Raw genomic sequence first — 60,759 nt, 5'->3', positions numbered from 1 at the left:
GACAGGGCGTCGCCATTTTGTTTGAAGCAAGTGATATGAGAGCTGGAATCTGATTGGTCAATAGGATGGACATAGAAGGGACATAACTCGTAATAACCACCGGTGGTAGTACGATCGAGTCCAAAAATTCGGCAAGGGTGGAAACTGGACTTTTATAGTAGGTTACCCATGCCTCGGGAAGATGTTGTTTAAAGCGTCAACAACGGGTTTTTTATAGAGTTGTGTCCCCTTGTCGGGCCATAATTTCGTTGAGAAGACAACAGACAGAATTTATAGGGTGTGTATTTATAAAGATATGTGCGAAGAAGGTTCACGGTATGATTCGTGACCCTATGAGTCATGAGCTTTTGAAATTTTACAAAGTGCATACGCTCCTTGATACGGCATCGTTTAGACTGTCTTACAGACCCTGATACAAATATATATCAAATACAGCTCATGCAAGTCTATAATGTTTAGCAAGTCTAGATCACTGCAGTCTGAAAATGAAGAGAGTCACTAGGCTCCTTTTTATTATATTTTTATTAAGATAACTGAACAACTGTTTTTTTATGTACGATATGTTCATTTCAGAGACTAGATGTTAGTCTAGGCATCGTTATTTAACTCCATTACCGCAATAATATATCGGAGTACATTCTTATGAATTAATACACCAACCATAATAACTTGACAGTTTATTTGCTTGTGGTTTAACGTCGCACTCAGCAATATTCAAGCTATATGACTGAGGTCTGTAAATAATCGAGTCTGGACCAGGCAATCCAGTGACATCATCAGCATCAATCCACGCCATTAGGATGCGATGACATGCATCAACCAATCCTGTTAGTCGCCTCTCACGACAAGCATAGTCGCCTTTTACGGCAAGCATGGGTTGCTGAAGGCCTATTCTACCCCGGATCTTCACGGGTCTATAATAATAACTTCATAGACTGATTATTAAGGATTGGCACACGAAACTGTAGACAACAGTACGAAATCAGTGACGTCATTCATGGCAAGTCAACAAGTCCTGTCCATTTTATTTTCAGCCAATCAGGAAAGAGTAATAATCCGGCATGGTCTCATGTTTTCAGGTTTATAGAGTGAGTGAGTGAGTTTGATTTTACGCCGCTTTTAGCAATATTCCAGCAATATCACGGCGGGGGACACCAGAAATGGGCTTCACACATTGTACCCATGTCGGGAATCGAACCCGGGTCTTCGGCGTGACGAGCGAACGCTTTAACCACTAGGCTACCCGACCGCCCTTAGGTTTATAGAAACAAACACAAAAGCCATTGTTCGGATAGCCAATCAAACGCTACGGAAAGCAATTGTTGCTATATCAAAGTTATTATGAGACGGAAATGACAATTTTGAAACAAACAGGGGAAGTTCTCTTCTTGACCATCATTCAGACAAACTGCAAGTTTGCAGAGATGGATGACGAGGCGAGCGATTAAAACTAGTTTTATGTTTTTGATCTGGACCCATGTGGGAAAACGAACACGGGCTTTCTGGGTCATTAGCGAATGTTTTATCACAAGGCTACCCTACCGCCTCTATTACGCAAATAAGAACTGTCTGCAGTGACTAATCTGATTGGAGCAGACAAGCCAATGGTCGATAGTATGATCATCAAAAACCTCTTTCTGTAAAGTCCGAAGGAGTATAAGTAACGTGTTAGTTAATAGATCAGCTGATTTGAGAACTTCGCAATTTGTTTGTCCAATATGGTAGAGGCGGTGGGTAGCTTAGTGGTTAAAGCGTTCGCCTGTCGCACCGAAGACCCAGGTTCGATCCCAACATGGGAACAATGTGTAAAGCCCAATGTGTGATAATGAAATATTGCTAAAAACGGCGTAAAATCATACTCACTCGATTATGCTCGGGCGACTTGCTTGTCGTAAGAGGCGACTAACGGGATCGGGTGGTCAGGCTCGCTGACGTGGTTGATGCATGTCATCGTATCCCAATTGCATATATCTATGCTCATGATATCAATCACTGGATTGTCTGGTCCAGACTCGATTATTTACGGACCGCTGTACAAACCTTGAATATTGCTGAGTGCGGCGTTAAACAACAACCAACCAACCAACCATTATGCTGGGGTTATAGAATTAAAAGGAATCACAGACCCGCCTCGTAAATGACCGACTGGTGAGCTGTCCTGCAAGGCAATCCAAGTTTTTATCAGCCAGGGCTGGTAACCTAAATCAGGTAATCAAAGACTATCACATATTATATCTATAATGTGGCCAGCTGTTTACTCGGCTGTTGTTGGTTCTCCTGAGTTGACGTATAATTAGATAGGAAAGAAATATGAACGCATTTGGTCGTGACTTTTCTTTTACACATTTTAGAAAAAAGCAAAACGTATTTAGGAACCAATTGGGTTTCAAGAACGTAACATCGTCTCCGTGGTCTAGTGGTAGAGCGTCTGCCCGGAGAGCGGAAGGTCCGGGGTTCGATCCCCGGCTGCGTCATACCAAAATACTTTAAAAGATGGTACTTGTTTCCCTGTCTGGCGCTCGACATTGACTGGTTAAAACAAGATCGGTTCGGAGCTTACTGCGTCTGAGTGGGGTATTCATGTTAAACTGCGGCATGGTATCTCAGTGGGCTAGCGCTATAAAATCGGCATCAGTCCGGACTAGTACAAGCAGCCACACACACGTGCATGCACGTCGCACCTGTGACTGAGAGTGATCCAGGCAAACCAGTGATTGAGAGTGATCCAGACAAACCAGTGATCCACACAAACCAGTGACTGAGAGTGATCCACACAAACCAGTGATTGAGAGTGATCCACACAAACCAGTGATTGAGAGTGATCCACACAAACCAGTAACTGAGAGTGATCCACACAAACCAGTGTTTGAGAGTGATCCACACAAACCAGTGATTGAGAGTGATCCACACAAACCAGTGATCCACACAAACCAGTGATTGAGAGTGATCCACACAAACCAGTGATTGAGAGTGATCCACACAAACCAGTGACTGATAGTGGTCCACACAAACCAGTGATTGAGAGTGATCCACACAAACCAGTGACTGAGAGTGATCCAGACAAACCAGTGATTGAGAGTGATCCACACAAACCAGTGACTGAGAGTGATCCAGACAAACCAGTGATTGAGAGTGATCCACACAAACCAGTGATTGAGAGTGATCCACACAAACCAGTGACTGAGAGTGATCCACACAAACCAGTGACAGAGTGATCCACACAAACCAGTGATTGAGAGTGATCCACACAAACCAGTGATTGAGAGTGATCCACACAAACCAGTGACTGAGAGTGATCCACACAAACCAGTGATTGAGAGTGATCCACACAAACCAGTGATTGAGAGTGATCCAGACAAACCAGTGACTGAGAGTGATCCACACAAACCAGTAATTGAGAGTGATCCACACAAACCAGTGACTGAGAGTGATCCAGACAAACCAGTGATTAAGAGTGATCCAGACAAACCAGTGATTGAGAGTGAACAATTAGACAAGTATAGACAGATGGGATATAGGAATCTAAATTCTTTCCAAGAAATACCAAGGTGATACAAAGTACATGTCCGACTTGCAGATTTGTCCAGTATTGTGAGTGAGTGAGTGAGTGAGTGAGTGAGTGAGTGAGTGAGTGAGTGAGTGAGTGAGTGAGTGAGTGAGTGAGTGAGTGAGTGAGTGAGTGAGTGAGTGAGTGAGTGAGTGAGTGAGTGAGTGAGTGAGTGAGTGAGTGAGTGAGTGAGTGAGTGAGTGAGTGAGTGAGTGAGTGAGTGAGTGAGTGAGTGAGTGAGTGAGTGAGTGAGTGAGTGAGTGAGTGAGTGAGTGAGTGAGTGAGTGAGTGAGTGAGTGAGTGAGTGAGTGAGTGAGTGAGTGAGTGAGTGAGTGAGTGAGTGAGTGAGTGAGTGAGTGAGTGAGTGAGTGAGTGAGTGAGTGAGTGAGTGAGTGAGTGAGTGAGTGAGTGAGTGAGTGAGTGAGAGAGAAATCTTTGCACCAAACCCGCGCTCGTTGGTTCAATCAAAGTCGCCCCAGGTTTTGCTCCCATATTAAGCTGAGATGACGTGAGATAAAATATTGTTCAAACCGGCGTTATACCAAACTCAATCCCTCACTAACCCCTCCACCTCAAGTAGATAAAGAGATTATGCAACGAGGTAGGAGGCCACAAATTTACATGATCCACACGCGAATATTTACAGTCCCCCGTGATAAACCTGGAATATTGCCGACAGTGCGTAAAACTACATTCACCATCATTCGTGACCAACTCGTGTTATTCCGGGACAAGCCGAATAGCAGGTTACGGAAAGGGGCGAGTGGTGACGAATGCATTCACCCTCTCACTCAACACGTGATGAGTATAACCCGAATGAAAACGTTTCCAGGTCTTAAACATACAAACACGTCTCATGAAAATAACCTTTGTCAGATGTAGCCTTCGTGTTCCTTCACAGCAGCGTCAGTTCTGACAGGTGGGCGAACAGGTGTTCTTACAGGTAAGTTGACAGGTAAATACACACGGACAGCAATAGATCGCCCCATCACATGTAAACACCAAGTATTAAACGTTCAATTACAACCTGACGAAAGATGGGCCCTGTTGTTACGACAACGGAATCCGCAGGCGTCTATTCGATAAGGTCACCACAACGAGTTGTAATGTAAATAGGCCGTTGTACGTTTGTGAAGTCTCCTCTGAAACAGTCTGGGAGATTAAAGGGTTCTGTTAGGGGTTTTCTGTGATTGCGACCCATGATGCTCGTCTTGACGAGTTCCAGGCTCAGGTAGATAGACTACTTCTCCTTCCGCATCTCAGACACTGCCAAAGTACAAACATTAAAATGTCTAGCGTTGACTGTCTGCCAAGGAAAGTCGTGTAAACTTCCCTTCCGCTTCGCCGTTATTAATGGAGATACAAAAACTCGGGTCAGGAGCCGCGGGAACTCTGGAAACGAAATGTGTCACATCTCGCGATAGCTCATGTAAATCAAGATGGTGGATGTTGCAACAGCAAAAAGGGAATCTTTGTAAATGAAATACTGCTGTAAACACCTAAGAAATCGGGGAATGTAAACATATGAACTCGGTCAGAGTTCAATTTAGGAGAACGAAGGCTCCAGGCGCTGATGAAATATGGGAAATCCGCACTCGTTTTTGGAGATTCCTCTTTAAAAATATCCCTCCCAGATTTATTATTTATATAGTATCTGAAATTGTCTGCGGTTATCACGAGTGTGTTGATCCTAAGATAGATTTAGTACGTCGTTATTTTCAATAGAGAGGTGGTTATCGTATTCTATAGAGCTCCAATGTAAGACAGTGGCTATAGTGGCAACTCCCTCCTGCCTTCTTCACGTAGTCTCTCAGTCCAGCGTACGACGCAGAGTTTGTAGCTTGCTTCACAACGTCTGTGGTTCCTTTACCGTCGCTTTGGTAAACAATACACAACATCGTAGGCCAGCAGCAATATTCTACAACGTCGTTGACAAACTACAATATACTACAACGGCGTAAGCAACTATAATATACTACAACGTCGTAAGCAACTGTAATATACTATAACGGCGTAAGCAACTACAATATACTACAACGTCGTAAGCAACTACAATATACTACAACGGCGTAAGCAACTATAATATACTACAACGTCGTAAGCAACTATAATATACTACAACGTCGTAAGCAACTGTAATATACTATAACGGCGTAAGCAACTACAATATACTACAACGTCGTAAGCAACTACAATATACTACAACGGCGTAAGCAACTATAATATACTACAACGTCGTAAGCAACTATAATATACTACAACGTCGTAAGCAACTACAATGTACTACAACGTCGCAAGCAACTACAATATACTACAACGTCGTAAGCAACTACAATATACTACAACAGCGTAAGCAACTACAATATACTACAACGTCGTAAGCAACTATAACATACTACTACGTCGTAAGCCACTACAATATACTACAACGTCGTAAGCAACTACAATGTACTACAATGTCGTAAGACACTACAATATACTACAACGTCGTAAGCCACTACAATATACTACGACGTCGTAAGCAACTACAATATACTACAACGTCGGAGACCAAGTACAGTATACTACAACGTCATAGACCATCAACAATGTGCTAAAACGCCTGAGTAAAACAACGATCTACTACAACTGCAAAGAACAACAGCGACATATTACAACTGCGTACAAAAACAACGATATTCTACAACTGCGTAGAAATACAACGATATACTACAACTCCTTAGCAAAAAACCCGATATACTACAAAAGCGTAGAAAATACAACGAATTACTGCAACTGCGTAGAAATACAAGGATATATTACCACTGCATGGGAAAACAGCGACCTATACTACACTCCATACTCCGTAGAAACACAACGATGTCCTACAACTGCGTAGATAAACAACGATGTCCTACAACTGCGTAGATAAACAACGATGTCCTACAACTGCGTAGAAATACAAGGATATATTACCTCTGCATGGGAAAACAGCGACCTATACTACACTCCATACTCCGTAGAAACACAACGATGAACTACAAATGCGTAGATAAACAACGATGACCTACAACTTCCTAGAAATACAAGGATATATTACCTCTGCATGGGAAAACAGCGACCTATACTACACTCCATACTCCGTAGAAACACAACGATGCCCTTCAACTGCGTAGATAAACAACGATGTCCTGCAACTGCGTAGAAATACAAGGATATATTACCTCTGCATGGGAAAACAGCGACCTATACTACACTCCATACTCCGTAGAAACACAACGATATACTACACATGCGTAGATAAACAACGATGTCCTACAACTGCGTAGAAATACAAGGATATATTACCACTGCATGGGAAAACAGCTATATACTACGACTGCGTAGAAAAACAACGATATACTGTAGGAAAGCTCTTTCATGTTTACCGGGGTTTTGTATCGAAATTACATATTTTTTCAGCAACAGCTACATGACCAGATTATTTTTTACTTAAAACTATGAACCTGAAATGTTTTGTTTTTTTAAAAAACACTTTGCAACAATATCCTTTTTGTCGCACGCAATTAAACAAATTTCAACTCTGTAAAGCATAATTATTTTTTTTAGGAACTTTTTTGGACACTCCATTTTTCGAAACAGTCCTGAGGAGAGGTTGAAGATGAAGAAAACGCGCCTGACAGTTCTCTCTATGCTTCCATAAGGTTATAATTTCCAGCCCATATCTCCAAAAGCAATGTATTGCCACTGCTTTACAAGTCCTACTGAACTCGTTCCTTGATTGTTCAGCCCTTATAGGTGAGGTGAGGTGAAATTAGGGATAAGGTCGCGTCCAAGATTATTACACTTATTGTCAGAAAGCCTTTTGAGCCCAAATGTCTATTATTTCGTTTCGTTGTTTAATTCCACTTTTGTTATACTCGATTTCGTTTCCTTTACCATTTTCCAATTTCCATATGTACCTAAATGGCATTCCAGCCAGGAGTGTTGACCATGTGCTTGACCAACAGAAATAGAGTCCTTTGTGTCTAAAACAGCCTTGGCGTCCCATATCCATCAGGAACCGCCCATTCCCCACCCGTGCATCCAAGCACCGTCCTTTCACTTATATATGGTGTGCGTGCGTGCGTGCTTGCGTGCGTGCGTGCGTGCGTGCGTGCGTGCGTGTGTGTGTTCATTCTAGTCCGGACTGTTTCCGATTTATAGTGCTAGCACACTGAGATACCATGCCGCAGTTTAACTTGAATACCCTACTCAGACACAGTATACTGATTCCGAGCCGACCAGTGCTTGTTTTAGACCCTTAATGCCGTGCGCCAGACAGGGTAACAACAAGTACCATCCTTTAACCTCATTTTGTTAGCCCTTATAGTCCGTTTAAACACAACATGTTGGAAATGTGCACACACCGTGTAGGTTCCAACACGGTGCTATTACTCTATACTCTGACATTGTGTCTCATTATTATCATACCACCTCCGTGGTCATGGGGTAGAGCGTGCCCCCTGAGAGCGGAAGGTCCGGAGTTCGATCCCCGGCCGCGTTACACCGTACTGTGTCTGAGTGGGGTATTCATGATAAACTGCGGCATGGTATCTCAGTGGACTAGCACTATAAATCGGCATCAGTCCGGACTAGTACAAGCAGCCACACATACACACAAACACACGTACATGCACGTCGCTATATAAGTGCAATAATCTTGGACGCGACGTTAAACCCCATTTCACCTCACCGTTATTATCACACCACCTCCGTGGTCCGGAGTTCGATCCCCGGCCGCGTAACACCAAAAGAATGTACTTGTTGTTACCCTGTCCGGCGCTCGGCATTAAGAGGCTAAAACAAAGACTGGTCTGGTCGGAGTCTGTATATTGTGTTTTAGTGGGGTATTCATGTTAAACTGCGGCACGGTGGGCTAGAGCTATAAAATCGGCATTAGTTGACTCGCACATGCACGTCGCTATATTAGTGCAACAATCTTGAACGCGGCGTTAACCCCCATTACAGCTTACCACATTATTATCATTTCTGTGTACTATCTTTAACTGTCATAACGTTTAATGTGTTAATTTGTTTCTGTACACGGCCTGAGTGGGAGTCTATGTACAATAAAATGCATCCTGTTTTCTAACTCTACGAACATCGTATTTTCATTCTCTCTGTCAAATCGATTTAATTTAAAGTCTATTTTTACAACAACTATCAAACCTCGGTCTGCTAATGTTACATCTTTTCAACACGAGTTTTCTTTAATGTTTAGATTTTGTCAAAACTTTCCACTGGCCAGCTGGTGTATGTTTATCGACACATATGTATATCTAAAGCACGCCACGCCCACACCACGCCCATCACTTGATCCCGTGCAGAAGATAAGACTGTTTGGTTAAACGCGGGACTGCCCGCGTGCTTAAAACGTGTCATAGTTGAAGGTCGGAACCCACTTGGAAAGGCTACAGAAGACTACTGATGATCTGCTGTGAATGACTTAAACGGAATCTAGGGCAGCGGGGTAGCACAGTGGGTACAGTGGCGACTCGTCACGCCGAAGACCTGATTCGATTCCCCCTGGACATAAGTTAGAAGAGCATTTCTCTAAGTAATTCTTCCATGGAACTACACGTCAGTACCTGTCACTGAATGGTTGTCAACAATAATACTAGAAAATATATCCAAATCGTTGTCTGTAACTATATATACAAATTGTTGTCTGTAACTATTCAAAACATCGTTGTCAGTAACTATATGTCAACATCGCTGTCAGTAACTATTTAAATCATCGTTGTCAGTAACTAGATATCAACATCGTCGTCAGCAGAGACCATATAAAATCTATTATATGGTCTCTGTTGTCAGTAACTATATGTCAACATCGTTGTCAGCAACTATATATCCAAATCGTTGTCTGTTACTATATGTCAACATCGTATTCAGTATCTTTATGTCAATATTATTGTCAGTAGCTATATTTCAACATCGTTGTCAGTAACTATATATCAACATCGTTGTCAGTAACTATATATCAACATCGTTGTCAGTAACTATATGTCAACATCGTTGTCAGTAACTATATGTCAACATCGTTGTCAGTATCTTTATGTCAACATCGTTGTCAGTGACTATTTTAAACATCGTTGTTAGTAACTGACGTCACCATGGTTGACAATTCTGCTACCTTTATGTTGCGACGTTCTTTCACTGTTTTGTCAACATCATAGCTAGTACCTATTTCTTGTGTATTTTATGCCACTCAGTCCAAGACCCCGCACAGGTTGGTCCAGTTATCAAACCTTGCAAGGTTTTCCCGATTGTGACCACTGACCAGTCAGCCAGCGGGATGGACTGAAATGCCATATCTACCACAAACTAAAGACGACTTTTGTTTTCGTAGCCTCCGCGACGCCGCCATTCCGTCATCATGGCGATTTTTCTCAAACCCACACAAAAGATTTTTTGCCGGGTAATAGCTGCAACCTCTAGTCAACGATCGCAATTCTCATAAGTTTCCCCATCTGTTAATGCAAAGGAGTAAAAACAACTTAAAGTACATGTTATCTGACTTGAAATAGTTCTTTAAGCACGCAATGACTCATCTAAGACAATAATTCATACTGATTTGATCAGCGATGTACTTCGTTGGCATAGCTTCATTAGATAAGTGTATTTTCACACAAACACTGCGATTTACATACCCTCGCGTAAACATTGTGAAAGCGATGGAGACACAGCTTAAACCAAGAGGCACCCATATTGCTATGCGTGGTAATTAACAAGATTGATACACCGTTGAAAAATCCCGATGCACCCGGTACACGATAAAGTAAACACATTTAAAAACTTCGCTGAAAAATGACAAATTTAGATTTCCCCTACAATAAATATAATAGATACTATCGCGTGCTTCTAAATCTCCCTTGACATCAGAGATAATGTAATGGTGAGGTGAAATGGGGTTTAACGTCGCGTCCAAGATTATCGCACTTATATACCGACGTGCATGTACGTGTGTTTGTGTGTGTGTGTGTGGCTGCTTGTACTAGTTCGGGCCTGATGCCGATTTATAGTGCTATCCCATTGAGATTCCATGCCGCAGTTTAACATGAATATCCTACTCAGACACAGTATACAGACTCCGAGCCTACCAGTCCTACCAATCAGGGTAACAACTAGTACCATCTTTTAACGTCTTTGGGTATGACGCGGCCGGGGATCGAACCCCGGACCTTCTGCTCTCCGGGCGGACGCTCAGCCACTAGACCACGGAGGCGGTCGAGATAATGTAATAAATGGCGAAGACAGCATAAAAGTTAACATTCAAAAGATTTGTTTGAAAAACGAAGCCTAGACAAATAAATCCAAAGTCTGGCGTTGGTGGTTTTTTTTGTTGATGGACGGTGTCAGGATGGTTTTTCGTTGTCTTCTCCTATGTCTTCAAGAGGAGCAGAGCCCCATGCCGTCCGGGATAAACAAACTTGTTTGTTCATCACACGACTTGCTTCACATCACAAGATTCTTTATCGCCCTGTTTCCTATCACAATATATTCTCACATTATCGTATGTTTATTTGTCTGAGGTTGTTTGACTGGTGCCCACCCATCGAAAGAACAGACTGGTATTGTGGCGATGCCCTCAGTGGGAGTTGTCTCCCCTTATCTCGCGATTAGCCGCGATATCTCGACACAACGCTTGCACGGCGCCGGATCGCACAACAACCGGAAGTTAACCCAGCGTTTTTATCCAATCAAATCCCAGGGAGCCTCGTGGTGCGTGATAAGAACGCTGTGAGCGGTAGCACGTGTATACGTTATGTGTTCACGGACCGTAAAAAGGGGTCTGAAATAAGGCTACAGTGTACAGGCGTTGACGTCATTACCCCTTGATGTTCGTGAGGTAAATCATATTTCTTTTCAATGGAAAAGATTCTTCGTTCTTTTTCACAAAGATAATATCTGGCAATAAGTGATTCCGGAATATTTGGAAGCGTATTTCGTACGAGATGTCTACATTTCGACTCGAAATTATTACTTTAATGACGATTAATGTGTGTCAGGTTTACTACGCGCAACCAGAGGCCATATAATATCTATTACATGGTCTCTGGCGCATCCAAGTAAACCGTAGTAAATACGTAGCATCTGGTGCCTGCAGAGTAGATTAGTTTTACAGGAAGGTGATTGAAGGTCGTACAAAGGTCAAGGTCATAGGTGGGGTAGGGGTTAAGGGGGTCCGGACCTACCCCTTCTTTTGATAAAGAATGTGGTATGTTGTTGGCAGTACAATTATCTGAGAAAGGATTTTGATATTTTCGATTTTTTATGTATCTTTTAAAAAAATGCTATATCCGCCCTGGAAGCTTAAAAGTGCCATGGACATTGACCTCAGAACAGCAATGAGTTAGTTAGTCTGTGGGGGGTGGGGGGAGGGAGTTGGGGGTTGTAGTGGTGGTAAGGCATTGAGCGAATGTGTGTGCGTGAGCGAGAGAGCGAGTGAGTGTGTGGTGTTAGATGCCCTTTTGAACAGTTTACTTTCAGTTTACATTCCCAAATTAAAGTCAGTACTGTTCCAGTTCATGTGGCTGCTTGTACTGGTCCGGACTAACACCGATCTACAGTGCTAGCCCACTGAGATACCTTGTCGCAGTTTAACATGAATACCCCACTCAGAAACAGTATACCGACAAGCCCTGGTTTAAGCCCCTTAATGCCGATCGCCAGTCAGGGTAAGACCAAGTACCATATTTTAACGTCTTTTGGTATGACGCGACCGGGGATCGAACCCCGGACCTTCCGCCATCCGGGCGGAGGCTCTCACTCTAGACCACGGAGACGGTCGTATCATTTTGGGAAATTACTTCACAAAACTTTGATCTTGTTTTGAAAAGAATGTGTGTTGCTTCATTGTCATTAAAATCAGATATTACTTTTCACTTCCGCTGAGGACATCTCATTACAGGTCACGTCAGATCGACCTCTCGCGAACTTTCACCGACCAATGTTATGACTAACAAGAAGTCGACATTAGCCAATCAGAGAGCTACGTTCTCGAACTTTAAGGGCACTAGTTTCAAACTGGCGACTTCCATTCCAGACTACGCTTGGAAATATATTTTGACAAACAAAGGGAGGTGAGGTGATATGGGGTTTATCGTCGCGTCCAAGATTGACAAACAAAGCTCTCGATTCATAATTTTAAAACTGAACAAAAGGGCAGTCTGGAATGACGACCGACTTTGTATGGCAGCACTTCCCACGGGATATGCAAACTATCTTCCAGTCTAATGTTTATCCCATTAAAGCGAGAGATAGACGATGATTTTAACGATTCCAGTTGTAGAGCCCGTAACTGACACTCGGAAGACCCCGTGTTAACCTTTTCGAGGTTGCATGATCAGAAAACACATTCCGACTGCCACTTTCCTAATCTGGTAAGCGAAGCTCTGATTGGTCGAATGAAAGGTCGTTCTGGCGTGACCCGTATGGGAAGTCCTCAGATGTTTGTTTCGCGTTAAAACATTCCTGATCACAATTGAACAAAAACAATGCTTAAAAATGGGATTTTTTATATTTTTTTCGCTCATGAAATATGTCGCTTGTGGTTTTTGCATGGCGCCAGAAATACCACAGACTCATCGTGATCAATGTGAAGACAGCAGCTAGTGTTTGGTAATAATAATAATAATAATAATAATAATAATAATAATAACAAAAATAATAATAATGATGATGATGATGATGATGATGATGATGATGATGCTACTACTACTACTACTACTACTACTACTAGACATACGCCACTTACAACAAAGTTGTGCCACATCCGCTGCATCAAAGGAAATCCCACGGTCCAGAGCGCTACGGCGTTCGGCTCACTCAACTCAGGCCGCCTCTGAAGTCGGATCTGTAAGGCCACTGATTAGTCAATCATTGTCCATGTGAGCAAGTACATATACATACATTACCGGTACAGTGTAGGTACGTGTGTGTGCTGACCATCGTGGGAATCCAGCATCATGCTTGTCGCGAGAGGCGTCTGGAAGTAGTACCGACTGGTCACACTGGCAGACGGAAGTGAGTAGGATACTTGGGCGAGAGACGGCGACTCTGCGACCGTCTCCAGTATGAATAAACGTACCCCGAATACGTTAATCGGTATTCATTGTATCAGTCTCTTGTCTGTCTGGTCCAAGCGTTAAGGTTAGCTTTGACGTCGTATGTCGGGTCCATGCGTTAACTGGTACGTCGTATGTTGGGTCCAAGCGTTAACTGGTACGTCGTATGTCGTGTCCATGCGTTAACTGGTACGTCGTATGTTGGGTCCAAGTGTTAACTGGTACGTCGTATGTTGGGTCCAAGCGTTTACTGGTACGTCGTATGTTGGGTCCATGCGTTAACTACAACGTCGTATGTCGGGTCCATGCGTTAACTGCAACGTCGTATGTCGGGTCCATGCGTTAACTGGTACGTCGTATGTTGGGTCCAAGCGTTAACTGGTACGTCGTATGTCGGGTCCATGCGTTAACTGGTACGTCGTATGTTGGGTCCAAGTGTTAACTGGTACGTCGTATGTCGGGTCCATGCGTTAACTGGTACGTCGTATGTTGGGTCCAAGTGTTAACTGGTACGTCCTGTGTTGGGTTCAAGCTTTAATGGTACGTCGTATGTCGGGTCAAAGCGTTAACTGCAACGTTGTTAATCGGGTCTAACCGTTAACTGGTACGTCGTATGTCGGGTCCATGCGTTAACTGCAACGTCGTATGTCTCGTCTAAGTGTTAACTGGTACGTCGTATGTCGGGTGCAAGTATTAACTGGTACGTCGTATGTCTCTTCCAAGTGTTAACTGCAACGTCGTATGTCGTCCATACGTTTACTCGTACGTCGTATGTTGGGTCCAAGAGTTAGGTTTGGTTTTTTGTATTTTTGGTTTGTTTAACGCCACACTCAACAAAATTCCAGCTATATGACGGCGGTCTGTAAATAATCGAGTCTGGACCAGACAGTCCAGTGATTGACATCATGAGCATCGATCGTCGCAATTGGGATCGATGACACCAAGAATTATGTATGACGTGGCCGAGGATCGAACACCGACCGGACAGACGCTTCACCCACCAGACCACGGAGGCGGTCTATAGTCATATGAAAAACTCGGGTGTTCTTAAACTTCTTTTGAGTATCACGTGAATTATGAAATAGTAAATTCAGCTCCAATATGGATTCCGCTCAATGCCGGCCGAGATAACCTACTGGTTAACCGAGTGCCCTTCCGAATGTAAATCTGAACGGAACTTTGGTACAGGTTAGCGTTTCGCAATCTCACTCTGTAAATGAAACGGCAAGTCCAGTCCAGGAATGCAGGACAGCGTGAGACAATGTCACAGCAATCCTTCCCTATTGATATAGTATTGCATAATAGAAGACTCAAAAGGTCACACGATGACGAAATCAACCGCAGGAGTAAACGCTGACATTAAGATGAACCAGTTGACATTTTAGGCCGACGTGGGGTCGTTGATCGTCAAGGGGGGTCACCATGCACAAACAGGGTATGGGGGTGAACCCAGGCCTTCTCTGGGAATGAAGCCGAGTTTGAGGGCAAGGAACACTGGTTCACCAGGTCGTACCGCAATACGTCCAGGGTTAAATGAGTTCGAAATGTCAGTAATTTTGTCCTATTAACTTGGTTTAATTGGATAATGACTATCTGCTATTATAATATTTAACGCGACTCCACAACATTATTAAGCGTGCATTATTTACCACAATGGAGACAAAAAGAAGACATATGGTGATATAACACAATGTATTCTTTCAATGTAGGGGCGGTAGGGTAGCCTGGTGGTTAAAGCGTTCGCTCGACACGCCGCAGACATTTTTCGATTCCCCACATAGATACATTGCCTATTTCTGGTGTCCCCTGCTATGATATTGCTGGAATATTGCTAAAAGCGGTCTAAAATACAACGTAGATACATTGCCCATTTCTGGTGTCCCTTGCTGTGATATTGCTGGAATGTTGCTAAAAGCGGCCTAAAATACAACATGGATACATTGCCCATTGCTGATGTCCCCTGCTGTGATATTGCTGGAATGTTGCTAAATGCAGCCTAAAATACATCTGGATACATTGCCCATATCTGGTGTCCCCTGCTGTGATATTGCTGGAATGTTGCTAAAAGCGGCCTAAAATACAACGTAGATACATTGCCTATATCTGGTGTCCCCTGCTGTGATATTGCTGGAATGTTGCTAAAAGCGGCCTAAAATACAACGTAGATACATTGCCTATATCTGGTGTCCCCTGCTGTGATATTGCTGGAATGTTGCTAAAAGCGGCCTAAAATACAACATAGATACATTGCCCATATCTGGTGTCCCCTGCTGTGATATTGCTGGAATGTTGCTAAAAGCGGCCTAAAGTACAACATGGATACATTGCCCATGTCTGGTGTCCCCTGCTGTGATATTGCTGGAATGTTGCTAAAAGCGGCCTAAAATACATCTGGATACATTGCCCATGTCTGGTGTACCCTGCTGTGATATTGCTGGAATGTTGCTGAAAGCGGCCTAAAATACAACATAGATACATTGCCCATATCTGGTGTCCCCTGCTGTGATATTGCTGGAATGTTGCTAAAAGCGGCCTAAAATACAACATGGATACATTGCCCATATCTGGTGTCCCCTGCTGTGATATTGCTGGAATATTGCTAAAAGCGGCCTAAAATACAACATAGATACATTGCCCATATCTGGTGTCCCCTGCTGTGATATTGCTGGAATGTTGCTGAAAGCGGCCTAAAATACAACGTAGATACATTGCCTATATCTGGTGTCCCCTGCTGTGATATTGCTGGAATGTTGCTGAAAGCGGCCTAAAATACAACGTAGATACATTGCCCATATCTGGTGTCCCCTGCTGTGATATTGCTGGAATGTTGCTAAAAGCGGCCTAAAATACATCTGGATACATTGCCCATGTCTGGTGTCCCCTGCTGTGATATTGCTGGAATATTGCTAAAAGCGGCCTAAAATACAACATAGATACATTGCCCATTTCTGGTGTCCCCTGCTGTGATATTGCTGGAATGTTGCTAAAAGCGGCCTAAAATACAACATAGATACATTGCCCATTTCTGGTGTCCCCTGCTGTGATATTGCTGGAATGTTGCTAAAAGCGGCCTAAAATACAACATAGATACATTGCCCATTTCTGGTGTCCCCTGCTGTGATATTGCTGGAATGTTGCTAAAAGCGGCCTAAAATACAACATAGATACATTGCCCATTTCTGGTGTCCCCTGCTGTGATATTGCTGGAATGTTGCTAAAAGCGGCCTAAAATACAACATAGATACATTGCCCATTTCTGGTGTCCCCTGCTGTGATATTGCTGGAATGTTGCTGAAAGCGGCCTAAAATACAACATAGATACATTGCCCATATCTGGTGTCCCCTGCTGTGATATTGCTGGAATGTTGCTAAAAGCGGCCTAAAATACAACATAGATACATTGCCCATATCTGGTGTCCCCTGCTGTGATATTGCTGGAATGTTCCTGAAAGCGGCCTACAATACAACATGGATACATTGCTCATTTTATAAACACGACCCGTGAAGATCAGGGGTGGAATAGGTCTTCAGCAACCCATGCGGTGTCCTCCCATTAGTTAGACGTCCCAATAGTTAGACAGCTTATAACAACACTTTAAACGGTTGAGTGCACACTAACCCTTATGCTTGTTACCTCAGACTTTAAAATGGAATAGTCTAGATAAGATCTGACAAACAAAGCAAAGCAGCTTTAAATAGATACTTTAATATTATACTTAACATTTAATGACACTTTACATTTGATAAATTATATACAGTTTGGTGAAATGATGGCATCGCTGGGATGCTGGCTTCATCTACTTGAGTGACTTGCTCCTCTAGAACAGAACAGAACTTTATTACGCTCAGCCCGAGATCCTCGGCATAGGAGGTACAAACTGACAGCAAAATACACATTATAATTGCGGATTGTGGTTAGCCGGAAGATTTTACAATTTGCATTACATATTTACAGAATTTACTAAGGTTTTTTAATACAGATATCTCTTTACAAGTGAAAAGTCTTTGAAATTTAATCATATTAGGTCTTTTAGAATATGTAGGTGGGATATACAAAATTCTTTCTTTAGTAAAATATGGACATTTAAAAATATAGTGAAATTCATCTCCAATATCATCAATAAAAGGCAGTTTACATTTTCTTTCACAAATAGGTATCCCATTCCATCTTCCTTTTTCAATTGGTAAGTGGTGGCATGAAGTACGAAATAAAAGTAGAGGGATAGCTTTATTTAGGGGTAGGGACGTCAGATAATTTTCTAATTCAAATTGTGGTTTCAAGAGAGAATAGACTACACTTTCCTCGTGCAATGCCTGCATCTGTGTGGTTTCTTCTCGCGCTCTTTTACGAAGATTGCTGACAAAGTTCACTCTGGTTTCATCTTCAGGCGGATGGTTATGTTCCGACTGATTGCAAAGAAAGTCACCGACAGTCGTACATTTCCCATTGCACGTCTTGACGACACATCTCGAATGTGAGCAGGTTTGCCTCTCGCGGTTTCTGTTGTAAATATATCCATCTAATATCAACTGCTCACTTCCACGCCGAGAGATGATGTACTCTACTTTCCTTAAACCATCCATATCGATACTGATAATGATACGTACCCCAAGATCATTTTTATTTCTTTGATGAGTACGTAATCTAAACTCAACTCCTTCAACTGATCATACAGTAAGACAATTAAGCTACTCCATAGTTTACACAGTTAATCTCATGCCTATTGAACCTGTGCTGAGAGTAAGGTAATTTAGGTTAATTAAACGAAATTATAACATTTATACTCCCTAAACTGTGAGTCCCCTATCCCTACTCAGTACTTTAATCTAATTAGGACTGATCCATTACACCTGTAGGTATATTCCCTCTTTGCCTAAATAGAAATGTCTAACAATTGGGACGTCTAACTAATGGGACGTCTAACTAATGGGATATAACCACCCATGCTTGCCGTTAAAGGCGACTATGCGTGTCGTAAGAGGCGACTAACGGGATCGGGTGGTCAGGGTCGCTGTCTTGATGCATGTCTTCGATCCCAATTGCGTGGATCGATGCTCATGCTGTCAATCACTGGTTTATCTGGTCCAGACTCGATTATTTACAGACCGCCGTCATATAGCTGGAATATTGCTGTGTGCGGCGTTAAACAACAAACAAAAATCCTGAGGTTATGCGAAATTATACATATTCTATCTTCCAGCGAGGTGCTGTTACTGTCGACGAATGTTGATTTCGTTACAGCATCGTACCACGCCAAACACGGGATGCACGTGCAAGAACCACCTGTTTTCTGCACCTGAACGAGTCGAGGCAGTAACACAGACGTCAATTATCCAATCACGTGTAATCAACTTAGGATCTTGTTACCTATCAAAGCCAAGCACATGGACCTCAAGTTGATTACAGACTTATGTTTTACACGATGATCCTTTGTCTGCGTAAGTCATGGGTTTCACCTGGGCGGGAAAGCTGGTTCGTGTCACGTGATCCTCCTATGTCACTGTGACGTAACTGGTTGAAACAATCGCCCGATGGCTCGAGAACAACAAAGTCATTATTTGTGTATTAACTGGTTATTTTTCTCCACCGGAAGTCGGCAGATTTCCTCGTTCCACGGGCTTAGCATGAGGAATGTTAGAATCCAGGAAATATACGTAAATATACCGGGTTACCTCCGCATGAGAGAAGGCAACATGCGTTCTGCGTGCAGATCAATATACAGGAAGTCAGATTGTCTTGTGCTGGTAGCTAGGAGGGGCGGTAGAGCGCACGTCCATTTGTCCTCTGCTTGCGTCCGTGAAGGACCCTTTCCGCCGTTACACCTTGATGTGAGCGATGGATTTATCCCAGGTATAAATATTCCGGTTGAATAGATATCTCTAGAAATTAGAACCTATTATGTTATATTGTGGGGAGAAAATTGGGGGGCGGGGGGACACATTTTCAGGGGGAACATATTTATTCTCACATTGACACGCTATTTGAAAGGCATATGTTGAACAATAATATCAGTAGTTAATAGCCTGAGAGTGGATTCATGTCAATTTTGATTACGGTTACAAACTGAATGGTAGTGATTGAATATGGTGTTACGCCGGTTTTAGCAATATTCCAGCATTGTTACTGCTGGGGGCACCAGAAATGGGCTTCACACTTTGTACTCATGTGGGGATTCGGACCCTAGTTTTCTTTAATTAATTACAGTCTCCCTCACTTTGGGAAATATTATTGTAACCATGTAAACTGTTTTTATTATAATACGATATGGTGCGTCTTGGCATGTTACATATAGACCCGTGAAGATCCGGAGTAGAATAGGTCTTCAGCAACCCATGCTTGCCGTTAAAGGCGACTATGCTTGGCATAAGAGGCGACTAACGGGATCGGGTGGTCAGGCTCGCTGACTTGATGCATGTCATTGTATCCCAATTGCGTGGATCGATGCTCATGATATTAATCACGGGATTGTCTGGTCCAGACTCGATTATTTACAGACCGCCGTCATATAGCTGGAATATTGCTGACCGCGACGTTAAACAACAAAATACGAAATATTTCTTGTCGTTTTATGGTTTAGGTGGTAGCTCAAATGCCCAACAACAATGTTTTATACGCTCGTGCAATAATTATTACCCCGGTCAGCGAGCCCGTGAACATTCGTTTGTTTGTTGTTTGACGCCGCACTCGGCAATACTCCAGCAAAATGACGGTGGTCTGTAAATACTCTAGTCTGGACCAGAGAATGCTGAAGGCCAATTCTAACCTGGATCTTCTTGAGGTCCATGTTCCTTCAACTTGCATTCTCAGCTCCCTGGGGAGACTACATATCCGAGATATTGCGATGTGACCTGATTCCTTTCATCTCGGTTTCCGTGACCTACTGACTTTCTTGCACCTGCGCTAAGTCTATCTTACAGACACACACATTTAGGCTGCCAAGTCTCAACTTTCTGCTCTGAGGATTAGTTTAACATTAAAGTGCTTTACCACACAACATTCATTTTCGTTTTAAGTACTTTAATTACAAGTACACTCAGACCTACTCGACCAAACCATTATTCTCTCAACTGAAATTATGAGGTTGTTTATGTGCTTACAAGTGTATACTTAAAGAAAGGTGCACGGATATTACTCGAAAACCCACAAACGGTAGTGCATGACACACACACACACACACACACACACACACACACACACACACACACACACACACACACACACTCACACACACACAAAAAATATTATGGGATGAAATTTGTACATAGCATGGATTCGCTGCTGGAGAGGGTTTGGTTGGGAAGAGATAGTTTTCAAAAGATAAAGCTTCTTTAAATTTCTTTTAATAATACACAACTTTGGAACTTTCCATAATAGCGTTGCGTCAGTTTAGCATATTGATCTTTGAATATTTATTCTATCTTGAAGTCAGCCATTGTTTAGAACATTTTAATAGGTTATCAAACAATTCAGTAAGTCCACAAGTATTTTTTGCACAAAATAAGTCCATGGGAGTTTCTCAGCAATATGGGGTCCTTTCAGAGTGATAAACTGGCATACCTTTTTTTTATATTAATTTCGGATTTCCTTATCAGTTAAAATTCTATACCAAAATTTGATAATGCGTTTATGTATTTTAGTACACAGGGGTTCTCTTCCAAATTCACCGTAGACCGTGAAATTTGGTGTTAATTAACGAAGACCTGCAGCAGTATTCAGACATTTGATATAATACAAATAATGTAGTCATGCTTTTGTTGCCTTTTACGAGAACATTATTCTGCTATTGTGAATATCCTGACAGGTTTCTCGGTAAACCAGTCTCTGTAATTGTGAAACCAAAGAGTGAGTGAGTATGGTTTTACGCCGCTTTTAGCAATTTTCCAGCAATATCACGGCGGGGAACACCAGAAATGGGCTTCACACATTGTACCCATGTCGGGAATCGAACCCGGATCTTCGGCGTGACGAGCGAACGCTTTAACCACTAGGCTACCCGACCGGCCCTGGAACCAAAGAACATAAGAACACCTAGTACATAGAAAATAACACAATCGCACATTAAACATTGTTAAAGTATATATGAGCACAGGGGGTACAGGGGGGTCGGGTGGGTGGGGTGGGGGGGGGGGGTGGGTGGGTGGGGGGGGGGGGGGGGGGTGGGGGGCGGAGGGGAGAGGGGACTTCAGTAGCACCAGGCTCATAATACCCCCAATTTTGTCAGTAGTCTGGTACTTAACCAACAAAACATGATCATATGGGAATTTGTTTTTAAACATTGTTGTTATGTACATTCTAGACGTAAAGTAACTGGAAATAAATCTCATTTTAATATATTCCGAAAAGATTTGTTATTTAGGTACAAATTACTCAAGTATATCAAAACACCCATTGTATGCAAACTAAAAACTGTTCTTGGTGTCGGTTAATATATTCCCGTTCTATCAAGAATGGTTTGACAGTCCGGATAAAAATCACTGAACCATGAATTTTGAAATTCCTCGATTCTGACCGGTCAGTCAGGTACCCGATCTACAATTACCACCTCTTTTTGAAACCGCCGATTTCGGCACGTTCGGTGCCAAATTCAAAGTAGCTCCGTTAAATAACCCATCTCTACATTGAAAACCTGGTATCGTTGTCTGTTAGATATCTCGGTCAGGCTACATGAAGTTTGGTTGTTGGTATTCATCACTGGGTCAAGGCCGGAACATATGTGATTAGCCGAGTCACATGACCAACCTATTTATTTTAGTAGGTTTAGTGGAATACAGTAACAGTAATGGAGACATCATGAGAGCCTGTTGGCTTCGCAAGTAGAGCCAAACCCTCCCCCATCCTCCACCCCCCACCCCCACACCTTCGGGACTCGTAAGTGCAAGAGTGAGTGAGTGAGCGAGTGAGTATGGTTTTACGCCGCTTTTAGCAATATTCCAGCAATATCACGGCGGGGGACACCAGAAATGGGCTTAACACATTGTACCCATGTCGGGAATCGAACCCGGCCTTCAGCGTGACGACCGAACGCTTTAACCACTAGGCTACCAGACCGCCCCTAAGTGCAAGAAGGTGAACTTTAATGTTAAATGAATCAGCAGTTTCGAGAGTCTTCTTCCAACTCAGTGACGTACAATTTCTCTGTAATCTTGGATAATGACCTGAAGTTGCGTCAGTTTTACTTGCACGTAACACACGATCAGAAAGGTCAATGAATTCCTGGCTCAGAATCAACTACAACAACAATAGCATGACGTCATCATTATTGTTTTAAACCCTGGACTCCCTGTGGGACTTCCTGAACGGAATGTGTTGCAGGCGACGTGTACAGTTACATGATGCGGATGCAACACCATTTTTCATAGCATCCTGCTTCGTGTGTCTCATGGAAGGTGCGGCTCTTTGGCCTCTGGGCTTTGTGAGCGTAATTACTGTCCATCATCGTTAAAACTTTCCACGAACCGCGCCAAACTCGTAACAGATACACCCTGCATGTTTACAATGTGTATTTTTCGCAAGCCCCCACGTTCATAGAATTTGGCTCTCTGAAACTCAAACAAAGTGAAAGTCAATTCTTACATTTATTACCTACGAGGGCAAACATATCGAGGTTAATAAAAATCATTTATCATCCAAAACTGGCTCCCACGGGAGATATCGCTTGGGTGATATCAAGCAATATCTACATAGTAGATATCGCTGCAATGAAATTGCATCACAATGCTTTGCAGACCATTGTGACGTCATTGTTACCATGAAGTCACAATCAAATGACATCACTAATGGCTCTGCTACTAAAGTTGTTAGTAGAACTGTTAGTAGACGCTGCTTATTACTGTATACAAGCTGAAAAAGGTTGGAAGAATGATGTTGGATGATAAATAAAATCTCACCCTCGTGTCTTTTGATATAAGCCTCGGAGGTTTTTTTCCGCTTTTATCAACTCGTGTTGATATATTTGATATCAAAAGACACTCGGGTAAGATTCTCTATATGTGCCGTAGGGTCATATCACGTCACGAGACAACAGCGCATTGTTTCCGTCATCCAGACGGCATTGTTGACGTCATTTGGATCTTATTGTGACGTGAGGTCGGAATGAGGGCACACTAGAAACGACGTCTTAGCTGAAGATTGTTAACGTCATTCGACAAATTGTATTTCTGCTGTTTTCGACTTGCTGTCCTTAGGTTCTACTACATCAAATCAGAACCAGCCTTCAGTGCAATCGAGAGATATCTGCAGGCTGTGATTGGAGCATATTCTGTAAGATTTTTATGTCTTTTAAATGTACATCCATCCAGTTATTAAAACTGACCATGTTTTTCTATATTTAGTTCTGTCTTTTTCAACATGATGACTTATGCTGAATGTGACCACAGCTATTTTCAAGTAGGTGACATTTGGTGCGAAACTGGGGGTGGTGTGTTTAGCTTCCTGTACTCGGAAAAGGAGCTGGCTAAGCTAGTCATTTTTTATTTTTATATTGCTGCTCTAAGGACAAACTGTGCACACACGTACAGGTAATAGCTGTTAAATGCTTAGTTATTTAAAAAAATATATATAACGTTACTATAGAAGTCTATGGGAAAACATTTTGGTTGTGTGTAACCTTAAACACAACAAATTGTCTCTGTATGTAGACATCTTCTTCGGTAATAAATAAAACATTATATTCGTGTTCATGTCATTCTATGTTTACGACACTCGTGCCTAAATCCCGATGTTTCCTTTGCTCTCTCTCGGGAAATATCGAAATTTAGACACTCTTGTAAACACAGAGACATGAACACTCATATAATATCCTCTATTTACGACAAGCATAGGTTGCTGGGGACCTATATTCTTACTCGGAATCCCTTCGGATCTAATTAGATGTAGACTGGCTACTGAAGGATGGCGCTGGAATATTGCTAAAAGCGGCGTTAAACCAAACTTACCCCCCACGACGGTGGTCTTCAATACACTCCATTTTCACAGTTTGAGTTTCAAAGGCCGGTTGTCAGCATAAATGCGTTCATTTTACGTCCGTTTCTTAACGTTGTGCGCAGTTCGTAAAATAGACATATACGTTGTTTGCCGGGTGCGAGTTTAGAGCTTAAACTTCCTGTTAGTTTCACAGGTCGCTGTGTAAATATTTCTACATGGATTATTGAATATCACACGAGTGTCAGAAATGTACTATCCTATATATCTTAATGGGACGGTGTATGTCTAACACTCGTCCTACGTTCATCAATCCAGAAATATTTTAATAACGATACAAGGATTTGTGGATGGTTTGTTATTTCAGTGCAGAACATTTTTGTTTATGGTCCAATTTAAGGTGTACTACGTTATAATTTAGCATTTTAGCACAAGACAGAAGCTGTGCAGCTGCGCATATATAAACAAATTAATGTCATATTTCTTCACTGAAATTAATATGTTTTTTTTGTTTGGTTTGTTGTTTAACGCTGCACTCAGCAATATTCCAGCTATATGAGTGAACGAGTGTTTAGTTTTACGCCACTTTTAGCAATATTCCAGCAATATCACAGCGGGAGACACCAGAAATGGGCTTCACACACTGTACCCATGTCGGGAATCGAACCTGGGTCTTTAGCGTGACGAGTGAACGCTTTAACCACCAGGCTACCCGACCGCTCGCAGCATTACAGTTGGATACAACCAAGTATAGCTTGCTGATAACAAAGAATCACTCACTTTCACAATTGTTTTCATAAATTAATGACAAATGAATGAAGAATTACTTTTTTATTTCATGATGTATGACAATGACAAAACATACAATCTCAGTTTCAGCCTGATTGGGATGAAAACACAGATTGAGGTACAGCTGATTAAGGCAATAACATGTTCCAGATTGGAGTTGATGGAAAACACATATGGGAAAACAAAATCAACCAACATAAACAACAACATAACCAATGGCTCCGAAATAAGACACATCTCTCATTACGACAATCAGCTGGAACAATTCACATCCCATACAAAACAAAGATTTCATACAAACGTTAACTCCACGTTCTATCCATGGACTATGTCTATCTTCACACATAAGTTTACTTACCCTGGAGCTTTTATGTTTTCTTTAGCTAGATGGTAAGACCTTCATGGAAGCAATGTTCCAAACACAAAGGTTCTTAAAAATAAGCTTACTTTCAATCAAAACCATTGCTTTCAAATGTTTTACCATTCCTTCCATTTTGGACCAATTTGAGTCTATTCCAGGCATTGTGCCCTTGTTTATATACTGTAAATCTGGAAATTAATGCGTCTCCAAATTAATACGACTGCTAGCCCCAAATTCGACTCAATATCAATGCGACTCCCCCGACCCCATCCCCAGTAGAATGATGCATATCCTTTCCTTAATCCAACCTTACCTTAATCCAACCTTACCTTAATCCAACCTTACCTTAATCTAAATCTACCTTAATCCAATCAAACAGCAAATAGCACCGCATATTAGAATTAAGTAGAGATCTTCCGTAAAAAACAATAAACAGTGTTTTCCTAAAAACAACACAGTTTTTATGTTTACATTAGGGAAGTTCAAAATCATTAATATAATTGAACCAATAACAGTTCACTGATTGGTATGCGGAGGTGTCAACAAGCTTGACACGAGTGGGTAGAACTCTTAACCCCAGCAGTGATAACTCACCGATGCCCATTGTGTATTTTCTATCCTTTGAATGACATTGTTATATCAGTAATATACTTGTTACAACTGCTGCTCAATAAACCGTGTTTGTGTCTATATTCAAGTTGGTATTTCCGCTATCCAAAGTGTGCAGTGAAGCCGTCTTATTGTTGATAGTCATTTTGGAGACATAAATGCAAAGATAATTAATGCCAGCAAAGACCACTCGCTTTTTTGGCATTTAGTTCACGCTCGCGTTAATTTCAAGATTTACAGTATATCAAATCTGTCCTCCTTCATGTGCTCCTTTTTCCCCACCCTAACCCATACCCAAAGTTGGAAATTAACACTTGCCCGTAAGCCCGAAATAAAAAAGTTGTAATTTTACAAGCCCATTCACTGTTTTTTTTACATATGCTGTAAATCATATATCATCCTCTTGACTCTCATTGTTAAATTTCAGAGATAGACATTAATTTTGGCACAACATTTGAGGCATTAAAGATTGAAAAAAGAATGTCTTCTTATTTCAAATGGATTACCTTTTGCAGGGGTAGCAGCAAAAATCCCACTAGCCCTGGAGGCGATTTTGTTTTTTGATTAATATCCATCCCAGAAACTCGATCCCTTTGATCCTAAACCTATATCCCCTACAAACATTGTCTCCCCCACCCACCCACCCACCTTCCAGTCCAGCCCTTTCAATCTCCAAAAATTCGAAGCATTCTCACCCTCCACCTGCAACAAAGCACATACATACATTTTCCCACACACAACCCTCCCTGCATTAGTTTTTCTTCTTCTCCGTGTCAAGGCTCTGTTTCACTTGCTTAATCAACGGCTCAAAGAGGTCTGCACATAGTGTTCCGGTCTCGTCAAAGAACTTGGCTACTGAGTGGCTGATGTCTCGCGAGCGTGTCTCGCCTGTTTTCCCATCAATGAAGGATGCTGACAGATGATAAACATCATCATACCTGCAAGAAACAAAAGAACAATGATATATGATTAAAAAATAAATGATTTGTGGGTGTTGTTTATCATACAACAAAACACTGCAGGGAGAATAAACCATGAGGATCTTACTAAGACCAAACATTTACATGACAGTCAGAATTTTCCTTGTGCATAACAAAGATTTTTTTACAAAGAAAAGCAGTGTAAAAAAGTGAAATAAATTGCCTTAGTGTGGGTGCTGATTATGGAATCTTATGGCCACCAGGTTCCTGGGAATCTTACAGCCACTAAGTTCGTGGGAATTCTTATGATCGCGGGGTTTCTGACCCGACCTGCACTTACTTTTTCAGATAGGATGAGAGTTTCCAGATGTTGTCAGGGTCCATCCCAGCACGGTCCTTCTCCCGCACCACCAGGAAGTAGCCCTTCTCCACGTACGTTGTGTACACAGTGAGCACGCCCATCAGCACAAAATAGCTTGCTGGTCAAGGGGCATAACTCTTCCTGAAATAGTTTTCTCAAACGTCTGTGGGACTTTTGGGAAATTGATTGGTTTGTTGTTGAACGCTGCACTCAGCAATATTCCAGCTATAGGACAGAGGTCTGTTAATAATCGAGTCTGGACCAGACAATCCAGTGATTGACATCATGAGCATCAATCCACACATTTGGGATGCGATGACATGCATCATCGAGCGAGCCTGACCACCCGATCCCGTTAGCCTCTTACGACAAGCATAGTCGCCTTTTACGGCAAGCATGGGTGGCTGAAGACCTTTTCTACCCCGGATCTGCATTAAGCACGTTTACATGTTCATAATGTTCCATGTGTCTGTCATGATTACCTTGTTTACTTGTACAAACTACACATATTTTAATCGTGCCATTGTCACTGTAATACAAGGACTTTTGAACCCATGATGGTAGAGAATGTTGAAATATGCAACAATGTCTTGTAAAGGATACGACAGTACACACATGATAAGAATCGGTCGAGATTCAGGAAATGGTCGCAAGTAGTCCCACACGAGGGCAAACATGGCGAAGCCCACAGCGATGGTACAGATGGCAAGTCGGCCGTCCATGAGTGAGTGAGATTCCGTGTAGCCAAAGTTCTCCAGCAGCACCTGTAAAATTGACAGGTTCAGTCTTCTGTGTGTTCCAGCATTCACAAATGAGTACAAGATTCATGGATAGAGTCATTTCTTATTTGTTTGTTTGTTGTTTAATGCCACTCTCCGCAATATTACAGCCATATGACAACGGTCTGTAAATTATCAAATCTGGACCATATGGACCAGACAATCTTTAGTGATTGATATTATGAGCAGGGAGCTGCCAGGGAAAGAGTGAGTGAGTGAGTTGGGTTTAACAACGCTTTAAACAGTATTCCAGTTATATCGCGGCGTGTCAGCTTAATCATGTTAATGTGGGAGGAAAGCCCGAAGTGATACAGGTCTCAGATGTTTATCACTTCGGTAAAACCCATGAACACGGGTATGGTGCTGACAAACCTAGAAACATAATCAGGGCTAACCGGGATTCGAACCCACAATCATAGGATTCCGGCGTGCCGAAGGGACGCAACTCTGCACAGCGAAACATGGCACCTTAGACAACTGGGCCACCCGTGCCCCTGTCAGGGTGAGAAAGCACACACTAACCAAGTCATTCAGTCTGCCCACCAAATCCATTTGAAAACACATACCTTTTTAGCAGCATCGTCTAATGAGTTCTTCAATGCCGAGGGATCCCATCTGTCAATCTTGACAGGTTTGTCTTCAATAGACCACTGCTGAAAAAAAAATGAGTCACGACTTCAGCACTTCCATATACGAAGGATACTGTACATGTCTCCTGTACCATGTGTACCAAGCAAGTGGAGGTGAGAAAAGGACAAAAATATTCTGATGCATGATTATCAAGGAAATTACAGTTAAAACTGACATTAAGAAAATTCATATAAGTTTTAACATGTTCAACAACATTATCTAGTTTGCTTTTAACTGACTGAGTTTGGTTTTACGCCGCTTTTAGCAATATTCCAGCAATATCACAGCAGGGGACACCAGAAATGGGCTTCACACATTATACCCATGTCGGGAATGGAACCCAGGTCCTCGGCATGACGAGCGAATGCTTTAACCACTAGGCTACCCGACCACCGTTAGTGTGCTTTTAGGTACATGAGGATCTTGAACATATTGAATGACTGTCTGGCATTACCATGATTCACCATGATTCAACCTGTGAATCATTTATTTTGCAGCCATTCTGTAATTTTCTTACTTCATCTTAGAAACCAGTCCATCTTTGCATGCATTTTATATGATTATTTCAAAAATGGTTCAATCATTTTAATCATATTAATATATGTAACATCAATAACATGATAAATAGGTAATTGCTTATCATGTTTATAGCAAAAACAAATATAGTGCTAAGGCGTTTCATCCTCACCGACACCAATTGTACATGCAGATTCTATTTTCTACATTATAGCATACTAAAGTACATATTACTATGATAACTCAGCAATGTCAGTTGCTATGGATACAGGAGAGATAACAACATAGGAGCAAAATCATTTCCTTGTCGCCGATGTTTTGTCAATCAATTTCGAAGGGAAGTATCATTTGTGAATGAATTTCTGTTCCGATTTTAGGTTAAACACATGTTAAACAATACATATATAATAATGAAACTATTAACTACTATTAACTTTATGATTAGAAAAACATTCCATGGTATTCTCCTTGTCCATCAGTATATATCCCGGACCTGATCCTGCTCATAGCATGTTAAATATCACTATCTAGTATCCAACTTGTTTAAAATTCCTTTTTACAAATATCATTCATTCTTTTTATATCATTTACGTATACATGTATCATTGCCAGGGTTGATGATGGCTACATTTACAGGACATTCATTGATTGTCAACCATAATGTCCTGAAGATGTTTACAAAACCTGGTAATGATATTGTTGAATGTCCATTCAAGAATTGATAAAATTAAGCAGTCTGTCACACTGTGACAAAAACTTTGGCGTCTACAAGCCCAAACTTGGCGCTAACAAGGCTATGCGTTAGTTTTTCATTTTACAGTTCATGGTTTTATGTGACTCTGGGGGAACTCCGATAATTAATTTCAAGGGTTCAAAGAAATTGAACAATACTGTAAGATTTGAAAAATATGTTAATTACAGGATCTTCATACTTCTTTTCAAGAACTTGGTACTAATGGACGCAATAGCAAGAGAGAACATCTAACTTTTCCAAATATTTGCTTGCATCAACCACACAAGTGGCTATGCTGAAGCCTTTACAAGTTGTGTAATGAATCTTCAGTTATTCCGGACCCCGTTTATCTGGAAACCCCATCTTCAGGATGGTTACAGTTGGGAAAATAGCTAAAGGAACATTACCCCCATTAATACTTACCAATGATTTGTTAACCATGGTAATTTGAACATTCATTAATCCGGACACTTTTACTTTGAATGGAACAGATCGGATTAATGAGGTTTTATTGTATCCAGTGTGAATCTCATGTATCTTTAGCTTAAGTCTTGTAAGATTTCTTCTGGTCTTGTAAGCTCAGCTTATATTATAAGACTCAATTCTACACGTTCTAGTGAAACAAATACACACTGACAGTTTAAGATGGTAGATGCAAATGTTTTTGGCACAGACCATCTTTTTCAATGGGAACCGGACAGAGGCCAGATTGACCCCTTCAGTTTATACTTTTGGCCAGTTCAACATTGTCTTGAAAATTACTGAAATAAATTAAATTCCCATATGCCCATTGAACATGATAATAAACTATTACTACCTCATCTTTCTGCTGATTTGGTGAAGTCTGTGAAAATAAAATGCAGTATTTCCGGTTGATTTATTATCGTTTCATTATAAGTAATATGACCATTATCATTGATTCTTACCTGTAAGCATGGTAAGCAAACATCAGCATCATTCTGGTCATTATCATGATTATTTCTACTTAAAATTACTTACAATTACATCCTCAGAAGCCACGATTAGCCACTTAGCATATATGCCTAAAGTGCAAAACTTTCAACAAACAAGACGGCTCATCATGCCATCTCTCCCCAAGACTACACATTTTTTTTGGTCATGTGCCTGTTACAACCACATATAAACATTCAGGTAGACCGCAGTAATTGGTTCCCCAAAGCAGAACGAATATTTATCATATTTAAGGAAGTCTGCAAATAGAAAGTGTTCCATGCATGCGCACTTCGTGACTTACTGTCGAAGGGAGGGGATTTTATAGGCACCATTTTTGTTGCCTAACGCTGTGAATGCATGTCACTCCAATTTCTCGGGAATGTTAAAAATGTGGACTAGATTACTTCCACAGTTAGAGACCACTCTATAGTAATCTAATAGACCCTAATTTGGAAAGTCAAGTGACCATACATGAAGTAATTGTTCTCACGCAACGAAACAACACGAATGTACGTGAACACAACATGCACAAGTTCAGTAAAACTCTCGGCCCAAGAGCAAAGTTTTACAATGTTCAGACCAAACCTTTCATCATGTTCATGCTCATTTCAATTTTAATGTTCCTTTACCTCTAAAATGCATCCTAACGGATTTGGACACGCTTACACTCATATATCATGTAAATATATCTAAGGAAACTCCCAAAGGCTGCCACATGTTTACGGAAACCTTCAAATGCAGGGACCCAAATACTGCAGTTACCCCTGAACTTTTTACCTCAATTCTAAATGAAAAGGCTGACAGACCGTTTACAAATAGGCCTATAATACAGCAGTCAATGCTACTATGTGTGTGAACATGACATGTGATTGATCCACATTTATTTTACAAATCATTGTCAAAACATGGATCTGTGTACCTGTGTACCTTATTCGAAAGTATAGCTGATAATGCACATATGGCGCATCACTGTACACTCATATATCATGTAAATATATCTAAGGAAACTGCCAAAGGCTGCCACATGTTTACGGAAACCTTCAAATGCAGGGACCCAAATACTGCAGTTACCCCTGAATTTTCATACTATATATATAGGGAAGGCAAGGAAATGGATAGTATGTTACCCAGGTATATTTTCTGAGCTGCCATTTCTGTGTACTAGCCAAAATCTGAATACACATATGAGGTCCCACATATGCAGGGAAATGATTACACTTAGTTCAAAACTATGGTGGTTGTGTCTGCAATACAATTCAAGACCATAAGGGCAGGCCATATGGCCCATATGGTATATCGTTATCAAAAGCTGCCGGTTTCAGAGAATGAGCCGGTAACCTGACTTTTCATGTTTAATGAAGGAATTTCAGGTGCAAATATTACATAAACAGGAAATTGACTTGGTAATCGATATAACTAGGCAGGGGCATGAAAAAGACAAACGTAAATAAAGAAAATAAAGGTGAAAGAAACCTTCGAATCCTTCTTTTCGGATGCCATCTTGTAACCGGAAGTACACGTCTGATAACTCTCGAATAAAGGCTATCATGTCATAATCATGCTTTCGCGTTAAAGTCATTGAAGACATAACATATACTATTGACTGTGAATATAAAATGTAATATTAAACCTTTATAAATAGTAACGTGTTTGATATTTATTGTAGAAATGATGCAATTACAAAACATTTTGGTTCTAGATTTACCGGATGTACTTTCCATGTGAAAACGAGGCTGCATTCTTGTCTGCTCGAGATAGAAAAACACTGGACAAGAACGGAATCTTTTCAGGTGCTTTGACTTGTTTTGTTTCTGGATAACATGTGTGGTGTACATGGAGTGTTCCTAGTTAGTGAATGTGTCATCAAATGATTTTGTCAGTGGATTGATTACTTATTGTCAAGAAGACTTTGTAACATGGATACACATTAATTTCTTACAGTTTACATTGGTTACCAACTTGAGTCAAAAGTTCTGATGCGTTAGGAGCAGGAAAACGGCAAGACTGCAGCCTACATGGCAAGACTATGTCATAGCATTTCAATTCTCAGGAAAGTTAGAACCCACGAGCGTTTGATTTCAGTTAATAGTTCTTTGTCCCGTATCACTGCACTGACACTCAAGTAATGTTTGACACTTGGGTAGATATAGATTATGGGACAAATCATGTTGCTGTCAAAAAACGGATCAAAGTTAGCGAACATGGCCCATTCATCATTGATAAAAATACCATATGATAGAATATCCTGATTATCTGTTTGTGGTTCTACCATTCATACAATTCACTGATCAAAATATTTACTGTCCTGCGTCCAGAGACCATTTGTCACCCCTTTTTTCTACATTTTTTTTTTAAATATTCAAAAATTAAAGTTTACTGTTTACTGAACTACTAACTTTGATTTTTTTGAAACCATAATCAAATTACATGTATATTCAGTTCTCTGAGAAGAGAGGGAATCAGTAAATGTATATTAATAATTGACAAACCATGTCAAATAATGTATTTTGTTATTGTTTCACTGAATTTAATAAATAATACATCAACTGCTGACTCAGTGACTTGTTATTGTATTTGTGAATTAATATTCATATTCATTACCCTATATTTGTGATATGAATCATATTCGCCCCACAGTGTATTTGTTGCAGCCCTAACCATGCTAACAATCACCACTCATTCTTTCTGCTCATGTTGTTAGAACAGAGACAAGTGTTATCTAATGTGATAACCAAATCTGACAATGCATGTATGAATCATTTGAAAAACACTTGATAAGCTCCCCGCTACATTTTATTAACAGTTTTTTTTCTGCTCGTTTTCTTTAGACTTGAGACAATTGTTTCCTAATATGATAACCAAAACTGACTCCTATATGAACTTGAGAAGCTCCTTGCCACTATATGAGTTAAGAAAACACACATATTATGCGTCAGGGATGTCAACAGACTGGTTTGAGAAAATATGATTCTTAAAACAACCTACAAAGCTATGCACAATTAGTTCACAATACATGCAGCGTGAGTTAAATCGGCAGGTAACCAAGCTCAACACCATGTACATTGGAATCACAGTATATATATATATATATCAAGTACAGTCAAGTCTCGTTAATCCGACATCGTTGGTTGCACATGATTGTGTCGGATTAACGAGTATGTCGGATTAACGAAATAAATTGATTTGTGATCGAAAATCGGACGTCTTCACGATAGATAATAACCGTGTGTACCTTGTAATAAAATCATTAGAAACAAAATATTAATATTGTTAAGTTGTTTATTCATTCATTCCTTAATTTATAATTAATGACAGTGCAAAAATAATAAAAAATTTCCCATTTATACATAACAATAGAAACATTACTCACTGAATTTATCACATCAACGACACACGTTTCCTCGTGTAAATGCAAGTGCTACTGTCTTAACAACTTGCTTCATCTACTTAAAATAGTCTGTCAGTGTTTTCTGTTTCTAACCATGGTGAGTCGTATTTAAAACTGGCTTCATGCACATTAATCTGGCTTCAATTTGTAAACTACATTTGTATAGCTTTGTACATACAGGTTTGAATAGCTTTTCCTGTTAATTGTTAAGTTAATCTCTGCAGCCAGTGCATGTCAAAACACTGGCTTTGTACTCGCGGGCAGATGACCACGGAGTACGCTGATCACTGTGTCGGATTAACGAGACTGATTAATGAGTGATTTCGGTAATTCGTTGCAAATTAGGTGTGTCGGAGTCGGAGTGCGAGAATGTCGGATTAACGGGACTAAATAGCACTGAATCAATCGGTTCCCATCATTTGTGTCGGATAAAGCCGAGTGTCGGATTAACGAGTGTCGGATTAACGAGACTTGACTGTATATCTCCCTTCTACCATGACAAAGTTAAACGCAAATTCTTTAGTGTTTGCTAAGCAGCATTAGTGTTTTCAGTGGATTGTTCGTCGGAATTAAGAAAATAGCTGGAATATTGCTGAGTGCGGCATTAAACTACAAACAAACAAAGAGTAGACAGATTAATCTTTAATGAAATTTGCCCTCTTAATGATCTTGATTAAGTAACCATGAATTAATTCACTACTCACATGAGTCACAAATGTTTATTGTTGTTTTTTTCATTGTTTTTTTCAAATATACTTTTGGCCATTTCATCTTGGAATTTCCTTGTATTATGATGACCTGTTTCAAAAGTCTTCATTTCTTCCCAGTGGGAGACTAGACAGCAGCCATGAGTGAGCAGTTGAAGTGCATTGTGCAGGAGTTGGCCAAGGAGCCATTCAACAAGAACTTCAACTTGATATCCTTCGATTCCCTGGAGCCATTGCAGCTCCTACAGGTCCTCAATGATATCCTCGCCCTCATTGACCCTAAGGTGAGTGCTAGTGATATCATATCATAATTTTACTGAGTTATGTCATATCTGATATGTACTGAGTTATGTGATATCATCTCTTTTTATAAATTATGGAAATCTGTACAGGTGCTTATTCAAACTTTAAATGAATTTGAAAATGTGTGGCTCAATAAATGACAATGTGGAATATCATTGAAATGGCAATCATCTCCAAGTGCAGTCTGGACTCGCAAAACATCCCCAAAAATCCTAATAATAAGTTTTTATGGACTATTATGATTGTATTTGACACAGCATAATGTTATAAGTGAGCACTTTTCCAGGACGACAAAAACGCCCAAGAGACTGTAACTATGGTAACAGAAATTACATAATTGTTCTCAAAGGGGGCATGAGCTGCCCAGTCGTCTAAGGCGCCGTGATTCGCTGTGCAGAGTTGCGTCCCTTGGTCACGCCAGAAACCGATGATTGTGGGTTTGAATCCCGTTTCGCCCTGATTATGTTTCTAGGTTTGTCAGCACCATACCAGTGCTCGTGGGTTTCACCGAACTGGTAAACGTCTAAGACCTGCATCACTTCTGGCTTTCCTCTCACATTAAGCTGACACGCCACGATATAATTGGAATACTGTTAAAAGTGGCATTAAAACCAACTCACTCACTCACTCACTAATTGTTCACTAAAGAATGTTCGTGATATTGACTTAAGTTTTTAAGCTCTTCAAGGCTGAGGTAATATCTTGCTTCAAGTTATATTGTGATATAAATATGCTGCAGATTAAATGTCATGCATTACTCTCTCAATTGTGTTCCTGACTCTCAAAGAACAATGAGTCATGATGACCAACCTTCATAGGCTAGGTTTGTTTTGTTTGTATTTGTTGTTTGACGCCACTCTCAGCAATATTCCAGCTATATGATGGCAGTCTGTAAATAATCGAGTCTGGACAAGACAATCCAGTGATTGACATCATGAGCATCGATCCACGCAATTGGGATACGATGACATGCATCAACCAAGTCAGCGAGCCTGACCACCCGATCCCGATCGTCACCTTTTATGGCAAGCATTGTCTCCTTTTACGGCAAGCATGGGTTGCTGAGGACCTATTCCACCCCTGATCTTCATGGATAGGCTACGTGATACCCTGGTCACTGTTACTTATTTTACAGTCTTTGAAACTCAGAATGAAAGTTCAGCTGTCCTGGTCTCTACCCTCAGAATGTAACATTTTTCAGCACAAGATTGACATCCGAGAGGAGAGTCCCGATCAGACCGCCATTAGGGTGTTCCAGCTCCTCAGGGTGCTCAAGTACAAGCCACCAACAGAAATCGGCAACTTGTGAGTCTACTTTTGTCACTTGCTTTTTATAATTATATATCAGAATCTCACTCAAACAATTTCAGCTTCACTTTCAGTAGAAATTTGTCATAAATAAGGATGATTATCAGCGGAATTTTCCAGATTTTGCCAGATTCATCACAATATTTTAAACCAAGTTTATGTTGTATTTTGTTCAATATACCTATAAGAAATTTACACTAGATATTGACGCCACAACAGACATTGTCACATAAACAACCACTTTATAATCATTTGTTTCATGTTGTGATGGGAATATTGCTAAAAGGGTAAAACTGCGTTCAATCGTTAACCCATACAGATCTCAGTGCTCAGTGGCCAATATTTCGCATCAAGTCTGCAGCAAATTTCAATCAAAATTCCAAAAGTGAGTGAGTGAGTGAGTTGGGTTTAACGCCGCTTTTAACAGTATTCCAGTTATATCACGGCATGTCAGCTTAATGTGGGAGGAAAACCTGAAGTGATGCAGGTCTCTGACGTTTACCACTTTGGTGAAACCCACGAGCACTGGTATGGTGCTGACACTGTGGCTAAAGACTGCACAATGTCAGGTTGAAAAGGACCCACTGCTTAAATGATTCTGACAGAGTGTCTTGTCCCCCAATTTTCACTAAGTAAATGCAAATAAAATAGGTTTATGATCCATGTTTTTACACAGGATTAGTTCCGAGTTACTTTGATTTGTAAGCGACCAGTAACCATGGTACTGTTTTAAAAAGTTGACCAGACTGTCATATTGTGGATGGTGTGCAGAGTGGATAATAATAAGGTTACTTGCTCCAACTCTGGGTAAAGAATAGGTCTTCAGAAACCCATGCTTGTCGTAAGAGGCGACTAACGGGATCAGGTGGTCAGGCTCGCTGACTTGGTTGATGCATGTCATCGTATCCCAATTGAGTAGATCGATGCTCATGATGTCAATCACTGGATTCTCTGGTCCAGACTCGATTATTTACAGACCACTGTCATATAGCTGGAATATTGCTGAGTGCGGTGTTAAACAACAAACAAACAAACTTGCTCCAACGGTGTGTTGCTAGACTCAGAGACTAGTGGCTAAAGTCACAGACCAATCAATCAGTCATCTGCAATACGGGGGTTTATCTCGACCTTTAGAGATGCTCAGAGGCCCTAAGTCTGCAGCCAATGTCAGTAACAGTTCCCAACCCAAGTAGTTATAACTATAAACTGTGATAACCAATGCATTTTCCCAAGGCAAGGGAGTTAACCTACTGTAAAAGTCCAGTTCCCACCTTTGATGAACTTGGATGGGATTTACTGCCTCGATCATAGTACCACCAGTGGCGATCTTTGTTGTAATAAAACAGGTCTTACTTCGCGAAGTGCATCAAATCACAAGCACCTTCATTAAAAACATGAAAAGATTTGGAAAGTATATGTTGACGCTTAATTGACGTCCACCTGCTTTGCAAATCTTGCAGTCAACCAAAATCTTCATGGCAGCTTACGAACGGGATGTCAATTTCGTTACGTGATTTTGATTGGACTATGCATAGACTCGTTAATCCAGCAAGGTATAACTCCATAATTTCAGCCTAGTTCGGCCAGGGTGGAAACAGGATTTTTATAGTCAATTAACTCCCTTGCCTCAGGAAGATGTAGCCAATGTTATTGGGAAGCTGACTTGTCCCACTGCCAACAGGACCAGACGATCAAACAGGGTTCACTGCTTGGAACTACACTTTTGCATTGAATGCAATGTTAAAATACGTCCTAATTTAAGAAAATAAGAACTTTAATAAATAAATCCCAATTTTGAAAAAATAAATAGGTTTTCTCTAGTATGCCTACCAATGGCACTTAGTTTGGAATCCTATGTAAACACCTTTATCATCTAGTTAGGACAAACTGGAATAGTAGCCACAATAATTGTTTTCTGTTCAGTTCTCCCAGGAATGAAGACATGCAGAGTGGAAGGTTAAGCTTTCATGTTAATGTTGCTGTTCATTGATTTGACATGTTCCAGACACGGTTGTCGTGTTTCATTCTAGGCGTGAGAATTGTTCAGATCAGGAATATTTGTTCACTGTTTGATTTTTTGTTCTTAAGTTAAAATTTGTTTTTCCATCCTTTGGTATTTATTGGAATTATTCTTTGAGATGTGTTGTAAATGATTGGTGTGCCTCTTGCTGTAGGAGGGGCAGTGGGGTAGCCTAGTGTTTAAGTGTTGAATTGTGAACCAAAGGCCCGGGTTTGACTCTCCACAAGGGTACAATGTGGGAAGCCTATTTCTGGTGATATTGGGGGCACAGGTGGCCCAGTCGTCTTAGGCGCCGCGATTCGCTGTGCAGAGTTGCGTCCCTTGGACAGGCCAGAAACCTATGATTGTGGGTTCGAATCCCGGTTTAGCCCCGATTATGTTTCTAGGTTTGTCAGCACCATACCCGTGCTCGTAGGTTTCACCGAAGTGGTAAACGTCTGATACCGGCATCACTTCGGGCTTTCCTCCCACATTTAGCTGACACGCCACGATATAACTGGAATAGTGTTAAAAGCGGCGTTAAAGCCTACTCACTCACTTCTGGGGATATTGCTAAAATATTGCTAAAAGCGGTGTTCAGAAAACTCACACTAGCTGTATGAGAATGTAATACAGTTGCAGACTGTTGTATTGTACAGCCTAGCCTGTTGGAGGTACTAGTTGAAAGCGCTAGCCATTCAGCTGTAGAAACTAACATTTTTTGTCCACTAGTCCTGATAATTAATAACATATAGCAAAACCATTAGAAATGTCAAATTTCTGCTAGTTCTTATGATACCTTAAATACTGGGCAGTTTGGCAAGGACTACAGGACTAGTGCCAATTTCTAACGCTGCAATTAAAACTGTGTTGAATTTTACTCCACTTATTTAATTTTTACTATATGGTGCGTGAGAGATAGTACTTTACTGTGCTTTATATATATGTGCTTGATTTAAGGAACTTGATTTAACAAGCATGTTGACATGAAAAGCTAGTTGCACAAGACAAAACCAAGTTCCACCCTGGTCTAATAAATTTATCAAAGTTTAAACGTAAATGCACATCTAAATAAGTATATTGTCAGATCTCTGATGACTGTGTCATGTGTCCTGAATTACACACAACACCACGATGAGTTATATAGTATGGTAAATATAGCTTAGAGGTACTGAATGTGTTCAAAGATTGACGCGTGGACAAGTAAGGGTTAGACAAATATGTATATTGTTTTATGTAGACATTAATATTAGGATGCATTTTTCAATAATAGCTTCCACTAGTGCATGTTTTATGAAGCTAAATCGAGTCCTGATTGGGATGTTTAAAAAAATCATCTATAACAATAAAAAAAGCATGATTAACATGTTAAGGTAAGATGAATTTGATCAAGTAACTAAATTTGACTGGCCAAATAAATTAGAGGTTAATGAAGAGACAGGCAAATATCTGCGGAGGTCACCTAAATTGTTTAGTACAATTATATATGTTGTGTTGTTCGTTTCCCCATATTGGAAGGGACGGTGGGGTAGCCTAGTGGTTAAAGCGTTCACTCATCACTAGTGATGTAACGATACGGCGATACAGCATGTACAGTATTGTATCCCGATGCACAGCCCACGATACGATGCATCGATTTGGAAAGCATGCATGTATCGCGATACATACGATATTTTCATAACACAGTTTTACTTACCGTATTTTCTTGAGTATAGTGCACACTTTTTTTCCAAAAAACACAGCTGTGTATAAGAAGGAGGTGTGCATTACACACGAATTAATGAGTTTTGAGGTTTTTTCCCCCATGGAAAGACATTACCGTGAGCACGTAACACCGGAAATACCATGTCAACAAATCCATGCTGAAGTTCGCAAATTATTCATGTAATTACACTGTCTGGCTACAAAAAGTGTTCTTTGTATATCCGGGCTTATGTTTGTAACTTATTTCATTAATTTTATTCAAAATTCCTTTTAATATTGTTTTAATTAATTTCGGCGAAATCGTGTGTGAAGCGATCGGAAGATGGCACAACTCACCGTTATTAACAGCAACCACGGTCAGATTACCACTATTGACGCCTTGAAACGAACTTTAGTTGACAGAGAATGGATACATATATCATTCGTTAAAAGTCATATTTTTTGTTGTTGGACGATTCTATGTCAACACGTAATTCTCGCAATCACGTGCATGGGAGCCTTGAGACGGTGACTGGTCAGACTGGTTCCATGTAAAAAATAATACCCGGCAATAGCAATTAGCTGCTTCTCTTAGGGTTATTATTATTTTAAATATGTTTAGTAAAAGCTGCATCTAAATTAACAAGATATTGGAAAATATCATTCCTGATAAAAAAATAGTTTCAGATACAACTTTTGCCGAACCTTGCATTAAAATCCTGTAAGGTTATATCATTGGGTGTATCTTGACCGAATCACCGGTAGATTCCAAGAAAACGTGTGTACAGCTGATTGCTGTGTCCGGCTTAGTTTATAAGAAAATACACAAGGTAATCTTAATCCCTGGATATAAAACAATGCCTAGCTGAACAAAAAATACAATTTAAACGGTAAATCAACATGTCTGGTGCTTTTTTATCTCAAATTTCGAATTTGTACTGACGAAGTTTCTCATCACCCGTTCATTTGCCGGACTTCGCTGAAAGGGTACGGTGTAATTTTTTTCTGCGCATAATATTCAAATTTCTTTTTTCCCAAAATATTGAACCCGCTAGGGGGGGTACTTTTAGACATGAAATACGTTTAACAGTTTCAAAGCCAGTTTGTTGTTTCAGTAAAACATACTGTATTGCTGACAATTTGCTATAACAGTAAATAAACACCTTATATCTTCTTCAACTGTACTTGTCACATCTTTTAGAGAGCAGAAAGACATCAACTTGGCTTAGCTTGTACCAGTAAACACTGCATCGTGAAACGTATCGTATCGCGACCCCTGTACCGCGATACGTATCGTATCGCGACCCTCCTGTATCGTTACACCTCTACTCATCACACTGAAAGCCAGGGTTCGATTCCGCATATGGGTACAATGTGTGAAGCCAATTTCTAGTGTTCCCCGCTATGATATTGCTGGAATATTTCTAAAAGCGGGGAATACTCACTCACTCACTCCATATTTGAAAATGCCAGTTGTAGACAGTGCATAGTCCATTGTAGTCAGTTTCATTATGAGGCAGCTAATTAAAGTGACACGATAGTATGGACGATCAACTTTTTGTTACCATTGTAGCAATTTTTTGGCATTGATTCTAATGATGATGATGATGATGTGCATGATGATGATGATGGTGATGTGCAAATTTATAATGTGCCAAATCCCATGTTCAAAGTGCTACATTATTACCTCTGTTAATGGATCAATGTGCACTCGACTTTGACCTCAGCTCCCTGGGGAGTATATAACCTATGTTGCCTGTGAGGCGCTAGAAAGTTAAACGTGTCATTTATTGAATCCATATCAAATGAGTTGATCATCCATACTCTCTTGTCACAAGTTATAGATTCAACTAACTGCCACTCATAGATCTAGACGGGCTCCAGATATCCGTTTTTGCCATTGAGTATTTATTCGCATCATTCATACATATTATTGATAGTTTTGAGAGGTGACTTGTAATATTTATTATATATACTTCAGTGTGAAAGTCTGAGTTTTCTGAAGTTGAGGAAAGTGATATTTTCATTGCAGTGAACATAACACTTGATATTTCACTGCAGTGAAGATAAAACCTTGACGGAACTATTATCATACAAGAGTTACCTCCCCTTAAATTCTCTCCCTTTATCATAATTGACTGGCCTGTTCACAAACTGTTGATGTCCTTTTTACGTTAGTTCCACATTGACAAGGCAAATAATGGCAAATGGTCATTTATGGAGTTAATTTCGCTTCATCATTCATGTTTGTTATTCTCTCGAAAATGTTTCGTTATGAACTGTAAATTTCTCATTTGACTCGTCAATCGAGACTGTTCAATTCAATTTTTGTTACTTGACCAGCGTGTATTCTTTAGCTTACAACAGACATCGCCAAGTTTTCAAGAATATTATTGCTCAAAGTTGAATTTGTATATATAATCATATTTAAATGTATGATAAAGAATTTCAGTGACCCTAAATATTTTTGGATATTTTTGTTTGTATTTTTTAAGATTTTGCAAACACAAAACTACTTTTTAAGTCGCAAATACAAGGCGTGGTGAACCGCCACTGTGTGTTAGATAGAGAGAATTTAGGTTTCAAGCGTTTAAATTAGTAATGAAATAATTTAATTTTCAAGGAGACATGTCTATATGTCTCGTCAAATATCATGTTTCTCTCATCTCATGACGGGGGGAAAAGGAGATATTTTCACTCGTGGCTACACCCGTCAGTCGATAAGAGAAACATGATATTTCACTTTACACATGAAATACCCTCTATGCACCTCTTTGTGTGCTGCCCCAAATGTCTAACGTGTCGCATTAACTTTTGACAGTTATATGCACGTTTGATCAACAATAAACAAGACATAGGGCCTGTTTTATGCATTATTCACTGCAGTAGGGTTTATGCATGTGTGATGCATGCATTCAATCAGTAAATGAAAGTCTGTAAAGAAATACTAATACCCAAGTTGAAAAGAATACACTGGGTAAATAATGGTGTTGTTCTACTATTTGGATGTTTAAGTTATCTGGAGCTGTGATCTAGTGTAGGTTAAGTTGGGTAATTGCTTAAAAAATGATGGCAAAAACAAACTTTTCAAATCCTTTATTGATGTCAACTGTTCATGGAAGTATTGATAATTGAATAGTGGACTTCAAATGGTTTTTGTCAGAATATTCATAAATTTTAATAGTGGTGTAACGATACAGCGATACAACGTCCTCAATACAACTGGTACAATACATTGATTTTCAACCCCTGTATTACATTACATTACATTACATTACATTACTTCACATCATAGGTGACCCGTGAAGATTCCGGGGTAGAATAGGTCTTCAGCAACCCATGCTTGCTGTAAAAGGTGACTATGCTTGTCGTAAAAGGCGACTAAAGGGATCGGGTGGTCAGGCTCGCTGACTTGGTTGATGCATCTCATCGATCCCAATTGTGTGGATCGATGATCATGATATCAATCACTGGATTATCTGGTCCAGACTCGATTATTTACAGACCGCCATCAAATAGCTGGAATATTGCTGAGTGCGGCGTTAAACAACAAACCAACCAACCAACATCATAGGTCTTCAGCGACCCATGCTCGCGGTAAGAGATGACTATGCTGGTCGTAGGAGGCGACTAGTGGGATCGGGTGGTCAGGCTTGATGACTTGGTTTATGCATATCATCGTATCCCAATTGCGTAGATCGATGCTCATGATGTCAATCACTGGATTGTCTGGTTCAGACTCGATTATTTACTGACCGCAGCATATAGATGGAATATAGCTGAGTGCAGGTTTAAGCAACAAACACACAAACAAAACATTACGTTTCATTACATATTGGTGTAAAAACATGTAAATAATAACTGAAACTTGCAACAATCAGTTTCTGCCCTACAATATCCCATCTTCAATATCTGAAATTTATAAACAAATGATTCAGGGTTGTGATTCACCTGCAAAAAAAAAATATCATCTTAAATAAAAGTGCTGAATCGGGATACATATTGTATCGCGACCCCATTGTATCGTTAGTCATTGTTACACTTCTAAAGTTCCAATTTATGAACCATTCCGTATGGTAAAACAATTTCAAACTGATACAGAATTGTTTTGTCATTACGCTTCATATAACTATGCATTAGTTGATCATTTCCACATCGTGGCCATGTTCGTTCTTTCATTCAATTTGGTTGCATACTAACGCTGTATGTTTTGATTTTCAGTGATCCGTAAGTCCTTTTGTCTTTGCTTAGATCTGTCGAGCCCATTGTTCTATAGTGTAGAACACTGTAGAACATTCATCTACCCTGCTGCTACAAGTTACAACTGTCTGCTTTACCTACTGTATATCTTAGGGCTGGGACGATACACCAACTGTGCGATCAGATACGTATCACGAGACCTTGCTCACAATCTGATACGTATCATCGACATGATACTTGCATGTCTCTTCTCTGTGGTGTGTAAGCCATATTTTTCAAAGACAGGATGGCCAAATACCTGACACACTAACGATTTACAGTTTGTAGTGCCCAGTATGGCACAATTGATAAAAATATTACCATTTTCTCAAGAAAATAGTGTTTGGTGTAACATTTATTTAAGTATACATTAAGTTAAGAATCGATACTTTTTACTTAGTGTGCGATTGTGAATGATATTTGTATTGAGAAGTACAAATTCGCGATCCACTTAATATAATGCATCGGTGTATCGTCCCACTACTACTCTATATGGCATTGGCTGTTATATATTTACTAACAAGGGTGGCTTTTTCAGGGGTAGACACCTCTGGTCCAATCTTGCGAGTTTGCAGCTCATTTCGGACTAGTTCTTCACGATCCACTAATGCATCGGTGTATCGTCCCACTACTACTCTATATGGCATTGGCTGTTATATATTTACTAACAAGGGTGGCTTTTTCAGGGGTAGACACCATTGGTCCAATCTTGCTAGTTCGCGGCCCATTTCGAACTAGTTTTTTTTTTGTGTAAAAGAACTAAAAGAACTAGATGTGTGGAGATAACAACCGGTCCCTCCTGATTTTTACAATCCCTGGCTAAAGGCCTCTTTACACAGTGTTGCGATCAAAAACTGGCCTGGACGCTCAATGGTTGCCTAAACCCAGAAAATCATGTATCTATGTGACTGCTCCAGCAGTAGTTCAGTAGTAACTGCTCGAGTTGTTCAGTGTCTGCAACCACAATGAAACACTGCAGGTACAAGCCCTCTATTTATGGGCAGGCTGAGGAGGCACTACAGGTAGCTCAAAGGAGGCAGAAAAAGAGGCAGAAGCATTGCCATGGTGTCTCAAGGGTTTCCATGGTTGCTGAATGGAGGCACGGTGTTTGCCGATTGTCACAGTCAGTGCACGCTGTTGGTCGCCCAAAGGAGACACAAGGGAGGCAGAAGCGCCGCCCAGATTGACGGGAAAATATTTCAGAAGAACACATCTATTACCTGACGACCATTGGGTGACCACTGTGCCTTTATTCTGCAACAACAACAATGCTTGTGCCTCCCTTCTGCCTTTTTTGAGCCACCTTTGAGAAACACACCTCCTCGGCGACCTTTGCGCGACTGTTTTGAACATGTTAAAAAAATCACAGTGTCCATGGCGATGTCTGAACCTCATGTGTACCACCTTGGAACGACCTAGGCAACCATTCTGCCTCCTTTGAGCCTCCAATGACGACCTGGCAAATTCTATGGTCGCACATCCTGTGTCAAGCTAATGAAATAGTCCAGCCCTCTAAGGAGCGACCATTTGGGCGGCCAGTGCAACTTAAATTTACGATTGGCGACGACTGGCAACGACTGGCAACCTAGATTTATCTACAGCTTCTATTATCTATTATCTCTTCAGGCACGGTCGGGTAGCCTAGTGGTTAAAGTGTTGGCTCGTGACGCCGAAGACCCGGGTTTGATTCCCGACATGGGTACAATGTGTGAAGCCCATTTCTGGTGTTATTAAATGAATGCTACGAAAGGGTATCAGTTGAATGCTATGAAGTGATCACTGCTAATACAAGTCAATGCTGCAGTTATGTGTATTGTGTTTTGTTTTATCCAAGATGGTGGACGTTTACGAGCTAAAAAGTATATAACGAACAATGTATAAAATTATAATTATTGTTGTCAATAACAAACTTTGACCCTAACAAACATCTTTCAAGGGAACTTGAAAATCAGAGAATTTTATGTCAGAAAATTGTTAATCATTATTAGGCCATGTAATTTAGTGTTCGTGTATTTGTTTCCATTATTATCAAATAACGTTTCCCTAACAACCCATTCTTGCTGTAAAAGGTGACTATGCTTGTCGTAAAAGGTGACTAACGGGATCGCATGTCATCAATCCCAATTGCGTGGATCAATGCTCATGATATTAATCACTGGATTGTCTGGTCCAGACTCGATTATTGCTGAGTGCGGCGTTAAACAACAAACAAACAAAACCTAACAAGCAGATTTCAAGGGTACTTGTAGGTGGAAGAATGTGATGGATATGAACTGTATGATCGTTTCGATCTCCTGCTGATGGTATTGTTTTCCCTCGTTAGGAGTGCCTTCAGAGCTGGTTTGGTCCAGGGGGAAAAGCCCATCATATACCCCATTCTGGAATGGATGCTGCCCCGGGTCATCGACCTGCAGAAGAGAGCTTACCTGGCCAAATACCTGGTGAAAGTGGAGGTGCCAGCGGCCATCATGACTGAGGAGGACATCGTCTCCATCTTTAATCAGGTAGGTCGTCATGGAAACAAGCAACTTTGATGGTCAGCTAGCCGAATAGATTCAGCTCGTAAAATCCTGTACATGTAGTGAATTTCTCAATATGAATCTTCATATGAAGCATTTCTGTGTGACAAGGTGTATTACTGTAAAAGTCTACTATGCTTGTCATAAGAGGTGACTAACGGGTTTGAGTGGTCAGGTTCACTGCCTAGGTTGATGCATGTTATCTTATCCCATGTTGTCAATCACTGGATTGTCTGGTCCAGACCCGATTATTTACAGACCCCCGTCATATAGCTGGAATATTGCTGAGTGTGGCGTTACACAACAGACAAACAAAACAAACAAACAAAGGAGTATTTTGTCAGTGACCAATGACAATAATGTCATGACATCAGTAAGTTACTCCCTCACTCTGCATGCATGTTCAGCAATCTTGACCTTGCGCGATTGTTCTGTGGGGATTCCTGGTTTGAATAGAGCGCCCGGAACCCATGCTGGTCAAAGAGGCAACCAAATGGATCAGGTGGTCAGTCTCAATGACTTTGTTTGCATGTCATTGTACCCTGACGTCATATATCGTTGCTCATAATATCAATCACTGGATTGTTTGGTCCAGACTTGATTACAACAAACAAAAATTGCAAAAGGTTTCACCAAAATGGTAAATAGCTAAAAGAGATGCATCACTTTGGATGTTTGTCACACATGTTGCTCATGATTGTGAATATCATCATCTAACAAAGCTTTCTCACTCACTCACTCACCCACTCACTCACCCACTCACTCACTCACTCACTCACAAATCCATCCACTCACTGACTCACTCACTCACCAATCCATCCACTCACTCACCAATCCATCCACTCACTGACTCACTCACTCACCAATCCATCCACTCACTCACCAATCCATCCACTCACTCACTCAAACACCAACCCACCCACCCACTCACTCACCAATCCAACCACTCACTCACTCACTCACCAATCCATCCACTCACTCACTCACTCACTCACTCACTCACCAATCCATTCACTCACTCACTCACTCACTCACTTTCTCACTCACTCACTCACTCACTCACTCACTCACTCACTCACCAATCCAACCACTCACTCACTCACTTACTCACTCACTCACTCCTTCTCCAGTATGAAGAGATGATGGAGCAGTTCAAGGACCTCCACAAACAGGCCGAGACTCTGCGGAACTCCGGACACACCACAGGGGAGATCCGTAAGGACATTGCCAACATGGAGGACGAGAAGGAACAACTCATCAAGCGTATCGAGAGACTGCGCCGCAAGGTATGTCCAGACAGTGAACCTGAGTTGCTTCCCTCAGCTGCCAGGATCTGCTTGGTTTATTGATTTCATTGACTTTATTGAACAGAACTCAGTTGCACAAAGCGATGGTCGTAAGCCTATGTTAAAGTATGGGAGTTATGATCATCTTAGTTCAGCGACAGTCGTAAGCCAGGAGTTACTATCATCTTAGTGCTACGATGGTCGAAAGCCCATGTTAAAGTGAGGCAGTTACGATCATCTCTTGTGCTACGAAGATCGTAAGCCTATGTTAAAATATGGGAGTTATACCAATGATCTGAGTGGTATGATGGTCGTAAGCCTATGTTAAAGTATGGGAGTTACGATCATCTTAGTGCTGCGACGGCCATAAGCCCATGTTAAAGTATGGGAGTAACGATCATCTTTGTGCTACGACGATCGTAAGCCTATGTTTTATGATCATCTTTGTGCTCTGAAGTTCGTAAGCCTATGTTGAAGTAAAGGAGTTATGATCGTCTCAGTGCTATGATATTTATAAGCCTATAAGAAAATATGGGAGTTACGTTCCTCTTACTGCTGTGACGTTCGTAAGCCTATGTTAAAGTATGGGAGTTACTTTCATCTTATTGCTACGTTGGTGGTAAGCCTAGGTTGAAGTATGGGAGTTACGATCGTCTTATTGCTACGACAGTGGTAAGCCTGTGTTGAAGTATGGGAGTTACGATCATCTTATTACTACGACGGTGGTAAGCCTATGATAAAGTATGGGAGTTACGATCATCTTATTACTACGACGGTGGTAAGCCTGTGTTGAAGTATGGGAGTTACGATCATCTTATTACTACGACGGTGGTAAGCCTATGTTAAAGTATGGGAGTTACTTTCATCTTGTTGCTACGACGGTGGTAAGCCTATGTTGAAGTATGGGAGTTACGATCGTCTTATTGCTACGACGGTGGTAAGCCTATGTTAAAGTATGGGAGTTACTTTCATCTTATTGCTACGACGGTGGTAAGCCTGTGTTGAAGTATGGGAGTTACGATCGTCTTATTGCTACGACAGTGGTAAGCCTATGTTGAAGTATGGGAGTTACGATCATCTTATTACTACGACGGTGGTAAGCCTGTGTTGAAGTATGGGAGTTACGATCGTCTTATTGCTACAACGGTGGTAAGCCTGTGTTGAAGTATGGGAGTTACGATCGTCTTATTGCTACGACGGTGGTAAGCCTGTGTTGAAGTATGGGAGTTACGATCGTCTTATTGCTACGACAGTGGTAAGCCTATGTTGAAGTATGGGAGTTACGATCATCTTATTACTACGACGGTGGTAAGCCTGTGTTGAAGTATGGGAGTTACGATCGTCTTATTGCTACAACGGTGGTAAGCCTGTGTTGAAGTATGGGAGTTACGATCGTCTTATTGCTACGCTGGCGGTAAGCCTATGTTGAAGTATGGGTGTTGGGTCCTGGCCTACAGAAATGTCCTCCTGGCTGCCCTGTTGAAGTGTGAATGTAGTGTACATTTGTGTCGCTTGTTGCTGTGCAGGTGGAATCTCACCCCAACTCCCAGGTGATGATGAATGTGGCCAAGAACCTGCGTCTGGAGCGGGACCGCGAGAAGAAGATCGCCGCCCAGAGACAGGAGCAGCTGATGAACGTAAGTGATGAAGATGTACACCACACCCTTACTTGGGGTGCAATAGTAGGGTGCACCTCCTTTCTTGTCTGCCACCTGATGCCTCATCAGTCTCTCTGTCAGTTTTTGTTCTCATTGTCACCAGGGTAGTCCGACCCCATTTTCAAAGGACTGCTGCATCCATATTTCTAAAAGCTTTTCCCTGAACAAGTTTGCATCCATGTTGGGCAAAAAAGTTACTGAAGACACTGATAGATTGTCATTCATTTCCAGTTAGGACTTCTGTAGTAAGGGCAATGTGCAATATGTAATGCAGGATAAGTATAAAAAATAAACGTTATGCTCTGACTGTGCAATATTTACATAGTGTAATCTCCGTTTTATGTTTATAACTAAATAACGCAAAAGCATATTGAAATCAATTCTTATAAAACAATATTTCAACAAAACTGTGGACAACAGTACGAAATCAGTGACATCTTTCAGGGCAACAATACAACAATAGTCCCATTCTATTATCAGCCAATCAGGGAACAGAAGTCCAATAGTGGGCATGTCTTATTTTGTGTCAGTTTATGGAAACATTAACGGAAAGACAAATTGCTTTGTTAGCAGATCAGATACCATAGAATCACTTGCAACATATTTATTCATTCTGCTTGGATCAGCGACCCAACGATTCTATAAATGTAATTATCTTACTTTGCAAATTCGTAATTTTTAAATATAGATATTAAAAAAAGGTACCGAACTTCCAGTTTTTAAAAAAAGAAATTTACAAATATTACATGGTTACAAAATACACAGCTCTCATAAGTAATAGTATCGATAAATTCTACAAATTTTGGTCATCTTGTCATCTTTTGTTTCCCACACAATAATTCTGTTCTCAACTTTTGTTTACTGCCTATGTATTACATTGTATAGCCCATGTGTAAAAATGCAACAGAAATAAAAAGTTATAATTTTTTTTATTTATTCAGCATTACCCAAGTGTCTTCATTTATGGTCATCACCTTGTCAAAAAACTTTTGTATACAAAATGATAAGCGGCATTTGTTGATGACATTTTTTCAGATATTGTTGGACAGATATTTTGCAAATAATGGTTGATTGATGTGTATTGATTAATCTAAATAAGCTCGAGGGAATAAAATAGTTTGTGTAAAGTAATGTTTGGGCCATATTTTGTAGTGGCCTACACATTATGTAATTACAGAGTTCTTTCCCTTTACATTCAGCCCCTATTGGTTTGGTTTCTTCTGGTTTTCATGGTTTGTTAGTATTCTTGGATTCCCTACATTCCGTGTTGTGTATGTATATAAATGGGATTGTGGTGTAATTGTATGAGGTAGTTAGTAATTGGGTAATTGTTGCGAGTGGGACAGTGTGTTGCGGAGGGCTGAGACGATTGTGTCACTGTCTGTATCTTATTCTCAATTGGATATGTTTATTGCAATGTAGGCCTAAAGAAGTGGAATAAATGTACTGATTATTGTGTATCGTGTTCCCTGTATAATTTCATGTACATTCTACATACGCAAGGGTAAGAGCATGGGAATGGAGCTTGTATTTCAGTATTGTAAGTCTCTTTACCTCCCCAGATCCAGCACTCGGAGCAGAGGATCAAACGGATGCAGGCCCAGCTGCAGCAGGTCCGACAGGCCGGAGTAGGAGCCACCCCAGACAGTGAGTCGATAGTCTAGTACACCGTAGTAGAGCAACTCCATACAGTGGGTCCATAGTCTAGTACACCGTAGTAGAGCAACTCCATACAGTGGGTCCATAGTCTAGTACACCGTAGTAGAGCAACTCCATACAGTGGGTCCATAGTCTAGTACACCGTAGTAGAGCAACTCCATACAGTGGCTCCATAGTATAGTACCCCGGAGTAGAGCAACTCCATACAGTGGGTCCATAGTCTAGTACACCGTAGTAGAGCAACTCCATACAGTGGGTCCATAGTCTAGTACACCGTAGTAGAGCAACTCCATACAGTGGGTCCATAGTCTAGTACACCGTAGTAGAGCAACTCCATACAGTGGCTCCATAGTCTAGTACCCCGGAGTAGAGCAACTCCATACAGTGGGTCCATAGTCTAGTACACCGTAGTAGAGCAACTCCATACAGTGGGTCCATAGTCTAGTACCCTGGAGTAGAGCAACTCCATACAGTGGGTCCATAGTCTAGTACCCCGGAGTACAGCAACCCCAGACAGTGGGTCCATAGTCTAGTACCCTGGAGTAGAGCAACTCCATACAGTGGGTCCATAGTCTAGTACACCGTAGTAGAGCAACTCCATACAGTGGGTCCATAGTCTAGTACCCCGGAGTAGAGCAACTCCATACAGTGGGTCCATAGTCTAGTACCCTGGAGTAGAGCAACTCCAGGCAGTGGGTCCATAGTCTAGTACCCCGGAGTAGAGCAACTCCATACAGTGGGTCCATAGTCTAGTACCCCGGAGTAGAGCAACTCCATACAGTGGGTCCATAGTCTAGTACCCGGGAGTAGAGCAACTCCAGACAGTGGGTCCATAGTCTAGTACCCCGGAGTACAGCAACCCCAGACAGTGAGTACATAGTCTAGTACCCCGGAGTAGAGACACTCCAGACAGTGGATCGATGCTTATGATGTCAATCACTTGATTGTCTGGTCCAGACTCAGTTATTTACAGACTGACGTCATACAGCTGGAATATTGTTGAGTGCGTATTTAAACAACAAATTAACAAACATACAAACATTATGTGATCAAACAATGAAATACACTGACTCAACATTTATTTTCCTGTTTTGGAACTTTTGGAGGAGTCTCGAGTGGTACTGTTGTGTTACAGCCCTGATGCAGCACCTGGAGGAGGAGACGAGGGCCAATGGCTACATCGTGAAGGAGAGACTGCCCAAGGACATCTCCGCCCGCAAGAAGGCGGTACAGGACCTGCAGAAGGTCGTGGCCGTGCCTGCTATGGGACAGTCTGACCTCGATGACCTCAACGACCAGGTAAGTCCTCTGGATTATTCTTGAAAAAAAATAATTTCTAAAACTGACACCATAATATTGGTAATGGTGACCTCGTGTTGATGTAGCTTTTCAATGTGTTAATTTCTGTAACTCTGTTGGAATTAAAGTTGAACATTTCTGACATGTTTATTATCTATTATTCAACGTAAGAATGCCACTGAAAAAACTGTACAAAGTAGTGTTCACTACTGAACGGATAAGGCGACTATGCTTGTCGTAAGAGGCCACTAACAGGATCAGGTGGTCAGGCTCGCTGACTTGGTTGATGCATGTCATCGTATCCAAAAAGTGTTGATCGATCCTCATGATGTCACTCACTGGATTGTCTGGTCCAGGCTCAATTATTTACAGACTGACGTCATATAGCTGGAATATTGCTGAGAGCGGCGTTAAACAAACAAAAAACACAACTGAATGGTTCTGACCTGTGCATACATTGACAGATCACTGAGCTGAACTCCGAGGTGAACAAGCTGACTGAGAAGCGCATGATGAGCACCGAGCCCACGGATGACAAGCTGTCACTGTTCCGGCAACAGGTAAACCTGGAACCATGGCAGGGTGTTGCTGTAATAATAATACCTTATTCGACGTAATAAGCGCCCTGCTCTAATAAGCGCCCACGGCGGTATTTGCTAATATATTGGCTAGTGAACAATCCCAATTAGCACCCCTTCTGATTGATCAATGTACACAAGACTTATTTATTCGCGTACAATTCGCATTCGTGTGTTATATGCATCCTTAATAATGGGCAATTAAATTCTAGAAAAATATATCTGTCATACATAAACATTTCAGGCTGTCAGCATAAACCACGAAATTGATCTTTCAACTCTGTTTTTTTCAACAAAATAATATTCTAATAAGAGCCCCCTATTTCTAACTTTGAGAGCGCCTTGAGCGCTTATTACGTCAAATATGGTATGTGGGATACATGCAAAATATGGCAAAACAAGAAATAATGAAAGTCTGAGCAAAACTGTAAGAATGTTGATTAAGATAACTTTTGGATAAATGTAGTTCTCAAAATCAAAGATGATTGTAGTGTCCATACGGTTTTCTGATACAGTATTTTAATCTTAGGACCCTCGAAATCACTGGGTCACGACAAGGACTCTTTAACCCTTATTTGTTGCAAGTTCATAGACACTGGTAATGAAAGGGTCACATGTTATTTAACCTTACTCTGGCTGGGGCGGTCGGGTAGACTTGTGGTTAAAGCGTTCGCTCGTCATGCCGATGACCCGTGTTCGAATCCCGACATGGGTACAATGTGTGAAGCCCATTTCTGGTGTCCCCCGCCGTGATATTGCTGGAATATTGCTAAAAGCAGCGTAAAACCAAACTCACTCACTCACTTTCTCTGGCTTCTTCGAAAGTGAGCCCATGTTGTTATGGCTTGTATGAAGTTAATTTATGATTTTGCATCTGTCCAGTTGAGACACTCCTCTCGTATAATCAGTTGCTGTGGTCGAAATTGAAACTAAAAGATACGATTATCAAGTGAGTTTATCGTCGGACTTTGGAGTCGTGACCAGACGATGGTAAGAAAATACTAGTTGTATTGTGGGAGAGTTGGCAGCAGTGTATTTTGGTTTCTGAAGGTGTGATGTTGTGTGTCTAGGCAGGGATTATTGCCCACAAGAAGGAGGCGGCGGCCGAGAGACTGAGAGACATGAGGGAGGAGTACAACCATGCCATGCAGGAGGTCGACCAGAAGAGGGAGATGGTGAAGGATGCCGAGGGGGGAGAGGTGCTCAAGGGAGAGGACGTAAGTAGTGGAGGAGATGGGGTGGGTTTGGGTGGGGAGATGGTGAAGGATGCCGAGGGGGGAGAGGTGCGTAAGGGAGAAGACGTAAGTAGTTGGGGACGCTTGGGGAGATGGTCAAGGATGCATTTTATAATCAAAAGAGGTATTTCTTTAATTCCTGGTTTTGCGTTTAGTTCAAGAGATACGTGAACAAGCTACGGTCGAAGAGCACAGTGTACAAGAAGAAGAGGCAGGAGCTGGCGGAGCTGCGAGCTGAGTTGGGGGTGCTGTCTCGCACCGAGGAGATCCTCAGACAGAGGGACGACTACATGAACTCGCAGCTGGTGAGGGAAGCACACTTACACATTGTCCAGAAACCCGATAGTGAAGGAGTGCGGTGGCCATGTGGGGCATGGGTGGCTCTGCAGAGTTGTGTCCATCAGACATGCCAGAAACCTTAGATTGTGGGTTTGAATCCCAGTTCGCCCTGATGATGATTCTAGGTTCGTCAGCATCATAACCAAATGTGTGGATCTGTTCATGATGTCAATCATCAGATTGTCTGGTCCAGACTCAATTCACAAGCCTTCATCATCGAGTGGCTGGAATATTGCTGAGTGAAGCTTTATACAAGATACAAATTTAAAGTGTTAAATGAAGCCTGTGTCTATGTCAGTGTGTATGTATTGTACTGATTTTATGAAACATGTATCTGAATTTTATGTAGTTCCTAATCTAGAGCGAGGAAAATGAAGTTTTTTAAATCAGTACACACAACTATAATAATCTCTTTATTATTAACAATAGTTAGAGTAAGGAAGCAAAGCTTTCCGTATTGGAAAACAGGTCTTGCAGCTGTGTGGGTCAACACGTCAACATGGTCAACAATGTGTTGTCATTATCATTGTAATATCATTAAACAATACGTCGACAATACTATTATACTACTCAAAAGAAGTTAAAGAACACCGGTTCTTTTATATTACTATTGTGGCTAGGGGCGGTTGGGTAGCCTAGTGGTTAAAGCGTTCGCTCGTCACGCCGAAAACCCGGGTTCGATTCCCGACGTGGGTACAATGTGTGAAGCCCATTTCTGGTATCCCCCGCCGTGATATTGCTGGAATATTGCTAAAAGCGGCGTAAAACCATACTCACTCACTACTATTGTGGCATGACAGATTGCTGATAGTATGAAAGCATTGGGTGTTCTTAAACTTTTTTGGAGTAGAAAACATTTACATGTGTTTTGTGTGGATTTTTATGAACTTGCTTATTTTTTACAAAGTTTACTCATTCCTGCTGGAGGGCAGTCGGGTAGCCTAGCGGTTAAAGCGTTCGCTCGTCACACCGAAGACCCGGGTTCGATTCCTGACATGGGTACAATGTGTGAAGCACATTTCTAGTGTCCCCCGCCGTGATATTGCTGGTGATGTGAATATTGCTAAAAGCAGCGTAAAACCATACTCACTCACTAATTCCTGCTGTGTGTCTTGTACAGTCTGCTGTTGAGAGGAAGCGGGGCGTGGAGGGCTACCGCCAGACACAGGAGGACCTGGAGAAGGTGTCCTCCATGAAGAGTGAGGTGGATGACTTCAAGGGCCGCACCCTGGACGACATCTCTGACATGGTTCGCAGGCTCCACACAGCTATAGCCGAGAAGAGGAACACACTTGCTCCGGTCCTGCGAGAAACAAGGCCCCTGAGAGAGAGAATACAGGTTAGCAGTTTCAGGCTGTGGAAAATATAGAAATTTATTTTGAATCCTGGGATGTTGGTAATGCTGTGAACCCCCAATTCCGGCATCCTTTGAGTTTTGCTTAGTGTGACAAAATAGCAAGCCCTCCTTACAGAGTACCTTCTGAAAGGGGACTGCCTCTGTGGTCCAGTGGTAGGGTGTCCGCCCAGAGAGCGGAAGGTCCTGGGTGCGATCCCAGGCCGCGTCATACCAAAAGACGTTAAAGATGGTACTTGTTGTTACCGTGTCTGGCGATCGGCATTAAGGGACTAAACCGAGGACTGGTCGGCTAGGAGTCAGTATTCTGTGTCTGACTGGGGTATTTATGTTAAACTGCGGCATGGTATCTCAGTGAGCTAGCACAATAAATCGGCATCAGTCTGGACTAGTACAAGCAGCCACACACGCGCGCACACACACACACACGTGCATGCACGTCGCTATATAAGTGCAATAATCTTGGACGCGATGTTAAACCCCACCTTACCTCACCTTCTGAAAGAGGTGGTAGACGTGCCAGAAACCTATGATAGTGGGTTCGAATCCAGGTTTACCTGATTATTGTACTATGTCTGTCAGCACCATACCCGTGCTCGTGGGTTTCACCGAAGTGGTAAACGTCTGAGACCTGCATCACTTCAGGGCTTTCCTCCCACATTAAGCTGACACCCCGTGATATACCCTTCAAAACTCACTCACTGACCAGTTGTATTGACTTCTCCAAGCTATGTTAAACCTAATTCACTCACTCAAACTGGAAACTGTGCCCCAGTCATCTGACATTCAGGAATTTGCTGTGCAGGGTTGCTTCCCTTAGACATGCCAGAAGATTGTGGGATTTAATCTCAGATATGTTGTGGTTATGATTCTTGGTTTGTCTGCTCCACACTATGCTCATAGGTTTCGCCCTGTATAAACAGCACCTGCATCACTTTGGGCTTCCTCCTCATCAAGCCAACAGAAATACTTTTCCACAAGTCGTTAAACCCTGTGAAGATTCTGGTGTAGAATAGGTCTTCAGCAACCCATGCTTGCCGTAAAAGGCGACTATGCTTGTCGTAAAAGGCGACCAACGGGATCGGGTGGTCAGGCTCTCTGACTTGATTGATGCATGTCATCGATCCCAATTGCGTGGATGGATGCTCATGATACTAATCACTGGAGTGTCTGGTCCGGACTCGATCATTTACAGACCGCCGTCATATAGCTGGAATATTGTTGAGTGCGGCGTTAAACAACAAACCGACCAACCAACCAACCACAAGTCGTTCAACCCAATTTCTGGAAGGGTGTATTGCTGATTTATGATTGGGGCGGTGGGGTAGCCTAGCGGTTAAAGTGTTCACTCGTCACCATGAAGCCCTGGGTTCGATGCCCCACATGGGTACAATGTGTGAAGCCCTTATCTTGTATCCCCCGCCGTGATATTGCTGGAATATTGGTAAAAGAGTCATTAAACCATACTCACTCACTCACTCTGATCGCTTTTTTCCCCTCTACAGCAACTGCAGCCTGAACATGAAGGGAAGAAGGTGACGTACGACCGCACATCTGCTGGGTTGGAGAGTAACATGACGAGGCTGGACCAGGAGGTTCGAGGCTATCAGGAGGAGTGTCAGGCCGAGGAGTCGCGCTACCACTACCTCTCCTCCATGATCAACGTCCTCAGCATCCAGCTGACCAAGGTGCAGGAGGAGATGAAGGCATATGTCTCCTCCGACCCACAGGAGAAGAAACGCACTATGAGGTGGGCAAGCATGCTACACTACAACAATTAGGACAGTTAGGACATATGTATTCGGCCTGTGAAGATCCGGGGTAGAATAGGTCTTCAGCAACCCATGCTTGCCGTAAAAGGCGACTATGCTTGTCGTAAGAGGCAAATAACGGGATCGGGTGGTCAGGCTCGCTGACTTGGTTGATGCATGTCATCATATCCCAGTTGCGTGGATCGATGCTCATGATATCATTCACTGGATTGTCTGGTCGAGACTCGATTATTTACAGACTGCCGTCATATAGCTGGAATATTGCTGAATATTGCCAACCAACATATGTATCCATTCTCTGTCAACTAAAGTTCATTTCAAGGCATCAATACCGGTAATATAATCATGGTTGCTGTGAATAATGTGAGTTGGTACTGTCACGGTATATTGTCATCATATTGCTGAAATACTGCCGATGTGACGTTAAATCTTAACTCACTCACTCACTCGCTCCGCTCCGCTCCACTCCACTCCACTCCACTCCACTCCACTCCACTCTCACACTGTGTGGTAAAGCTGACCTTATGGAACGGGGTAAACGGAAGTTGTTTTGTAGGGACACAGGATTTCGCCGAAATTACTGAATGAAATTTTGGACATTATGGAATGAATTTTTTATTAAAGTTAATAAAATGGATTACAAACATAAGTCCAGATATATACAATGAACATTTTTATTACCAGACACTGTAACAACAGGATTAACCTGCATAATTCAGTACAGATTTGTTGATATTTTCCATGATGGATAATGATTAGCTGATGTAGTTTTAGGTTGGTGGTCCGGCTTATATACCGGACATAACATTTTGATTTCAAGCGTCAAGTTAATACCTTGGCTTAACTATGAGATGGCTTATCTACAGTCATATACGGAGGGTCATTGGTATTATATGACTTTGTCACTCGAGATGTGGTTATCTGATCTTACCATGAGTCATTGTACCCAAATCCTTGCTGTCAGATCACTAACTTGCTTGGCCAAGTTAATGTTTGTTTGTTTGTTGTTTAATGCCGCACTCAGCAATATTCCAGCTATGAGACGTCGAAATAATCAAGTCAGGACCAGACAATCCAGTGATTGATATCATAAGCATCGATCCATGCAATTGGGATACGATGACATGCATCAACCAAGTCAGCGAGCCTTACCACCCGATCCTGTTAGTCGCCTCTTGCGACAAGCATAGTCACCTTTTACGGCAAGCATGGGTTGCTGAAGACCTATTCTACCCCAGATCTTCACGGGTTGCCAAGTTACTGGGTTATTTAGTTGCATTTGTGTTGACTAGTGTATTTGTTTCTGTTTTCAGGGAGTTGTACTCAAAGAAGATCCAGGAGCAGGAGAACCTTGGCCGGGGTCTGCGTGAGAAACAGAAGATGGTCCGCGACAACCACGACCCCAACATGAGGCAGATGAAGATGTGGAGGGACCTGGAGAGACTCATGGACTGCAAGAAGACCATCCTGGAGCGAGGGGGTGGAGCCATTGGGGGAGGGGGTGTGGCTGTGGGTGCAACTGGGGGGTACGGAGAACAGGCACCCACCTACCATGAGGAGGACAGGCTTGTGCTGTAAGGAGAGGGCGGAGTCTGATGCTGGAGAGAGTGGAGGGGGTGGGACTGTGGGTGCATCTGGTGTTATGGGGAACAGGCACCACCTACTATGAGGGGGACAGGCTTGTGCTGTAAGGAGAGGGCGGAGTCTGTAGGCAGAGCAGGATGGGAGGGGAAGGATAAGATGTCCATGATGGGTAGACATCCTCTTCGATGAGGATGCTGACTAAATCAGATAATGAATGGGAGGAAATGGTAAGGGTCAGAAAGCAAGAGAAGTGCCTGTGGTAGGTACTCATGTAAAGAAGGGGTGGGGGGATGGGGGTGAGACTGGGGGTGAGACTGGGCATGTTAGTCAGAAGGTTTAGTATAGGAGACATAAGGTCATCAAGAGATCCATGTTAAGGATATGTATGCATATTTCCTGGAACCAATGCAAACTGTACCTGTCCTTAAGTCACATACATGCTTGAGTGTGTCAACTCCCTTTTGGTATGCCGGATGAAGAGCCTGTTGAGTGGTATTCTATGCCACTGTAGTACGCCGGATGCCATGAAATGTTCATCTGGTACGAGGATATTAATAATTCAATGATAAAATGTATTTTTCATCTTTTTTTCAAACATGAGGACATGTTAATAAAATATTCCGCTCTAAACCCCATGTGAA

General features: G+C 41.5%; 2 protein-coding genes across 5 annotated transcripts; one reads left to right on the top strand and one right to left on the bottom strand.

The window, feature by feature from the left end:
• Positions 1-25,372: 25,372 nt before the first annotated feature.
• Positions 25,373-32,736, bottom strand: LOC124145956 (signal peptidase complex subunit 2-like). 2 transcript variants are annotated; one of them, XM_046515947.2, is made up of 6 exons: positions 32,682-32,736; positions 31,072-31,098; positions 28,942-29,028; positions 28,200-28,360; positions 27,576-27,710; positions 25,373-27,253 (listed from the first exon to the last, which is right to left on the bottom strand). In XM_046515947.2, exons 1-6 carry the CDS (start codon positions 32,706-32,708, stop codon positions 27,067-27,069), a joined length of 624 nt encoding a protein of 207 aa, XP_046371903.1. In that variant the 5' UTR covers positions 32,709-32,736; the 3' UTR covers positions 25,373-27,066. The 2 variants fall into 2 exon arrangements, with proteins under 2 accessions (XP_046371903.1, XP_046371904.1); XM_046515948.2 differs by lacking the exon at positions 31,072-31,098 and having other exon boundaries at positions 32,682-32,733.
• Positions 32,737-32,899: 163 nt separating this feature from the next.
• LOC124145955 (intraflagellar transport protein 81 homolog) lies at positions 32,900-60,400 on the top strand. 3 transcript variants are annotated; one of them, XM_048390468.1, is made up of 15 exons: positions 32,900-32,998; positions 35,424-35,587; positions 36,808-36,911; positions 44,818-44,823; positions 47,159-47,339; positions 48,485-48,640; positions 50,167-50,277; positions 51,861-51,945; positions 53,093-53,256; positions 53,721-53,816; positions 54,905-55,051; positions 55,225-55,374; positions 56,529-56,747; positions 58,268-58,512; positions 59,848-60,400. In XM_048390468.1, the coding sequence occupies exons 2-15, from the start codon at positions 35,444-35,446 to the stop codon at positions 60,110-60,112; spliced, it is 2,073 nt and encodes a 690-aa protein (XP_048246425.1). In that variant the 5' UTR covers positions 32,900-32,998; positions 35,424-35,443; the 3' UTR covers positions 60,113-60,400. The 3 variants fall into 3 exon arrangements, with proteins under 3 accessions (XP_048246425.1, XP_048246424.1, XP_048246426.1); XM_048390467.1 differs by lacking the exon at positions 44,818-44,823 and adding an exon at positions 38,838-38,870; XM_048390469.1 differs by lacking the exon at positions 44,818-44,823.
• The last annotated feature ends 359 nt before the right edge of the window (positions 60,401-60,759 follow it).

This window comes from Haliotis rufescens, unplaced genomic scaffold (genome assembly GCF_023055435.1).
Source record: "Haliotis rufescens isolate VD_foot unplaced genomic scaffold, xgHalRufe1.0.p SCAF_9, whole genome shotgun sequence".
Lineage (NCBI taxonomy): Eukaryota > Metazoa > Mollusca > Gastropoda > Lepetellida > Haliotidae > Haliotis > Haliotis rufescens.
Note: the sequence above shows the minus strand (reverse complement) of the source record. Positions and strands in the feature narration are given on the sequence as shown.

Coding starts and splice junctions, on each gene's coding strand:
- LOC124145956 (XM_046515947.2), bottom strand. CDS start 32,708: ATGGCATCCGAAAAGAAGGATTCGAAG. Junction 29,029..31,071: donor CAAATCAGCAGAAAGATGAG/GTAGTAATAGTT, acceptor TTTTTTTTTCAG/CAGTGGTCTATTGAAGACAA. Junction 28,361..28,941: donor TAGACGATGCTGCTAAAAAG/GTATGTGTTTTC, acceptor TCAATTTTACAG/GTGCTGCTGGAGAACTTTGG.
- LOC124145955 (XM_048390467.1), top strand. CDS start 35,444: ATGAGTGAGCAGTTGAAGTGCATTGTGCAGGAGTTGGCCAAGGAGCCA. Junction 50,278..51,860: donor GACAGGAGCAGCTGATGAAC/GTAAGTGATGAA, acceptor TTACCTCCCCAG/ATCCAGCACTCGGAGCAGAG. Junction 51,946..53,092: donor AGTAGGAGCCACCCCAGACA/GTGAGTCGATAG, acceptor GTTGTGTTACAG/CCCTGATGCAGCACCTGGAG.